The sequence below is a fragment of the Mobula hypostoma genome, chromosome 4 (assembly GCF_963921235.1).
Source record: "Mobula hypostoma chromosome 4, sMobHyp1.1, whole genome shotgun sequence".
NCBI lineage: Eukaryota > Metazoa > Chordata > Chondrichthyes > Myliobatiformes > Myliobatidae > Mobula > Mobula hypostoma.
In genome coordinates this window covers 9,817,969-9,890,057 of record NC_086100.1, presented here as the reverse complement: position 1 = coordinate 9,890,057, position 72,089 = coordinate 9,817,969, and the positions used below count along the sequence as shown (strand labels likewise).

The following is a 72,089-nucleotide window of genomic DNA, read 5'->3' as shown; positions in this document are numbered from 1 at the left end:
GTCAATCTAATACTTCCCTCCCTCAGAACCCTCCAGTTTTCTATCATCCATGCATCCATCTAAGAGTCTCTTAAATGTCTTTAATACATCTGCCTTAACAACCACCCCAGCAGTGTGCTCTACATACCCACCACTCTCTATATATAAAACTTGCCTCTGACATACCCCCCCCCACTTATATTTTCTTCCAGTCACCTTAAAATTATGCCCCCTTGCGTTGTCCATTTCAGCCCTGGGGATAATGTCTCTGCCTATCTATCAAATGCCTCATATCACCTTATACACCTGTAGTCACCTCTCATTCTACTTCGCTCCACAGAGATTGTAACAGATTTTATGTGTCATATTAAAGGCCAGTGAACCTGGTTCTTCTCCACTTGTTGGCAGACCTTCCTTCATCCAGTTCTACCTTATCTCCACCAACTAGTGTCCAACGTAAATTTTCATCTTCTGAATATCAACATCTCATTATGTTAATAGTTTTTCTTAAATACTCTGAAATTATCCTTACCATTTTAATCTCCTTTATTATAGGCCGAGGTCATATCACTGCTGATTTAGTAGTCATAATCATAGTCATAGTCATACTTTATTGATCCCGAGGGAAATTGGTTTTCGTTACAGTTGCACCATAAATAATAAATAGTAAAAAAACCATAAATAATTAAATAGTAATATGTAAATTATGCCAGGAAATAAGTCCAGGACCAGCCTATTGGCTCAGGGTGTCTGACCCTCCAAGGGAGGAGTTGTAAAATTTGATGGCCACAGGCACGAATGACTTCCTATGACGCTCTGTGTTGCATCTCAGTGGAATGAGTCTCTGGCTGAATGTACTCCTGTGCCCACCCAGTACATTATGTAGTGGATGGGAGACATTGTCCAAGATGGCATGCAACTTAGACAGCATCCTCCTTTCAGACACCACCGTCAGAGAGTCCAGTTCTATCCCCACAACATCACTGGCCTTACGAATGAGTTTGTTGATTCTGTTGGTGTCTGCTACCCTCAGCCTGCTGCCCCAGCACACAACAGCAAACATGATCACACTGGCCACCACAGACTCGTAGAACATCCTCAGCATCGTCCGGCAGATGTTAAAGGACTCAGTCTTGCATGCCTCTATTTAGAAAACCAAAGATATCTTTACTGGGACACCCAGCCAAACCAGTCAGAATGTTAGTACATCAATGCCCAAACGAAAACGCAGGCACTGGGAAAGTTGCCAGGGTCAATAATGGAAACATTTGACAAACCACCCGCGATGGCTCAACAGACAATCCGCCAGTGGATTGAAAAGAATGTACGAGAGGAAAGGAATTGTCTACCTTTTGTCAGGGTTGAATCTGATGTCACGTGACCCGCTGAGATCCCTCAGCATCAGATTCAGAACCAAAATCAGAATCAGATTTAATATCAATGGCATTTGTCATGAAATGTTGTTGTTTTGTGGCAACAGTACATTGTAATACACAATCATAAAAACTATAAATTTCAGTAAGAAATAAAGATATCATTAAATAAGTAGTGCAAAAAGAAAGCAAAAAAATAGAGGTAGTGTACATGGGTTCATTGTCCATTCAGAAATCTGACGGCAGAGGGGTAGAAGCTGTTCCTTAAATGTTAAGTATGTGATGTCAAGGTCCTGTACCTCCTCATTGATGGTAGTAGCAATGAGAAGTGGGCAAGTCCTGGGGATTAGGGTTCCTTAAAGGTGGATGCCGCCTTTCTGAGGAGAGGCTAGCATCCTGGCTGGCAGAGTTTACAATTACCTGCAGCTTTTTCCAGTCCTGGGCAGTGGCCCCGCCATACCAGACAGTGATGAAACCAGCAAGAATGCTCTCCATGGTACATCTGTAAAAATTTGCAAGAGTTTTATTGACATAACAAGTCTCCTCAAACTCCTAATGAAGTATAGTCGTCGTTATGCCCTCTTTGAAATTGCATCTATTGCATGGAGACGGAAACACAAGAGATTCTGCAGATGCTGGAATTCTGGGTCAACAAAGGCAAAGTGCTAGAGGACCTAAGTGGGTCAAGCAAAATTTGTGGAGGGCCAAGATCCTTCACCTGGACTGAACATCCCAAATCGTTGACTCTCCATTTCCCTTCATAGATGCTGCTTGTCCTACTGAGTTTCTCCAGCGCTCTGTGTGTTGCTCATGAGTTCCTCCAGTGGATTATTTTGTCACTCCAGAATACTCACCCGCTGTCTCTTGTCGCTTCAGACTGAAGGAGGCCCTGGCGACGCCAAATGGGCGTAGGTGACTGTAAACATTTTCCCATATTTAGTTCTACAGTTTCAGTCACACTGAGCACCTAACTCGGTGCAACTTCCACTCCTATTTATTCCAGTCCAAATGTGCTTTCCATCCAATAGAATTGAACCAAAGCTACAGATGCCCGGATTTCATTGCCGAGTTTCCGCAGTTGTGCCTATGAGTGCATTAGAAACTGGTCAAAGCTTGTTTCAGGGTCAGACAGCCATCTGGCCCAACATGCCTCTTGTCTCTCCTAATAAACATTAGCTTCTTTATTCCATCTCAAACAATGCAGGGGCTGAGGGCCATTCAGCCCATCATGTCTATTTTTGCTGTCAAGTATCTATCTACACTAATCCCATTTTCCAGCCCTGGCTTCACAGTACACTGGTCAGCAATACCATGATTTTACTCTGGGCTGTTTCAAAGTGCATTCTGACAAATGCCCTGCATTCTTTGAACAGACCGAGATCACTCAGTGATTAACCACCCTATTGCTGCAGAGATAAAAACAGTGAGGGCTAAAAACCGGTAAAGAGGGATGTGGATTGTGCTAATGTGGGAACAGGGAACAGCAGACAAAGCCTAGTAATAGAGACATGGAGTGTAGAGGTGACAACACACAAGTTTCACAAATTACATTGATTATGTTACAGCATGTACCTATTGTTATAGCATCATAGAACACTACAGCACAGAAACACACAATTTGGCCCACCTGGTCCATGCTGAACTATTCATCTGACTAGCACCATCGACTTGCACCCAGACCATAGCCCTCCTTACCCCTACCATCCATACACCTATCCATTCCACGGCAAGTTTGCGGTGCTTGGAGGTTCATGGCAGGGAGAGTTTCTCCCTTCTACCATCTGCATGAGATGATGGGGCTATCGAGACTTTGAGACTTTTTTTTACCGTGCCCATGGTCTGCTCTTTATCAAATTACGGTATTGTTTTGCACTGTTGTAACTATATGTTATAATTATGTGGTTTTGTCAGTTTTAGTCTTGGTTTGTCCTGCGTTTCTTGTGATATCATACTGGAGGAACGTTGCATCATTTTTTTAATGCATGCATTTCTAAATGACAATAAACGAGGACTGAGTGTCCTCATAATCTAATCTAACCTAACCTATCCAAATTTCTATTAAATGCTGAAATTGAGCCCACATCCACCACGTCCACTGGCAATCCATTCCACACTCGCATCACCCTCTGAGTGAAGAAGGTCCCCCTCATGTTCCCCCTTCAACATTTCACCTTTCACCCTCATCACATGACCTCTAGTTCTAGTCCCACCCACCCTCAGTGGAAAAAGCCTGCTTGCATTTACCCTTTCTATATCCCTCATACTTTTGTATACCTCTATCAAATCTCCCCTCGTTCTCCTACACTCGTGTTGTACAGAAAACTGGATTTACTGCTAGACCCGTGGATGATCACTTTATTCTGTAATCAGGACCTCGTCTGTAACTTAATGAAGTCTCTCTGTAGCAATTATTCTGTTACCAAAATACAGTTTTACTGGTAATCTTTGTCAACTGAAAATGTAAAAGCTATACCAAATTCAATTTCAGATAGATCATAGAACATAGAACATGGATTTACAAGGATGCTGCCTGGATTGGGGAGCATGCCTTATGAGAATAGATTGAATGAACTCAACCTTTTCTCCTCGGAGCGAAGGAGGATGAAAGGTGACCTGTTAGAGGTGTACAAGACAACGAGAGGCATTGATCGTGTGGATAGTCAGAGGCTTTTTCCCAAGGCTGGAATGGCTAGCATGAGAGGGAAAAGTTTTAAGGTGCTTAGAAGTAGGTACAGAGGAGAGGTCGGGGTAAGTTTTTTATGCAGAGAGTGGTGAGTGTGTGGAATGGGCTGCCGGCGACGGTGGTGGAGGCGGATACGATAGGGTCCTTTAAGAGACTCCTGGATATGTACATGGAGCTTAGAAAAATAGAGGGTAACCCTAGGTAATTTCGAAGGTAAGGACATGTTCGGAACAGCTTTGTGGGCCAAAGGGCCTGTATTGTGCTGTAGGTTTTCTATGTTTCTATAGATCAGTACACCACAGGAACAACCCCTTCAGCCCACAGTGTTGTACCAAACCAATTAAATTAGTAATCAAATGGCCAACTAAATAATCCCCTCTGCCTACATAGTGTCCCTATCCTTCCTTTTTCCTGACATTCATGTGCTGATCCAAACATCTCTTAAAAGTCTCTAATGTTTCTGCCTCTTCCACCACCCCAGGCAACACATCCCAGACACCCACCACTCTCTGTGTAAAAAAAAAACTGCCCTCCCATCTCCTTTGAAATTACCCCCCTTTCACCATAAATACATGCCCTCTGTTATGAGACATTTCAACCCTGGGAAAAAGATACTGTCTGTTTCCTCTGTCTATGCCTCTCATAATCTTATGAACCTCCATCAGATCAGCTTTGACTCCTAGCGAATACCAGTTTCTTTAATAGATCGCTCTTTATTTCAAACACCAACTCCCTGTCACTTTTCCATTTGCTCTTACACCTATCTTGTCATCACAGACAACCATAATCAGCCTCCTCAACCTTTCTTTCAGAACAGCTATTGAATTGTGAGGTTCTTTTATTCAAGCAATACACATAAAAAAATTGCTGTTGAACGCAGCAGGCCAGGCAGCATCTCTAGGAAGAGGTACAGTCCACGTTTCGGGTCGAGACCCTTCCTCAGGACTAAATGAAAGAAAAGCTAGTAAGAGATTTGAAAGTGGGATTGTTATTTTGTCTAGAGTTTCTTACAATTATTATTTCCACAAAAAATATAGGAATTCTACAAATACATTAGAATTTGAATCTGAATAGTAAAGGGGGTGATAATGGGAACGGTGACAATACTTCAGTTGTGTGGAATTGTCAAGCATATTGTATTCTATACTTTCTGTATATCAGTCTGCATTGTACTGAATCAAGCCTTTGTACTAGAACTGATATTGTAGAAAATAATACATAATTATCCAAAACCTTTTGTGATTAATTTTCCCTTCGACAGTAAAATAAACTACTTTGTAAAAGAAAATATCTGAGAATTAGTTTTAAGATTAAGGGCAGGTCACTACTCCAATTATTTTTAAGCACAAGAGTTTCTCTGGCACACAGAATGGTGGAGGAACTCAGCAGGTCAGCCAGCATCTATTGTGGGGAATAAACAATCAACATTTCAGGCCGAGACAGACCCTGACCTGTTGTGTTACTCCAGTGTTTTGTGTGTCTTACTATTTTTTTTCTATTATTTCTATATTTTTCCTTAAGCTTCCAGTATAGCTTGCCCTGAGCACAAAATCTGGACAGATACTGTCAATGGAGATCTGAAGGGAGTGCTGCACTGTTGGAGGTCACATCACAATGGCAGTGAAATGGCGGAAGGCTGCAGTAGTGAAGGGTCGCCAGTCGCCTGGCTTCCCAACAGTCAAGGACTGTGTTGTGGCTGCCTGTGTATCAGCCTCCCCACGTTAAACAAAGTCACGCACAAGTATTCTCCATTGAGGGAATAATCCCTTTGGAGAACATCATACTTGACTCAAGTGACTACATAACAGTTGGAGGTGCCATCTTTGGGAATGAATGAATGAAATTTATTTTGGTCAGTACAAACATAACAAAAAGCATCATCTTCAACAATGATTTCATAGGACAAGATTACAATAAACAAATATAGATATTCTTTAAAACAGACCGAAAGGGTGTAGGCTGAAGCTACAGCTTATTACGCCTACCCCTCTTACTTATACAACAATGTATCTGGTGTCAATTATCACATCAAAACAAGAAAATTCATAAACTTTTAACACAAAATCCAATTCCAAGTATCGTTTATTTACATTATTCCCATTTATTTTAAATCATGTATTTTATATTTGTTCATAAAATTATTTTTAAATGATTTTTTAAACTTGTTAAGTGTGGTGCATGTTTTTAAATTCTCACTACAACTGTTCCATAGATTCACCCCTCTGACTGAAAATCAATGATTTTTTTACATTTGTTCTAATCCTTTGTTTTTGAAATATAAATGTTCCTCTGAAATCATGTTGACTTTCTCTCATTTTAAACAACCTTTGGATACTTTGTGGTAGCTGTCCATTTTTTACTTTATACATAATTTGCATTATTTTAAAATCTACAAAATCTCTGAATTATAAAGTGTTTAGTTGAATAAATAGTGGATTGTTTGGCTCATAATAACTTATCTTATTTACAATTCATTTGACTTTGTTTTGGAGTAGAAAAATTGAGTTCGTAAGTTGAGAATGACTACTAAATAGGTCCTGTTTCCCATTTCAACAGATATAACATTCCATGCGCTATTTGGAGAAGGGGAGAATAATTTCTTTAATTTAGTTAGCAACTTTCTTTACAACAGACATCACTTAAACAGTACATAGAGCAACAACTTTGTGGCCATTACAAGCACTTGATTGCAGAGGAGATTTACAAGGATGTTGCCTGGATTGGGGAGCATGCCTTATGAGAATAGGTTGAGTGAACTCAGCCTTTTCTCCTTGGAGCGACGGAGGAGGAGAGATGACCTGATAGAGGTGGATAAGATAATGAGAGGCATTGATCATGTGGATGGCCAGAGGCCTTTTCCCAGTGGCTAACACAAGGCGGCATAGTTTTAAGGTGCTTGGAAGTAGGTACAGAGGTGATGTCTTAGCGTGTGATTACTGAGCAGACTTGCCTCTCGGTGATGATCATGTCACTGACAGCAACTGGGCGTGGGAAACCGAGAACGTTGTCGTAGACAAGACCCGATGCCACTCCGCAGGTCTGGAGACAGTATCCTGAAAGAAACAGAGCGCCGCCCAAAAGATTGAACTTTTAGAACTATTAAGTGAGTTGTGGACTGTTATTGTGAAAGCAAGTTTATTTGGAATATGGGTTTATGAAAGAGAAATTGAATGTTTTGTACATATACAGTTTTATGTTGCATTAATTTAAAGGCGAATGAAGTATAATGTATGGATCTACTTCCTTTAGAGCAATGACCCCCCCCCCCGTTGTCTGCATATGCATATTGTTCTTCGTCTTTCTCATTGCAATGTGAATACATCAGTTAAAGCCATATCCTGCATGCGTGCTTTTATTTAATTGATATGTAGTTGTGATCGGACACAACACTTTTTATTTTACATTGTGTTGTTTAGAGATATAGCACGGTCCTTTCGGTCCACTGAGCCGTGCTGCCCACCAACCCACCCATTCAAACCTAGTCTAATCACAGGACAACTTACAATGACCAATTAACCTACTAATGAGCACATCTTTAAACTGAGGGCGAAAACCGAGCACCCAGAGTAAATCCACGTGGGTCACAGGGAGAACATACAAAGTCCTTACAAACGGCATGATGTCAGAACTAAACTCTGAAGTCTGGCGCCCCGAGCTGCAATGGTGTCAGGCTAATTGCTACATGACCATGGTGCTCCAAATAGTTTCAACATTTTGTACAGCTACACCGGAGTTGATTGTAGATTTACACAGATTTAATTAAAAATAAATGCCTCAGTTTGGAATTTCAACAGCAGACTTTGCCATACTGTACACAATGGTATAATGGTACAAGTGTGAAGTCTTGGGATAATGAATAGGAACCACCTGCTCAAACCTCTCTAAGGAAACAGAGGACTATTAACTAATTTATTCAGTAAATAATAATAAAATTAATATTTGCAGTCATGACCATGAAACCACTGAATGGATAGAAATGTAGTCTATCCTATCTATTACACTAGAAGCACAAACTGACTCTGAAGTGACCCAGGGAGTTTCCCTGCTTTAAGCTGTCTAGATAAGTACATGGAAAGGAGAGGTTCGGAGAGCTCTGGGCCAAACTCGGTCAGATAGGACTAGCTCACTGAGCAACACAGTCAGCATGGACCAGTTGGCCCACGGGGCCTGGATCCATGCTGGTAGACTCTTCATGGATTAAACAGAGATAGAAGGAGGGGCAAGTACTGTGGAGGAAGCAGAGAGACTACAGATGGACTTGGACAGATTAGAAGAATGGTCAACAAAGTAGCAGAAGGAATGCAATGGAGGGAAGTATCTGGCCATGCAGTTTGGTAGAAAGAACAAAGGCATAGACTATCTTCTAAATGGGAAAGAAATTCAGAAATTGAAGGTGCAAGGGGACTTTGGAGTCCTCATCAGGATTCCCCGAAGGTTAATTTGCAGGTTGAGTCTGTGGTGAGGAAGGCAAATGCAATGTTAGCATTCGTCTCAAGAGGATTAGAATACAAAAGCAAGGATGTCATGTTAACATAGAAACATAGAAAATAGGTGCAGGAGTAGGCCATTCGGCCCTTCGAGCCTGCACCGCCATTTATTATGATCATGGTTGATCATCCAACTCAGAACCCCGCCCCAGCCTTCCCTCCATACCCCCTGACCCCTGTAGCCACAAGGGCCATATCTAACTCCCTCTTAAACATAGCCAATGAACTGGCCTCAACAGTTTGCTGTGGCAGAGAATTCCACAGATTCACCACTCTCTGTGTGAAGAAGTTTTTCCTAATCTCGGTCCTGAAAGGCTTCCCCTCTATCCTCAAACTGTGACCCCTCGTTCTGGACTTCCCCAACATCGGGAACAATCTTCCTGCATCTAGCCTGTCCAATCCCTTTAGGATCTTATACGTTTCAATCAGATCCCCCCTCAATCTTCTAAATTCCAACGAGTACAAGCCCAATTCATCCAGTCTTTCTTCATATGAAAGTCCTGCCATCCCAGGAATCAATCTGGTGAACCTTCTTTGTACTCCCTCTATGGCAAAGATGTCTTTCCTCAGATTAGGGGACCAAAACTGCACACAATACTCCAGGTGTGGTCCCACCAAGGCCTTGTACAACTGCAGTAGTACCTCCCTGCTCCTGTACTGGAATCCTCTCGCTATAAATGCCAGCATACCATTCGCCTTTTTCACCGCCTGCTGTACCTGCATGCCCACTTTCAATGACTGGTGTATAATGACACCCAGGTCTCGTTGCACCTCCCCTTTTCCTAATCGGCCACCATTCAGATAATAATCTGTTTTCCTATTAAGGTTATTAAGGTTTCATAAGACACTCGCCAGACTGCACGAAGTATTGTAAGCAGTTTTGGGCCCCTTATCTAAGAAATGATATGTTAGCATTGGAGGGGGCCAGAGGAGGTTTATGAAAATGATCCCAGGAATGAAAGGGTCAAATGCATGAGGAACGTTTGATGGCTCTGGCCCTGCACTCATTGAAGTTTAGAAGAATGCGGGGGAAATCTCACTGAAACCTCCCAAACCTTGAAGGACTGAGATAGAGTGAATGTGGAGAGAGTGCTTCTAACAGGCGGACAGTCTCGAGATAGAGTGAATGAGGAGAGAGTGTTTGCAACAGGCGGACAGTCTCAAGATAGAGTGAATGAGGAGAGAGTGTTTGCAACAGGCGGACAGTCTCAAGATAGAGTGAATGAGGAGAGAGTGTTTGCAACAGGCGGACAGTCTCAAGATAGAGTGAATGAGGAGAGAGTGTTTGCAACAGGCGAACAGTCTCGAGATAGAGTGAATGAGGAGAGAGTGTTTGCAACAGGCGGACAGTCTCGAGATAGAGTGAATGAGGAGAGAGTGTTTGCAACAGGCGGACAGTCTCGAGATAGAGTGAATGAGAAGAGAGTGTTTCCAACAGGCAGACAGTCTCGAGATAGAGTGAATGAGGAGAGAGTGTTTGCAACAGGCGGACAGTCTCGAGATAGAGTGAATGAGGAGAGAGTGTTTCCAACAGGCGGACAGTCTCGAGACAGACTGAATGAGGAGAGAGTGTTTCCAACAGGCAGACAGTCTCGAGACAGACTGAATGAGGAGAGAGTGTTTCCAACAGGCGGACAGTCTCAGCTATAAGACATGGAATAGGAACACGTCCCTTCAGAACAGAGATGAGGAGGAACTTCTTTTGCCAGAGGATAGTGAATCAGTGAAATTCATTGCCACAAACGGCCATGGATACCAAGCCATTGGATATACTTAAAGTGGAGGTTGATAGGTTCTTGATTAGTCAGTGTGTTAAAGGTTACGGGGAGAATAGGGTTGAGAGGGAAAATAAATCAGCTATGATCGAATGGCGGAGACAATTCAATCAAAGATTCTGTCTCTATGCCTTAAGGCCTTTGGGACTCTGTGGTGGTTGGCCAATGTGTTTGATGGCCAAAAACCTGTGCAGGAGAGTTTTTAAAATATAAAAGACATTGCACTGAGGCGGTTCCACTCTCTTGACCTCAGAAGTCCAGATCCAGTTTACGAACAGGTGTCACAAACTGAGGTCTTCCTTGGCTGCAGTGGATGACCATGACATCTTCTGTGCTTTGTCATGCCCTTCACTCTCCACGGAGCGTTACAGAACCACCTTCCTGGCTGTTGGATCTCACTGTAGATCTCATCCGTCTGGTCTGCCAGGGCCAGCTTCACACGCTAGGACAGGCATGTCCCTATCTCACCGGGATAAGAGGCCCTCACCTGGTTCAGCCCGCTGTCGAAGCAGTGTACCGGGGTGTGACCGCTGTCGCTTGCAAACAGCTACCTGGAGCCAGAGGTGAGAGCTGAGTGTCCGGTGGGGAGCAAAGGTGAGGGAGCTGCCCCAGACTGGACATGACAAGCCCCTTCACCAGAGGCGCTACCCCTACCTGCACACCCCATACACCTAGGGACTCTATAACAGGAAGTTAAAGAATTAACATCAAATACTCCCCAGCCTTTGGACAACTAGAAACAGAGTACGTTGAAATAGTGATCTAATGGCCCATCAGCTTCTCCAATGACAACATAGACCTTTACAAGAAAGACAACGAAGCCTGAAGTGGCTTTGACAGGTGGAAGATTTAATTGACCTCAGCACGTGTATGAATAAATGAATTAGGCAGCTGAGCGATCCATAGGGACAGATCAAACCTGCAGCTCTTTGTTGACGAGGTGGCAGAGGTCCAAATATTTTATTTGTTTCTACTCTCATGCATCAGCTCTATAGAGTATTCCATCAGAGCCTAGCACTTATAAAGTAATTGTTGGCACTGGAATATGTAACTACTAACTGCTTAATGCCCTAAGACAACAGGAGTCAATTTAATCATCTTGTGAAAGGGTGAACTGATAGCTGAAAAATGTGGTCAAAGTATCTATGTTCAAAGGAAATTCAATCTCAAAGTCATAGACCATAGACCTCCACAGCACAGAAACAGGCCCTTCAGCCCATCCAGCCTGTGTCGAACTATTAGTCTGCCTAGTCCCATTGACCTGCACCCAGACTATAGCCCTCCATACACCTCACTCATGTACTCATCCAAACTCCTCTTAAATTTTAAATCGACCCTGCATCCAGTTCCACTGGCAACACGTTTCAAACTCTCACCACCTTCTGAGTGAAGTCCCCCTTAATCACTTCACATTTCACCCTTAATCCTGACCTCTAGTTCTTATCTCACCCACCCTCAGTGGAAAAAGCCCGTATGCATTTCCCTATCTATAGCCTCATACTTTTGTATACCTCCATCTTCGGCTCAGGTCCGAGCCAATTTCGTCACTCTCCACAATGGTCACTCACCTCTCCAGGATACTGGATCCTTTTGCTGTTTCGTTGTTTTGTCAATTTAAATGCCGTCCCAGATAGAGTGAAAAGACAGGGTATTGTTTTCATGATTTGGTTTTTTTTGGAGCTTTCACTTTTTTTCTTTAATTGGGTTCTTTTGGGTTTCTTGCTTTGTGGCTACTTGCAGGCAAATCTCAAGGTTGTATAATTTATACATTCCTTGATAATAAATGCACTTTGAATGAGGTCCTAACCTATTCAAGCTTTCCCTATAACTCAGGTCCTCAAGTCCAGCCAACTTCCTCATAAATTTTCTCTGCAATTTTTTCAATTTCATTTGCATCTTTCTTTTTTGTAGGTGACTAAAACTGTACACAATACTCTCAGCCTCACCAATGCCTTACACAGTCTCAATGTAACATCGCGTAAATAAGTACATAAACTCAGCGGCCGCTTTATTAGGTACATCCGTGAGGGCCTCCGTCGGTCAGAGTTGACTATGGATATTGCGTTCTAGCTGTTTAGATAAGCAAGCCTGGACAGTACGATATGGACAGCAAGCTGTTGCACACATAGCAATCTCACCCTCTCCACACCACTGATGAACCCAGAGGAACAGCGGAGACCGATACAGATTGGTACCAGCAGCATCGCAGGAGTTGCCAGTCAGTATTGAACTCAGTGTAGGACTGCCTTGGTGATAGAGAAATTAATTTGCCAAGAAAATTAGATTAAAGTAGATTGCAAGAAAATTAGACACTGACTTCGAAGTAAAGAGACTTTATTCACGATATCATGGGGCGTAGAACCTCTAACAATGGGTTTTGAACTCCAAATGATAGAGAGAGCACATCTCCTTATATACATGTACAAATCAATTGCAAAAGCAAAGGCTGTTCGATTAATCAGAAAAGATAAACTTGGTTCACATGCAGTTCTCATGTGATGAACTATACCCATAGCAACAGCCAAAAATTGAAACTTCAGTCCAGTGTACAACTTTATATTAACAGTTTGTCTCATATCCATGAGTCTAATTGCAAGAATATATTGCAGGAGTTGTCTCTGCTGAAAGCCAAGGCCATATCTATAACAAACTAAGCTGCAAACTGGCTTCCATTCTCGGAAACCCAATATTAAACCTTTGTCTATAAAATCTTTAACTCACAATAATTTTGTCCACACTTACAGACTCCAGCTGTGGAATTTTCCCTCGGGGTTTACTCCCAGATCCTTCCCCATGAGTGGATACAGCCACAAGGCAGCAGAGGTTTGAGATCAGAGTTTTCGTTCTCCTAGATGAGCTGCCAACTTTGGCTGACAAACTCCATCTGTCCCATCTGTTTTAAGGCACCAGTAACCCACCTTTGCCCCTTCTCCTGCCAGTAGGAATGGTTCCGCCGGGCTTAGTAGCTAAGCCACACATGGAGGCCAGGAGCTGGACTTGGTTGTCAGAGGCTATTTGAGGTGAACACCAGTGGGAGCATTTAATAGGCAGTGGGAGCTTGTCCCCATTACCAACCCCAGCTATAACAACTTTAAGGAACCTGTACACCTGCAAATATCTACTCAGCCAATTTTGCTGCAGCAACTAATGAAGAAGTGTCTCTCATCTTCTTTCAAGAACGTGGCATCCCTCTCTGAGAATCCCCATCCTCTGGGACATGCCCATCTTCTCATTGCTACCACTGTGGAGGAGGTACAGATGTCTGAAGACACACATTCAGTGATTCCAGAACAGCTTCTTCCCCTCTGCCATCAAAATTCTGAATCGTCCATGAACTCATAAATACTACCTCTCTATTCCTTTTTGTTATATTAGTTATTAATTTTTGGAATTTAAAGTAATTTTGTGTCTTTGTACTGTTGCCACAAAACAATGAATTCGATGTCATTAAGAGGGAAGATAAATCAGCCATGATCGCTTGGCAGGGCAGACTCGCTGGGTCAAATGGCCTAATTCTGCTCCTATGTCTTATGGGCTTATGGTTATGAGCTTGCAACTTTTTATTTACCCGCACTGTACTTTCTCTGTAGCTGTTAGACTTATTCTGCATTGATATTATTTTACCTTGTTCTACCTCAATGAACTATGTAATGTTTTGGGCCTCTTATCTAAGAAAGGATGGGATGGAATTGGACAGGGTCCAGAGGAGGTTCACAACAATGATCCCGGGAATAAAAAGGCTAATGTATGAGGATCGTTTGACGGCGCTGGGCCTGTATTCACTGGACTTCAGAAGAATGACGGTGGATCTGATTGAAACCTATCGAATATTGAAAAGCCTAGATGGAGTGGGTGTGGAGAGGTTTCCTACAATGTGGGGGCCCAGCACTAGAGGACACAGCCTCAGAATACAAATACAAGCCTTTGTAACAGAGGTCAGGTGGAATTTCTTTAGCCAGAGGGTGGTGAATCCCTGGAATTCAGTGCCACAAGCACTGTGGAGGCCAAGTCATTGGGTATATTTAAAGTGGAGATTGATAGGTTCTTGATCAGCAAGGGCGTCAGAGGTTATGGTTTGAGAAGGACAACAAATCAGCCATGATGGAATGGTGGAGCAGACTCGGTGGGTTGAATAGCCTAATTCTGCTCCTAAGTCTTGTGATTTTATGTCTTAATCTGTGTGAACAGTATGCAAGACACACTTTTCACTGTACCTAAACACATTTGACAATAATAAACCAATTCCTCTTCCAATAATTGTGTCATTTCTTGTAAAATTTGTCAATAATTTATTTTACATTTTTTTTCTTGTGAACACTGCTTATCTGATGCTTTGTGTCTGTGATGTTGTCACAAGTAGGTTTTTCATTGCACCTGTACATACATGGACCGGTGCAGATGACAATAGGCATCCTCTCTGTCATTTAAAACTAGGCTGCCTATAATCTCAGGAGCGCTTGCATCGGCTCTAACCCTCCATGATGACGACTAAAGCAACAGCAAAATGATTTGCTTATTTGTCATTTCTTTGTTCCATGTTACATGAATTTCAGTTGTCTGATTTACTCGTGGTTCCCTGCCAACTTTAGACACCCTCTTCCTATTTATATACCTGTTACATATTCATTGTGCTAACAAGTCCCTTAATCTCCTACCATCCATCTGCTCAAGTATTAATTTCCAGTGGCCTTGCTGTAGCAAACGTGGGTGGTATGGAAGCATAGCGGCTGGCACAATCGTTTTACAGCAATCACTGACAGGGGTTCGATTTCCGCCACTGTCTGTAAGGAGGTTGTACCCTCTCCCTGTTCTCATTACTGCGTGGGTCAACCCCTGGGTACTCCAGACGGCTCTAGCAATGTATGGGATAGGGTAGTAGGTTGTGGGGAGGCGAGGGACCCCTGGCCGTCTGCCTCACCTCAAACACATATTCCGACTGTAATGGTCATTGACACATTTCACTGTACACTTCGACGTATGTGCGACACATAAGGGTAATCTTTAACTTTGTCTCTTTATTTGTCTGAGAGGCTGATTGGGCCACAGTCCATCGGCTAATCTGAACGGCGGCATCTTTTACAATGCAACACCAGACTAAATCTTGGTGTGCAGATGTCTGGACCCTGTACCGGTAATTTGCTAACTCGGAGTGTGTTACACCCTGACCTGGTGCTGAGAGTCAGGTAAGAATGTCTGCCTATCTCCGGTTAACTCTGCATGGCTTTTATCTATTACCTTCAGTTTAAGTTGGTGTTCAAAGATAAGAAATAGAAACAGAAGGCCACTCAGCCCCTTACATGTGCACATATATATGTATGTGTGGAACCACTATGGTATGCAGTTGTAACCGATCCAGAAAGCCGGTGAAAACACAGGCACGCCTGGGGCCCATGTAGGTGTTCACAGCTACACCTTGAGTTTGGAGAAAGTTGGAGGAGATGAAAGAAAAACTGCTGACTGTGATGACAGCTCCGTCAGATGGGGGGAGGGTGCTGGTGGCAGAAAGATCTGGTTGGATCTGCTGTCAAGAAAGAAGTGGACAGCATTAAGGCCTCTTTGACTGGTGATAGAAATGCACAGGAACTGAACATCCATGGTGAAAATGAGGTGGTCAGGGCCAGGTTGAAAGTTGTTGAGGAGATGTGGGCAAGAGAGGTCATAGTCATAGTCATAGTCATACTTTATTGATCCCGGGGGAAATTGGTTTTCGTTACAGTTGCACCATAAATAATTAAATAGTAATAAAACCAGAAATAGTTAAATATGATATGTAAATTATGCCAGGAAATAAGTCCAGGACCAGCCTATTGGCTCAGGGTGTCTGACCCTCCAAGAGAGGAGTTGTAAAGTTTGATGGCCACAGGCAGGAATGACTTCCTATGACGCTCTGTGTTGCATCTCGGTGGAATGAGTCTCGGCTGAATGTACTCCTGTGCTCAACCAGTACATTATGTAGTGGATGGGAAACATTGACCAAGATGGCATGCAACTTGGACAGCATCCTCTTTTCAGACACCACCGTCAGAGAGTCCAGTTCCATCCCCACAACATCACTGGCCTTACGAATGAGTTTGTTGATTCTGTTGGTGTCTGCTACACTCAGCCTACTGCCCCAGCACACAACAGCAAACATGATAGCACTGGCCACCACAGACTCGGAGAACATCCTCAGCATCATCCAGCAGATGTTAAAGGACCTCAGTCTCCTCAGGAAATAGAGACGGCTCTAACTCTTCTTGTAGACAGCCTCAGTGTTCTTTGACCAGTCCAGTTTATTGTCAATTCGTATCCCCAGGTATTTGTAATCCTCCACACGTCCACACGTCCACACTGACCCACTGGATGGAAACAGGGGTCGCCGGTACCTTAGCCCTCCTCAGGTCTACCACCGGCTCCTTAGTCTTTTTCACATTAAGCTGCAGATAATTCTGCTCACACCATGTGACAAAGTTTCCTACTGTAGCCCTGTACTCAGCTTCTTCTCCCTTGCTGATGCATCCAACTATGGCAGAGTCGTCAGAAAACTTCTGAAGATGACAAGACTCTGTGCAGTAGTTGAAGTCCGAAGTATAAAGTGTCACACACGTAGGTGGGAAGGGACTGAACCAAGGGGATAGAATAGAGGCAAGGTATGCAGACATGAGTACAGTGGGGCAAGAGCAGACAGAAACAATGGCTCTACCTGGACAGACTGGTCTGTGGTTCTTGGGTGGGAGGTAGAAGCAAGCAGTGTGGGGTAAGGGAACTATGAGGTTAGTGGCAGTGCATGGGAGGTCTCCAATGTTGCTGAGGATGAGCTTGGTCCTTTTCAAGGGGTAAGTAAGAGGAGGTGTCTGAGAATTGTCACCTGGCCTCAGCAAGGTAGAGATCAGTCCGGCACACTACAATAGCACCCCTTTTGTCTGCGGCTTTGATGATAAGGTTGCAATTGGTACATAGAGAAAGCAGTGCATTCAGAGGGGTTAAGTTTCGATGAGGAGAGAGGAGTTCTGAAGCCGAATCAGGTGATGTCTCATCGGCAATTAGAGACAAAAAGGTCCAGAGCAGGCAGAGAACCGAATCGGGGTGTCTAGGAAGTGGAGGAGCGTTGGAGACGAGAGAAGGGGTTATCGGTGTAGTTGAGGGGAATTCTTGCCAAACGTGGGCTCGGAGACGGAGGCGATGGGACTCACTGAGGTGCAGGCAAAAGGCGAGAGAGGTAAGGTCCGTGCTGAGGGCAGAATGTTCTGCCTCACAGAGAGAGGAAGATCAGAGGGAATGGTGAAGACAAGACAGGCAACGGGGTGGGGGGTGTGGAGGAAGAGTTAGTGGCATCAGCGGAGTGGGGAGAGTAAGGGAAGGTAGGCTGGAAGGCAGGTGAAGGTTCTGAGGATCTAAGATGTGATAGAAAGCCTAAGAGACTCAGTTTTGGGGAGTATTGGTGGGGGAAGGAGAGCCCAGGGGCACGGAGGCAGTGAGAAAGATCTCAGCCTGGAGTTGGAGGTGGCCAAGGTCAGAGCTGGAGCCAGCATTCAATCATGGTTAACTTATCCCTCTCAACTCCATTCTCCTACTTCTTCCTCTGATGCCCTTACTGATCAAGAACCTATAAACTTCCACATTAAATGACTTGGCAATGAATTCCACAGATTCATCACCCTCCAACTAATGCTACATTCTGGGCAGTCCCATATTTTACAGCAGTCCTGAGCTAAATGGACTGCTTATTTATTTATTTAGATACAGCATGGTAACAGGCCCTTCTGTTGTGTATTTAATATTTTGGTAATATTGTAAATCTATTACTTAATTAAGCATTCTTTGTTGTTTGCATAATGCATTGTGGTTTATAAGCAAATGTACGTGAATGGCATACATCCTCATGCTACCTTGTCATTTCTACATGCCTCACTAAAGTAAAACAATGAAGTGCAGACATTCTCCAGGGCTTTCCTCTGATTTTCTTTTAATTAGTTTATATTTTGGAGTTACAAATCAAAAATTATAATCATCAAATAATAATCATAAATTTGCAAAAAGGGCAGAAGCCACACTCAGGTTGGAGGAACAACACCTTATATTCCGTCTGGGTAGCCTCCAACCTGATGGCATGAACATTGACTTCTCAAACTTCCACTAATGCCCCACCTCCCCCTCAGACCCCATCCGTTATTTATTTATTTATACACATACATTATTTTTCTCTCTCTCCTTTTTCTCCCTCTGTCCCTCTGACTATACCCCTTGCCCATCCTCTGGGCTTCCCCCCTCCCCCTTGGCTTTCTCCCTAGGCCTCCTGTCCCATGATCCTCTCATATCCCTTTTGCCAATCACCTGTCCAGCTCTTGGCTTTATCCCTCCCCCTCCTGTCTTCTCCTATCATTTCGATCTCCCCCTCCACCTCCCACTTTCACATCTCTTACTAGCTCATCTTTCAGTTAGTCCTGACGAAGGGTCTCATCCCAAAACGTCGACTGTACCTCTTCCTAGAGATGCTGCCTGGCCTGCTGCGTTCACCAGCAACTTTTATGTGTGTTGCTTGAAATTCCAGCATCTGCAGAGTTCCTCGTGTCTAGGTTTCATAAGTGGAAGAAAGTCAGCATAGAGGAGATTGTCTGAGCATTGTCATTTCAGTGATGGTCTTAATGATGCACTGAGAGTTTGTTTGGTTTGTGGAATCTTACAAGAAAACATTCAAAAACAGCTCCTAAATGAAGCACAATTTACATTTAAAAGGGCAGTTGAAATTTCTGTCTCAATGTAAACAGCAGACAAACACAATTGATTTACAATCAGGACTGAAAGCAAGCATGAACAAAGTTGAACACCTCAACAAGATGGCCAAATTATATTACCTTTGACTGCATAGAGTAAGGGATGATGTATTAGCATGGATAGGGGATTGGTTAGCTAATAGACAGCAAAGAGTTGGATACATGAGTGTTACTCTGGTTGGCAATCAGTGGTGAGGGGTGTGTTGCAGGGGTCGGTGCTGGGCCCTCAACTGTTCACGATATACATTAACAATCTGGAAGAGGGGACTGAGTGTAGTGTATCTAAGTTTGCTGATCATACTAAATTGAGTGGAAAAGCAAATTGTGCAGAAGATACAGAGAGTCTGCACAGAGATATAAATAGGTTAAGTGAGTGGGCAAGGGACTGGCAGATGGAATACAATATTGGTAAATACGAGGTCATCCATTTCAGAAGGGAAAATAAAAGAGCAGATTATTATTTAATTCGTAAAAAATTGCGGCATGCTGCTGTGCAGAGGGACTTGGAAATGCTTGTGCATGAATCACAAAAGGTTAGTTTGCAGGTGCAGCAGGCTATCAAGAAGACAAATGGAATGTTGTCCTTCAGTGCTAGAGGGATTGACTTTAAGAGCAAGGAGATTATGCTGAAATTGTACAGGGTACTGGTGAAACCACTTCTGGAGTATTGCGTGTAGTCCTGGTCTCCTTACTTGAGGAAAGAGATACTGGCTTTGGAGGTAGTGCAGAGGAGGTTCACTAGGTTAATTCCAGAGGTGAGGGGGTTAGACTATGAGAGATTGAGTCGCCTGGGACTGTACTTGCTGGAAATCAGGAGAATGAGAGGAGATCTTATAGAAACATATAAAATTACGAGAGGGATAGATAGGATTGAGGCAGGAAAGTTGTTTCCACTGGTAGCTGACACTAGAACTAGGGGACATAGCCTCAAGATTCAGAGAAGTAGATTCAGGACGGAGACGAGGAGGAACTGTTTTTCCCAGAGAGTGGTGAATCTGTGGAATTCTCTGCCCAATGAAGCAGTGGAGGCTACCTCAGTAAATATATTTAAGACAAGGTTGGATAGATTTTTGCATAGTAGGCGGAAAAGGCAGGTAGGTGGAGATGAGTCCATGGCCAGATCAGCCATGATCTGATTGAATGGTGGAGCAGACTCAACGGGCCAGATGGACTATTCCTGCTCCTATTTCTTATGTCCTTACGCCTTTATGTGGCAGGGGCTCACATACACCAGACCAATGCAGTTTTAATGGCACAACTTGCAGAAAATGTAACAAAGTAGAGCACATACAACGAGCAAGTCAGACAGACAAAAATAAATGGACTGCACAGGGAAGAGAAAACAATACAAAGTCAAGATTCAGTTTCACTAACGGGCATGCTGGTGATGACCAAGCTGCTAAGGATGAGAGTGACACAGAACTGAGCAGCCCTGAGATTTGCATTATGAAAACTAACAAGACAAGCTTATATCAAGAAGTAAACTGCAAATTAATTTAAATGAAATTGGACACTGTCCGGGCTGTTTCAGTTATTCAAACAAGTCAGTTTGAAAGGTCTTTAAAAGATACAGATCTGAAGCCTGCAGATATCCAACTAAGAAGTTATACTGGAGAAAAGATAATTCCAGTGGGGATGATATTTGTAACAGTGAAATACGGTACAACAACCAACAAGGCAAATTGGGTATGTCTGTAATGAAAGCAGGAGGACTAGCATTGTGGGGTCGTGATTGGCTGAGACAACTACCAATTAATCAGAGATCCATCCACCATTTGCATGAAATAGAGTCAACTGAAAGCGACTGAATGACGCCACAGCAGTGTTCAGGATGGCATTGGAAAACTCAAACACATTAAGGCTAAAATAAAATTAAATGACAATGCTGCACCCATGTTTTGCAAAGCCCATCCGGTTCCTTGTACCATCTGTCATAGAGTACCAGTGAGCTAGATTGCATGGGGGCTGAAGGAATTCTTTTCACAGTTGAGTGGAGCCCATGAACAACACCAATGTTGCCAGTAGTCAAGAGAAATGGCCGTCAGGATCTGAGGTTATTTTAAGGTTACCATCAACCCAGAACTGAGAGTAGATCAATGCCCTCTGCCTAGGTTAGAGGATATCTTTGCACACCTCTTTGGAGGGAAACACCTCAGCAATGTGGACTTAGCTGAGGCCTATCTACAGATGGAGATGGAAGAAGTGTCTAAATTGCTTCTCAACAAAGACACGTGCAAAGGGCTTTATTGCTACAATAGTCTTATTTTTGGAGTCGCGTCCTCACCCGCACTTTGGCAGGAAGCTATGGACCAGGTACTGCAGGGCTGTCCGGACACCCAGCATTTCCTGGATGGCATCACTGTTACCGGTTAGGATGACAAGGAACATCTCCAAAATCTCAGGACAGTAATACAAGGATTAGGAGATTATGGGCTCAGTGCACGACACAGTAAGTGTGAATTCTTTAAACCAATCATCACTTACCGCGGAGGTTGCCTCATGTGGGGATTGAGAGTTGTTGCACCATCCAAGCTGACAGCTGAAGTGCTGGAAGAGTTTAAGTACATGCCGGTTATCCAGGCGTGGCCAAAGCTTTGTCTGGTGGCCTGGGACAGATCAGCAGATCAAGCAGCTTGCCATGTACTGTTGGGGATGCCAACACATGCAGAAAAAATGTGTCCAGAACTGACAGAACCACTTTCCGCAGTCCCAGAATCAACTCCTACAGCCAGCGCAGAGGAGGCTGCAGAACCTGAGAGCATTTCACAGCCACAAGTCTCACCTGCCAAGCAGAGTGGCCCCACACCCCACACCCCGTCAGGAAAGACATCATCCCACAACAGTAAGAAATCCTCCATAGTGATTAACTCTTTAGGCCTGAATGGGGCAATTTAAAATTTACTATGCTGCTGTGGATGTGGAGTTGGAGTTTATAGCTAAGCAGGGAGGAGTGTTGTGTATTTAATATTTCAGTAATGTTGTAAATATATAGTTTGATTAAGCATTCTTTGTCATTTACATAATGGGTTAGGGTTCTCTAAGGAGAACTTGGAGGAGAAGATGGCGGCGCGACGGCAGCGCGTGCGGCCACTTCGGTGGTGATGTCTGTTATCTGTCAAGAAGGGGACCGTGCAAAATTCTGATTTGATGGAGACGGACGTGAGAGTACGGAGGAACATCTGGAAAACTTCTGAAATGCTCGCTTCGCTGCCGCTGCTACTGTGTGGTAACCGGCATCTCTGGAGCAGAAGGCCCCGAATCCTCGGTTTTACTTGCTTCAGCGGCCAGGGCGAGGTCGAAGGCGCTCGGCAGAGGATGGCGCTCGGGAGGCTGTATCGGAGAGGCTGGTCGGAAGCTCGAAGTTTTCGGACAGATGGACTCAGTGTCGGCTGTGGTCGGCTGCTTCCAAGGCATCGGCAAGTTGACGGTGCCTGGAGGTTTATGGCAGGGAGTTTCTCCCTTTGCTGCCTGCTATCGGGGACTCCGGAGTAGATCGACTCGGGGACTTTTGAGACTTTATTTACCGTGCCCATGGTTTGTTCTTCATCAAATTATGGTATTGCTTTGCACTGCTGTAACTATATGTTATAATTATGTGGTTCTGTCAGTGTTAGTCTTTGGTTTGTCCTGTTTTCTGTGATATCACTCTGGAGAAACATTGTATCATTTCTTAATGCATGTATGCATTTCTAAATGACAATAAAAGAGGACTGAGTGTCCTCATAATCTCAATGCATTGTGGGTGTTATGTAAAAGTACATGAATGGCACATTATCACACCACCACATTGCATGCCTTGCCTGAAGTAAAAATAAAGCAAGACACATTATTCCCGGCTCCTTTTTTTATTTTGATTCATTTTATGTTTTGAAGTTACAAAACATAACACCTCTGGCCCAATGAGCTTACACCACCAGTCACACCCACGTGACCAATCAACCTACTTACCTTTGAAATGTGGGAGGAAACGGGCGTACCTGCAGGAAATACATGGGCCATGGGGAGGACATACAAACTCCTACAGACGGTGCTGGATTTGAACCCAAGTTGTGGGTACTGTAATAGTGTTATGCTAATCACTACACTACCACACCAGTTGATGGAAGTGTGGAAGTCTTCTCCTTTGGTGAGATGATCATCGCTGACTGAAAGGATACTTTTGGAAGTCATCAATTTTACCATTCAAATAAGTTAGTAAGTTTATTTATTTTATTTATTTTTTATTTAGCGATACAGCACAGAACAAGCCTTTCCAACCCAATAAGCTGCACTGCCCAACAACCCACCTATTTAGCCCTAGCCTAAGCACAGAGCAATTAACAATGACCAATTAACCTACTAACCAGTATATCTTTGGACTGTGGGAGGAAATCGGAATGCCCGGAGGAAACCTACACGTTCACAGGAAGAACATTACAAATCATTACAGATCGCATCGGAAATTATTTCCGAACTCTGACGCCCTGAGTTGTACTAGTGTTGCACTAACTCCTGTACTACCATGGCACCCTCATGTTGACCTCATGATGATCAGGTTGGGAACTCAATCTGTTGCCAAGAAAAAAATGTCCACAATTGGTTAAAACTAAAGACATTATCTTCCAGGGTTACATTATCATCTTTACAATGGGTTGGGTTGGTTTGGGAACCCATATCCTCAATGCAAGTTGGTATTTTGTGACTTGGCAATATCCTTGTTTTCCTTGACCCTGATCCACCAGGAATTGGCTTGAAACGTAGTGTTCTTGCGCTGAATTTGACAGGTGTACAGGCCCTCGTTATACTCATTTGCTACAATACTGAGGTTCTGTCCTTTCAGAATGATGTATCCAGGGACGGAATGGGCCAGTAGTTCGCCATCCTTGTACCAACTGAAAAGAACCAAACCAAATGTGAATCTTTGTAAAGGAAGACAAAGAGCTTACATTCTTACAGTAACTTACTGATCGACTGGCGGTGAAAAGAAGTATCAAACACGCAGATCAATCTGTACACAGCAAGATTCCACTGTCAATGATCAGTTTTGACAAACGTTTTTTGAGAAAAATGCTGAAGAGCAAACTTGGTGTACACGTCAGAAGGGAGAACATAAAATTCCTCTCTTGTTTTAGAACATGGAACATAGACCACAGAAGAGTACAGCACAGGAATAAACCTTTCAGTCCATGGTGTTGTGCAGAAATGTTTAAGCCAAGGCTCCCTAACTGTAGAAACACCTTCTGTCTGCACATGGTCCATATCCCTCCAGTCACTACATATTCATGTACATGTCTAAGGGCCTCTTAAACGTTGCTGTCATATCTGTGCTTACCACCACCCTTGGCAGTGCATTCCAGGCACCCACCAAACTAGGCTTGAAACATTCAACCTGAAGCTGAGGCTCCTGAGGGTTCCTGTGCTGTGGAAGACGTCCTGCCTCGTCCCTGTGCCGAAGACGCCGTGCCCCAGCGGCCTCAATGACTACAGACCAGTGGTATTGACCTCCCACATCATGAAGACCCTGGGGAGACTTGTTCCGGAGCTGCTCCAGCCTATGGTCAGGCCACACTTAGATCCCCTCCAGTTCGCCTACCAGCCCCGACTAGGAGTTGAGGATGCCATCATCTACCTGCTGAACCGTGTCTACGCCCACATGGACAAGCCAGCGAGCACTGTGAGGGTCATGTTTTTTGACTTCTCCAGTGCGTTCAACACCATCCGCCCTGCTCTGCTGGGGGAGAAGCTGACAGTGATGCAGGTGGATGCTTCCCTGGTATCATGGATTCTTGATTACCTGACTGGCAGACCACAGTACGTGTGCTTGCAACACTGTGTGTCCGACAGAGTGATCAGCAGCACTGGGGCTCCACAGGGGACTGTCTTGTCTCCCTTTCTCTTCACCATTTACACCTCGGACTTCAACTACTGCACAGAGTTTTGTCATCTTCAGAAGTTTTCTGATGACTCTGCCATAGTTGGATGCATCAGCAAGGGAGAAGAAGCTGAGTACAGGGCTACTGTAGGAAACTTTGTCATATGGTGTGAGCAGAATTATCTGCAGCTTAATGTAAAAAAGACTAAGGAGCTGGTGGTAGACCTGAGGAGAGCTAAGGTACTGGTGACCCCTGTTTCCATCCAGGGGGTCAGTGTGGACATGGTGGAGGATTACAAATACCTGGGGATACGAGTTGACAATAAACTGGACTGGTCAAAGAACACTGAGGCTGTCTACAAGAGTCAGAGCCGTCTCTATTTCCTGAGGAGACTGAAGTCCTTTATCATCTCCTGGACGATGCTGAGGATGTTCTCCGAGTCTGTGGTGGCCAGTGCTATCATGTTTGCTATTGTGTGCTGGGGCAGCAGGCTGAGGGTAGCAGACACCAACAGAATCAACAAACTCATTCGTAAGGCCAGTGATGTTGTGGGGATGGAACTGGACTCTCTGACGGTGGTGTCTGAAAAGAGGATGCTGTCTAAGTTGCATGCCATCTTGGTCAATGTCTCCCATCCACTACATAATGTACTGGGTGGGCACAGGAGTACATTCATCCAGAGACTCATTCCATCGAGATGCAACACAGAGCGTCATAGGAAGTCATTCCTGCCTGTGGCCATCAAACTTTACAACTTCTCCCTTGGAGGGTCAGACACCCTGAGCCAATAGGCTGGTCCTGGACTTATTTCCTGGCATAATTTACATATTACTATTTAACTATTTATGGTTTTATTACTATTTATTATTTAAGGTGCAACTGTAACGAAAACCAATTTCCCCTGGGATCAATAAAGTATGACTATGACTATGACTATGACTTGACCAACGAACTTCCTTCAAACTTCATCCTCACCCCCAACGCACACTTTAAATAGATGCCCTCTATTAGACTTTTAACCCTGAGAAAAAGATAATGGCAGTCTATCCTATGCCTCCTGTAATCTTATAAACCACTATTCTCAGTCTCTGCCACTCCAGAAACAGTTATCCGAGTTCTTCTTGTTCAACTACTCCTTGCCCTCCAATCTAGGCAGCATCCCAGTGAATCTCTTGTGCACCCTCCCTAAAGACTCCACATCCTTCTTTTAATGGGTGCGACCAGAATTGAATGCAATACTCCAGATGCAGCTTAGCCAGAGCTTTATAAAGCTGCAACATTATTTTCTGACTTGTGGACTTAATACCTAACTGATAAAGGCTATCATGCCATAAGCCTTAGAGCACTATAGCACGGTACAAGCCCTTCAGCACACAATGTTGTACCAATATTTTAACCTACTTGAAAATCGATCTCACCCTTCCCTCCTACATACCCTCCATTTTTCTATCATCTATGTCCCTATCTAAGAGTCTCTTAAAATACCCCTAATGTATCTGCCTCTACCACCACTCCTGGCAGCATGTTCAGCAAAACTACCACTCTCTGTGCAAAAAACTTAACTTTGACATCACTCCTATGCTATCCTCCAATCACCTTAAAATTATGCCCTCTGGTATTAGCAATTCCACCCCGGGAAAAAGTCTCTGGTTATCCATTCTATCCATACCTCATCATCTTGTACACCTCCATCAAGTCACCTCTCATCCTCCTTCACTCCAAAGAGAAAAGATTTAGCTCACTCAGCCTATCCTCATAAGACATGCCCTCTAATCCAGACAGCATCTTGGTAAATATCCTCTGCACCCTCTCTAAAGCCTCCACATCCTTCCTATAATGAGGCGACCAGAACTGAATACAATATTCCAAATGTGGTATATGCAGGGTTTTATAGAGGTACAACATTACCTCACGGATTCTGGCTCTTGAAATCAATCCCCAGACTCATGACGGCCAACACTCTGTACACCTTTGTAAACACACTATCAACTTGCCCGGCAACCTTGAGGGATCCATATGTGTGGACCCCAAAAGCACATAACGGCAGTTCCAACAGAATAGGAGGCCCCGACAGCTGCTTTGGGTTATTAGTCGAATTGATGGATTCAGTTCCTGCAGAGGGAATTGAACATACACAATCCTGTGTCTGAAGCACGTTACACAAAATACACACCTTGAGCCGGAAGGTGTACAAGATGATGAGAGGCATTGATCGTGTGGATAGTCAGAGGCTTTTTCCCAGGGCTGAAATGGCTAACACGAAAGGGCACAGTTTTAAGGTGCTTGGAAGTAGGTACAGAGGAGATGTCAGGGGTAAGTTGTTGTTGTTTGTTTGTTTTTTACACAGAGAGTGGTGAGTGCGTGGAATGGACTGCCGGCGACGGCAGTGGAGGTGGACATGATAGGGTCTTTTAAGAGACTTTTGGGTAGGTACATGGAGCTTAGAAAAATAGAGGGCTATGGGTAACCCTAGTAATTTCTAAGGTAGGGACATGCTCGGCACAACTTTATGGACCAAAAAGCCTGTATTGTGCTGTAGGTTTTCTATGTTTTCTATGTAAATGAATCTGAATCTTAATGTACTGCCTGACTCTGATAGATACCTCAGTACTCAATACTTGAAATAGAAAGAGACAGTACACTACTAAGGAACACAATTAACAGTTGATGAGCAGAAGGATCTTGGGGTCCAAGTTCATAGGTTCCTGGAAGTGGCTGAACTGACTGATAGGGTGGTTAAGAAAGCATATGGTATGCTTGTTATTATTAGTCAAGGCATTGAGTTCAAAGGTTATTAATTTATAATACAGCTTTATAAAACTCTAGTTTGGCTGTATTTGGTTTCTTAAGGTCGTTATAGCTCGAAGTGGTAATGGTGATAAGCTCCCAATGGTGCATGACCCAAATAGCCTCTGACAACCAAGTCCAGCACCTGGCCTTCAAGTGTGGCTTAGGGGCTAAGCCTTGGAGAACTGTTTCTACTCACAGTTGAAGGGGCAAAGACGGGTTACTGGTGCCTTAAAACTAATTGCTTTGAGCAGATTGGACTCATCAGCCCTGGTTGGCAGCTCATCTAGAAGAAGGAAATTTCTGATCTCAAACCTCCACTGCCTTGCGGCTATACCCACTTATGGGGAAAGCTTCTGAACTAAGTCGCAAGGGAAAATCTGGAGCTGGGGTCCTTAAGGCAGTCCTACGTTGAGTTCAACGCTGACTGGCAATACCTGCAAAGCTGCTGCTGCCAAACTGTATCAGTCTCTGCCATATCTTTGGATTCATCAGATGCAAGAAGAATGGGAGCTTTCTACATGGGCAACAGCTTGCTCTCCATATTGTATTGACCAGGCACGTGTATCTAGACAGCAAAGACGCAATATCCATGGCCGACCTTGACCAACGGAGGCCTCTGTTATTTAGGGCACACCTGGAATATTGCCTACAGTGCTGGTTGCCCAATTATAGGAAGGGTGTTGATGTTTTGGAGAGGGTGCAGAAGAGGGTTACCAGGATGCTGCCTGGATTAGAGGGCATGAGTACAAGCAGGAGTTGGACAAACTTGGGTTATTTCTGTAGAGCAGCAAAGGCTAAGGGAAGATCTGATAAAGGTTTATAAGGTTATGAAAGATATAGATAGAGTAGACAGACAGTATCATATTTCCCAGGGTTGAAATATCTAATACCAAATGGCATTTAAAGTGAGAAGTGGCAACTTCAAAGGAGGGGGCAGGTTTTTTTTACATAGAGAGTGGTATGCCTGGGTTGTGCTGCCTGGTAGAGGCAGATACAGTAAAAACTTTTAAGCGGCGTTTAGATGGGTGCATGAATGTGAGGAAAATGGAAGGATATGGACATTGTATACGCAGTAGAGATTAGTTTAGTTGACCATTTAATTATTCATTTAATTATTTCAGCACAACACTGTGGGCCAAAGGGCCTGTCCCTGTCCTATACTGTTCTACATTCTCTAGGTCTTTTCCTACTGATTATTAAAAGCATTTGAAAAGACACATGAAGAGTTACAAGGACTGGAGGGATGTGGACCATGTGGAGGCCGGATTATTGGATTAGCAACATGGACAGCACAGACATTGTGGGCTAAATGGTCTGCTCCTGTGTTGTACTGTTCTGTACAAAGAACTGGAGAAACTCAGCAGGTCAGGCAGTATCTACGGAGGGACAACGTACAGTTAACATTTTGGTCAAGATTCTGCCAATTCAGGTGAAGAGTTTAGACCCGAAACGTTGATTGTCCATTTCCCACCACAGATGCTGCCTGACTCGTTGTGTTCTTCCAGCATTTCGTACAGTGCTCCAATTCCAGCAACCTGTGTTCTATTTCTACATAAATATCTACAGATATTCCTTTAGCTCAGTGAAACAAGATCATTGACCCCCCCCCAAACCCCCGCATTTAAAAAACTGAGGAAACACCTTCACCAAAAGGATTGGAGTGGTTAAAGAAGGCAGTTTTATGACCATCTCTAGGACCATTAGCAATGGGCAATAAATTCTGGCCTGTTACCTTGCAAGAGAATTAGTAATCTCCACACTATTGTTCGTGTGGGCACGTGGCCAAGTGGTTAAGGCATTGGACTAGCAACCTGAAGGTCGTGAGTTCGAGCCCCAGCCGAGGCAACCTGTTGTGTCCTTGAGCAAGGCACCTAACCACACATTGCTCTGCGACAACACTGGTGCCAAGCTGTATGGGTCCAAATGCCCTTCCCTTGGACAACATTGGTGTTGTGGAGAGGGGATGCTTTCCAGGCACAGATCCATGGTCTCGCAAGACTAACGGAGGCCTTTGCTTTCAGGAAGAATTTCTTCCTGGTGGCCAAACATTTTAATTCTGATTCCTATTCCCATTCTGACATGTCAGTCCATTGTCTCCTCTTGTGCCAACATGAGGCCACCCTCAGGCTGGAGGAGCAACATCTTATATTCTGTCAGGGTGGCCTCCAATATAGATCCCTCCTTCCAGTAAACTAAATTCTCCCCCCACCCTGCCCACCCCTTCCTCTATTCCCCACTCTCACCCTTTTACCTCTCCTCACTTGCCTATCAATTCCTCGGGTATCCTCCTCCTTCCCTTTCTCCTATCGTTCACTCTCCTCGCCTATCAGATTCCTTCTTCTCCAGCCTTTGACCTTTCCCACCCAACTGGCTTCACCTATCACTTTCTAGCTACTCTCCTTCTCCTCCCCCCACCTTTTTATTCTGGCATCTTCCCCCTTCCGATCAGTCTTGAAGAAGGGCATTGGCCCGAAATGTCGACTTCATATTTATTTCTATAGATGCTGCCTGACCTACTGAGTTCCTCCTGCATTTTGTGTGCGTTGGTCAAGATTCCCAGCAACTGCAGACTTTCTGGTGTTTCTGAGAATTTCCCATTACTGCTTACATAACCCTTTGATTACTCAGCCCATAATTAACAGATGATTAAATGGTATGATTCAGTGCAACTCACCTGACTCTCAAAGAATTTGTCCTTGGGGGTACCTGCCCGCAGCGGAAAGTCACTATACGACCCTTGGACACATATTTTATCTTTACATTCTGAGGTAGAGCTGTGGTTGTAATTACTGCATCTGGTGGTTCTAAAAGGAAAGATTAGAGGTTTATTATTGAACTTGGCTGGTGGCTGTTCATAAACCCGTACCCCAGCTGCTTGCACATAAGGACTGTACACTGTCAATGGCAAGACCCTTAATGTAATGTACAAAGGACCTCGGGATCCAAGTCCATCACTCCCAGAACGTGGTTGCACAGGTTGACAGGGTGATATTGTAATTAGCACGCCGAGCCTGTGCAGGGCGCCGGAGAGCACGGGGTGCCAAGGTTTTTAGAGCACCTGCATTGATTAATTGTTATTTAATGACGGTGGTTAACTGTTTAGAGTTTATTGTTTTTTTCTCGATAGACTCACTCTTAATAATGCAGTCTCCTGGTACTTTCTATTTAACCTTATTAACTTTATTTTGATAGGCTCAGAGATTCAGTGTTACTTGGAGAATTTTAGCGGATATCCGAATAGCGGTAATTGTGGGGTCCTAGTTTTTAGTAAGCTACTTCTCACAGTGTCACTTGGCCACTGATGTCCTTTTGGAATTATTATGAATAACCTCTAAACACCATCTCTGCATTGGAGTCTGTCTTTCCTCCATACCTGGGTTCCAATATTGCCAATGCACACGGTGACAGGTATAGAAAGTGGAGAGGGTGGTATAGAAGAAATGTCATCAGTTCTGAAGAAGGGTCTCAGCCTGAAACTTCAACTGTTTATTCTTCTCCATAAATGCTGCCTGACCGGCTGACTTCCTCCAGCATTTTGTGCGTGTTGCTCTGTTACAGAAGTTAGAGCATACGAGAATGAGGGCAGATTTGATAGAGGTATACAAAATTGAGAGGGGTATAGATAGGGTAAATACAAGCAGGCTTTTTCCACTGAGGTTGGGCGAGACTAAAATTAGAAGTCATGGGTTAAGGGTGAAAGGTGAAATGTTTAAGGGGAACTTCTTCACTCAGAGAGTGGTGAAGGTGTGGAACGAGCTGTCAACAGAAGTGGTGGATGCAAGTTGGATTTCAATGGTTAAGAGAAATTTGGATAGTTAAATGGATGAGAGGGGTATGGAGGGCTATGGTCCGGGCACAGTTTGATGGAACTAGACAGATTAATAGTTTGTCATGGACTAGATGTAGCGAAGGACCTGTTTCTGTGGTGTAGTGTTCTATAACTCTATGATTTCATGGTTTGCCTCCTTTAGTCAAGGAAGTTCAAATGTCAGGAAGTTATGTTGCAGCTATATAAAACTCTGGTTAGGCGACATTTAGAGTATTACACTTAATTCCCATTGCTGGAAGGAAGTGGAGAGAGTGAAGAAAGAGGCTTATCAGGAGGAGCAAGGCACTCCTTCTGTCCGCTAGCCTGCAGGACACCCTTGGGCAAGGTGTAGCACCTGCTTAGCCCCTGATCAGGGTCAAGTGAAGCCATGGGCACAGGTAGTGGATGGTCGTAGGAGCAGCTGGTGCTTATCACAAGTCCTGGTTATGCGACCACTGACGAGTATTGATAATGGCTGGGGTCACCCATCTTGTAAAGACACCGCCCAGTAATAGGCAATGGCAAACCACTTCTGTAGAAAAATTTGCCACCCACATCATACAACATGGCACATAATGAAGATGACGATGAGGTAGACAGATCTTTTCTCCCAGGGCTGAAATGCCTAATACCAGAGGGAATGAATTTAAGGTGAGAGGGGGTAAGTTCAAAGGAGATGTGAGGGGTAAGTTTGTTTACACAGAGAGTGGTGGGTGTCTGGGATGTAGTACCTGGGGTGGTGGCCGAGGCAAATATGATTTAGGAGACTACTGAATGGAGACGTGAATGGAAAGGTACGGACGTTGTGTAGGTAGAAGTGATTAGTTTAGTAAGTCACTTAATTATTTACTAATTTAATAAAGAAATAGAAGATTATAAAAGATTAGTTGTATGTGTCACATGTACATCGAAACATACAGTGACATGGGCCACTTGTGTCAATGACCAACACGGTCCGAGGCTGTGCTGGGGCAGCCCGCAAGTGTCACCATGTTGCTGGTGCCAACATAACATGACCAAAACTTACTGAACCCTGACCCATACATCTTTGGGATGTGGGAGGAAACTGGAGCACGTGGCATAAACTCACAGAGTCCCAGAAAAAATGTACAAACTGCTTACAGACGGCAATGGGCGTTGTTCACTGGCACTGTGAAGTGTTACGCTAACCGTTACACTGGCATTAACAATACCAGTCTCCACCTCGTCACTGCTCACCGGTGGGTCGTACAGAACAATGAACAACTCCACCCTGGGAGCTGGATGGGCACCCCACAACCATTGCAACAAGCAGGTCCGACTACAGCTCACCGAAGCACAAGTCGCACACTTTGGGACAATGCTTTTTCATGAAGGAACGTCGCTTCTCGCAGAATCCAACACGAGCCCATGGACTGCACAGCCTCTTCTTGTCGATGCAGCCTGGAAGAAGACCCATAATACAGTCAGCACACCAGGGCAGAGAGTGGGAAATTATTCGGGGCCATCTCCGAACCCTATGAGCTCACCTTCAAGGACTCTACAACTCAAGTTCCCAATATTATTTATTATTTATTTATTTATTATCACGTTGTTTTTCTTTTTGTATTTGCACTATTTGTTATATTCTGCACATTGGTTGTTTGTCCATACTTGTGTAGTTTTTCATTGATTCTCATGTTTCTTTGACTCTACCATGAAGGGCTGCGAGTAAATGAATCTCAGGGTAGTGCATGGAGACACACTGCACATGTACTTTGGTATTAAATTTATTTTCAGTTTTGAACTTGGACCCCACCTGAGGTTTATACAATGGTGAGAGGCATAGGTATCTTCTTCAAAGGGTTGAAATGCCTGATATCAGAGGGCGTGCATGTGAGGTGAGAGTGGGGTAATTTCGAAGGAGGAGTGCAGGACAAGTTTAGATGCAGAGAATGGTGGGTATTTGGAGAGTGCTGCCTTGCGAGGTGGTGGAGGCCAATATCATAGAACATAGGAAATAGGAGCAGGAGTCGGCCATCCAGCCTGTCAAGCCTGCTCTGCCATTCAATAAGATCATCGCTGATCTGGCCTTGGACTCATCTCCCCATAACTCTTAATTCCCCTACTGTGCAAAAATCTATCCAACCTTGTCTTAAATATATTTACTGAGGTAGCCTCCACTGCTTCACTGGGCAGAGAATTCCACTGATAGGGGCCTTCAAGAGGCTCGATAGAGGTGTATAAGATTATAAGTGGACAGCCTGCGCCTTTTTCATGGGACATCAGCAGCTAGTACCAGAGGACATACAGGCAGAAGGAATTAGTTTGTTGACCATATGAATACTAATTTAATTGGTTCAGCACTACATTGTGGGATGAAGGGCCTGTTCCTGTGCTGTACTGATCTACGTTGTATACTTTGAAAAGTGATTGGAGGAAAATATAGGGGAGGATGCCAGGCACAGGGTTCTAACACAGACAGTGATGGGTGCTTGGAAGGCGCTGCCAGGGGTGATGCTAGAGGTACTAACATGAGGGATATTGGAGTAGACACGTGGAGGATAGAAAAATGGAGGGCTGTGTGGGAGGGAGGGAAGGGTGAGACTGACCTCGGAGTAGGTTAAAAGGTCGGCACAACCGCGTGGGCTGAAAGGCCGGTACTGCGGTTGCATAGCAGTCAGCAAAACGCTTTACCGTGCCAGTGATTCAGGTTCATTTCCTATAAGGAGTTTTGTCCCTCCTCCCCGTGAACACGTGGGTTTCCTCCAGTTGCTCCAGTTTCCTTTCACATTCCAAAGATGCATAGATTAGGGTTAGTAAATTGTGGGCTTGCTCTGTTGCCACTGGCAGCACAGGACACTTGCGGGCTGCCCTCAGTGCATCCTTACACTGTGCTGGTAGTTGACGCAAACAACACATTTCACTTTATGTTTTGATGTACACCAGCACTGGAAGAGAGTAGGGCACAGGGCCAGTTCCCATGTGGGTGAACAGCACATCTGGACGGATGTGGAAAATGGGTAACCTGGTCAGTGTCACAGGGTGTGGTGACACTGAAAAAAAATCTGGAACATAGGAGATTGAGGGGTTACCTGATATATTAAATCATGAGGACTATAGACAAGTTAAAGTATATAGTCATTTTCCCATGGACAGGTCTGAGATTAGAACATAGAACAATACAGACCCATGATGTTGTGCCAATCTTTTAGCCAACTCTATGATCAATTTAACCTTTCCCTCCCACATAGCCCTCCATTTTTCTATCATCTATGTGCTGGTCTAAGAGCTTCTTAAATCGCCCTAATGTATCTGCCTCTACCACCTTAAAGGCGAGTAATTTAAAAGGGACATCAGGGGCAGCTTCCTCATGCTGACAATAGTGCATTTTTGGAATAAACCAGGAAATTGCACGCCACTCAGTCTGAAGTTAGTGTTTGGTAAATTATTTAAAGCAACTCTAAGGGACAGGATACATAAGTATTTGGATAGACGGGGCCTGATTAGAGATAGCATAGCTTTGTGTCTGGTAGAACATATCTAACCTGAGATGGCATGGTAGCATAGTGGTTAACCTAACACTTTACAGATTCAATTCCTGCTGCTGCTTGTAAGGAGTTTGTATGTTCCCCCCCACCCCCGAGACTGTGTGGGTTTCCTCCTGGTGCTCCGGTTTCCTCCTACAGTCCAAAGACATACCGGTTGGTAGGTTAGTTGGGCATTGTAAATTGTCCTGTGATTAGGCTAGGATTAAACCAGTAGGCTGTTGGGTGGCGCAGCTCGAAGACTAGAAGGACTTGTTCCATGCTGTAGTTCAATAAATAATTTAAATAAATAAGCTGTTTTACAGACATTTTGAGGAGGTTATGAGGAAAGCTGATGAAGAAAAGGTAGTGGACGTTGTCTACATGAACTTTAGCAAGTCCTTTGACAAGTTCTCACTTGGGAGGCAGGTCAAGAAGGTTTAGTTGCTTAGCGTTTAGGATTAGATTCAGAATCAACTCATTGGGGAAGACAGTCAGAGGATTTAGATGATTGTCTCTCTAATGAGAGGCCTGTGAGTCTTGTCATCTTCAGAAGTTTTCTGATGACTCGGCCATAGTTGGATGCATCAGCAAGGGAGATGATCCTGAGTACAGGGCTATGGTAGGAAACTTTGTCACATGGTGTGAGCAGAATTATCTGCAGCTTAATGTGAAAAAGACTAAGGAGCTGGTGGTAGACCTGCGGAGAGCTAAGGTACCAGTGACCCCTGTCTCCATCCAGGGGGTCAGTGTGGACATGGTGGAGGATTACAAATACCTGGGGATACGAATTGACAATAAACTGAACTGGTCAAAGAACACTGAGGCTGTCTACAAGAAGGGTCAGAGCCATCTCTATTTCCTGAGGAGACTGAGGTCCTTTAACATCTGCCGGACGATGCTGAGGATGTTCTACGAGTCTGTGGTGGCCAGTGCTATAATGTTTGGTGTTGTGTGCTGGGGCAGCAGGCTGAGGGTAGCAGACACCAACAGAATCAACAAACTCATTCGTAAGGCCAGTGATGTTGTGGGGATGGAACTGGACTCTCTGACGGTGGTGTCTGAAAAGAGGATGCTGTCCAAGTTGCATGCCATCTTGGACAATGTCTCCCATCCAGTACATAATGTACTGGGTGGGCACAGGAGTACATTCAGCCAAAGTCTCATTCCACCGAGATGCAACACAGAGCATCAAAGGAAGTCATTCCTGCCTGTGGCCATCAAACTTTACAACTCCTCCCTTGGAGGGTCAGACACCCTGAGCCAATAGGCTGGTCCTGGACTTATTTCCTGGAATAATTTACGTATTATTATTTAATTATTTATGGTTTTATATTGCTATATCTATACTCTATTCTTGGTTGCTGAACTGTAACAAAACTCAATTTCCCTCGGGATCAATAAAGTATGACTATGACTATGTGACTAGTGATGTGTCGTTGGGATCAGTGCTAGGTCTATTGTTGTTCATCATCTCTATATTAATATATTTAAGCTGTAGACAGATAAATATTTGAAGGATTGGGTAGTTGAGGGTTATGGCAATCTGGAATTGAAGAGGGATTGAAGCCAGTAGAGACCAGCCATGAGCAGATTGAAAGGCAGGGCAGATTTGAGGGGCTGAATAGCCTGCCCCTGCTCCTATTTTCGTCTTGCTGACCAGAACGTCAGCTAATCATATACACTTCTGTGTTGGTACACAGTTCACTCACCGTAGAGTCTCTGGATTCCCCAGATGTCATCCTGTGTGATTCGTCGCTGGCCGGTGAAAGTTGCATTGGGGTGCATGAGTGCGCTCATGTTGCGGGAATGCATCAGCCCCAGCGCATGTCCGATCTCATGTGCTGCGACCTGCACCAGGTCATTCAGCCAGACACCTGTCAACAGAGCAGAAGAAACTGAGTGACGGTTATCCATTAGGCCTCGACCACGACTCCTTTAGAGTGTCAGCTTTCCTTAGGCAGTCTGAACGCTATATAAATGCATGGACCTGTCAAACGTTGCAGTTGTACCCACCTCTGCCACAACCACTCACTTCTATATTTCCTATTGTAACGTACAGTAATTTTGTATGTATTGCACTGTCGGGCTACCGCAAATTTCACAGGGTATGGCTTGTTACATACACCTGTTAGGGTGCATTCTCCAGTTACCTTATAGGGTGATAATGACAAACCTGACCCCTACTGTAGATGGGTGGCAGGAGATTGGGATGGGGGGTGTGGAAAATAATCGGACTGTTGGGAATGCTTGATAATCCCTTCCATGGGTGGTGTAGCAGTTAGCGCGACGCTGTTCCATCTCGGGGCATTACGGAGCTCAGAGTTCCTTTCTGGCACCATCTGTAAGGACTCCCTGTACAACCTGCCATGGAATGTGTGGGTCTTCTCCCGATGCCCTGGTTTATTTATTTATTTACTGAGCTATAGAGCGGAATAGGCCTTTTGAGCCACGGCACCCAGCAGGCCACCGATTTAATCTGAGCCTAATCACAGGACAATTTTCATCTAGGATGTTAATCAGTGTGGAATATTGAGACCATAATATCATAAGATTTAGCAGCAGAATTAGGCCATTCGGCCCATTGAGACTGCTCCACCATTCCATCACGGTTGGTTTATACCTCGCTCATCCTCACTTTTCGGAAACAGGAGCACCTGGAGGAGACTCACGCAGTCATGGGGAGAACATATCTGTGTGGCTGTACCTTACTGATATCCTTGTGCTTGCTGTCTTGTATGTCCTATGTGTACTTGGTACTGTGTGTGACTGCTGATACTGTGTTTTGCACTCTAGTTCCAGAGTAATACTGTTTCATTTGGCTGTATACATGAGTATTGGCAATTAAACAAATTGAATTGAGTTGAAAAAGTAACAAAATCCATTGTAGTACAAAGCAGACAGAGTGCTCACAGTGTTGCTATACTGAGTTAGTGACTAGGGTTGTGCTAATTGGTTCAAGAACCGAATGGTTGAAGGTAAGTAACTGTTATTTCTGTGTGTGGTGTTCTAAATTCTAATTAGATTCAGGGTGAAAAAAAAACTTCTTCCTTGGACCCGTCTAAACTTATTGACTCTTACCATAAACCCACACCTTTATGTTTCGGATACTTCTGCTACAGGAAAATCTTCTCACTAAATTAATAATGCCACTTATGGGTTGCAAGGAGCCTTAGTTCATTCTCTCTTCTCCCTCTCTTTTTGGGCAGAAGAAAGATCTACAAAAGATTTTTAGCCAGAGGGTGGTGAGTAGATGGAACAGAGGAAGTGGTTGAGGCAGGTACAATAGTATCATTGAAGAAGCACTTGGACAGGTACATGGGGCTTGGCAGGATATGGGCCATATACAGGAAAGCATCATGGTCAGCATGGAGTTATTGGGCCGAATGGCATGTGTCTTCTGATGACACCCTGGGTCTATAAATGATTTGGATGAACATCCAGCTTCTGGGACAACAATCAAAATAAGCAAGGACCCCTCCCACCCTGGATGCTTTCTGTTCTCTCCTCTCCTGTGGGGCAAACCTTGAGAGGACCTACCAGCAGGCTCAAAGGCAACTCCTATCCTGCTGTTATAAGACTCTTTGAACAAACTTAATTCTTTATGTAGCCCTTGTATCAGATCAGAGGGTCTGTCCTGAGATCAGCACGTAGGTTCCTTCACAAAGAAGCTGCCACTGTTTGCGCAAATTCGGCATGTCACTGAAAGTCTGACAAACTTCTATAGGTGTACAGTGGAGAGTGGATGCATCACTGCCAGGTACGGATTCGCCAATGCCCATGAACAGAAAAGCATTCAAAAATTGGTGGACACAGCCCAGCTCGTCACAGGCAAAGTCCTCCCCACTAATGAGCACACCTACATGGAGCGCTGTCACAGGAAATAGCATCCAGCATCAAGGAGCCCCACCAACCAGGACATACTTTCTTCTTGCTGCTGCCCTCGGGAAGGAGATACAGGAGCCCTAGATCCCTCGCACCAGGTTTAGGAACAGTTGCTACCCTACTGAACCAGCATGGATAAATGATTCCACAACCCATGAACTAACTTTCAAGGTCTCAACAACTCATAGCTCAGTTTTATTTATTTATTTATCTATCTATTTTATTATTTGTTTGTTTATCTATTTATTTACAACTTGCATAGTTTGTCTTGTTTTCAGACTGGTTATTTGTCAGTCTTTGTGTGAAGTTTTTCATTGATTCTCTTGTATTTCTTTGTGCCACTGTAAATGCCCGCAAGGAAATAAATCTTGGCATAGTTTATAGAGTCATAGAGTCACAGAAAAGTACAACACTGAAACAGGCCCTTCGGCCTATCTATTCCGTGCAGAGCCATTTAAACTGCCTACTCTCGTCGATCAATCACCGGCAATCAGCTAGAGCTCAAGAAAAGCAGCTATGATCTGCGCAAAGCTATCAAAGCTGCAAAACAACAATACAGGGACAAGATTGTGTCAAGATTCACAACGAATACAACACATGACTTGTGGTGAGGGTTGCATACCATTGCAGACTTCAAAGACAAAGGTAGTGGTGCCACCAACATCGTGGCCCCTCCCAGATGAGCGCAATCGCTGTAACGCTCGGTTTGACGTTGCTAACTCTGAGCCTCCGAGGAAAGCCACCGCTACAACCTGCAACCTGGTCATCCCTGAGGCTGAGGTACGCAGATGTTTCCAACGAGCGGACAGTTGAAAGGCTGCGGGACCGGACGGCATCCCAGGGCGAGTACTCATGATGGGCACAGCACACTGGCAGGTAAGTTTACTGCCATGTTTAATCTCTCCCTCTCCTAGTGTAGAGTGTCCTCCTGCTTCAAATTATCCACCATTGTCCCTGTACCAAACAAACCATGGTAACATGTCTGAATGACTGGCACCCTGTCACACTCACCTCAATAATAAGCAGATGCTTTGAGAGGCTGGTCAAGGATTACATCTGCAGCTTGCTACCACCCACACTGGACACACTACAATTTGCCTAGCAACACAATTGATCGACGGATGACACAATAGCCACTACTCCATATACCATCCTCCACATCTGGAGAAGAGGGATGCTTATGTGAGAATGCTGTTCTTGGACTATAGTTCAGAATTCAACACAATAACTCCATTCAGGCTTGACAAGAAGCTCAGAGAACTCGGCCTTGACCCTGCCTGGTGCATCTGGAACCTGGACATGCTGTCAGATCGCCAGCAGGTGATAAGAGTGGGCTCCCTCACCTCCACCCCTCTGCCTCTCAATACAGGAGCCCCTCAGGGCTGTGTACTAAGCCCCCTCCTTTACTCCCTATATACCCACGACTGTGTCGCCACCGACAGCTCTAATCTGCTAATTAAATTTGTTGATGACACTACATTCATTGGCCCAATCTTAAACAATAACGAGGTGGCCTACGGACAAGTCATCTCTCTGACATAGTGGTGTTAAGAAAACAACCTCTCCCTCAATGTCGCAAAAACAAAGGAGCTGGTTGCGGATTACAAGAGGAATGGAGACAGGCTGACCCCTGTTAACATCAATGGATCTTGGGTTGAGAGGGTAAACAGCTTCAAGTTCCTCGGCATCCACATCACCGAGGACCTCACGTGGTCTGTACACACCAGCTGTGTGGTGAAAAAAGCACAACAGTGCTTCTTTCACCTCAGACGGTTGAGGAAGTTTGGTATGGGCCCCCAAATCCTAAGAACTTTCTACAGGGGGCACAACTGAGAGCATCCTGACTGGCTGCATCACTGCCTGTTTTGGGAACTGAACCTCCCTTAATCACAGGACTCTGCAGAGAGTGGTGCGGACAGCCCAGCACATCTGTAGTTGAGAACTTCCCAAGGTTCAGGACAGGTGTGAGAAAGGGACCCAAAGGATCATTGGGGACCCAAGTCACCCCAACCACAATCTATTCCAGCTTCTACCATCCGGGAAACGGTACCACAGCATTAAAGCCAGGACCAACAGGCTCCGGGACAGCTTCTTCCACCAGGCCATCAGACTGATTAACTCAGGCTGATTTGAGTGTATTTCTATGTTACATTGACTGTTCTATTTATTATAAGTTACTATGATCGTACATTGCACATTCAGACGGAGATGTAACGATAAGATTTTTACTCACGTATGTGAAGGACGTAAGAAATAATGTCAATTCAATGGATAACATATATGTATTCTGATAATAAATTTATTTTGAACATTGAACTTGAAAGGATTCTTCATACACTAAATGATGAACCCTTGATCCCCCTTGTGACCCTTGCATGTTATTTGTCTAACTACATTCTCTGAGACAGAAACACAATATTCTGTATTCCTTTACAACTCTACCATTGTAACCACCTCAGCATTTTAGGAACAGAGGAAGTGGTTGAGGCAGTTACAATGGTAGTATTTAAGAAGTACTTGGATAGGTACAGGGAGGGGCAGGGCTTGGAGGGATATGGGCTGAACGGAGGAAACTGGGACTGGCTGGGTGGTCACAGTTGTCAGCACGGACCGGCTGGGCAGAAGGGCCTCTATTTGTGCCGTATGCTCTGTGACTCAATAATTAACCCATACCAATCAGCCACCACTCACTGAACCACTACAAACCTCGCCTGCCCTCTTATAAGACCATATGACCATAAGATATAAGCTGAAATAGGCCATTCCATTATGGCTGATTTATTATCCCTGTCAACCCATTTTCCTGCCTTCTCCACATAACCTTTACTAATCAAGAACCTATCAACCTCTACCTTAAATATACCCAAAGACTTGGCCTCTAAATCTGTCTGTGGCAATGAATTCCACAGAGCCACCACCCTGTGAATACATGGTGCCCCCTGCTCCAAGACTCTCCCACTATAGGAATCTTCCTTGCCTCATCTATTCTATCTCGGCCTTTCAATATTTGATAGTATTCAATATAAGGGGAGGAGGAGAAGATGGTGACACGATGCAGCGAGCGCGGTCACTCCAGTGGTGATATCTGTTACTTGTCAAGTAGGTACCATGCACAATTCTGATTTGATGGAGACAGACGTGAGAGTACGGAGGAACATCTGGAGAAACTTCTGAAATGCCCGCTTCACTGCCGCTGTTACTGTGTGATCCAGAATCTTTGGAGCAGAAGGCCCCGAATCCTCGGCTTTGCGTGTTTCAGCGGCCGGGGCGAGGTCGAAGGCGCTCGGCAGAGGATGGCGCTCGGGAGGCTGTATCAGAGGGGCTGGTCGGAGGCTCGAAGTTTTCGGACGGGCGGACTCAGTGTCGGCTGTGGTCAGGTGCTTCCAATGCATCGGCAGTTGTCAGTGCATGGAGGTTTATGGCAGGGAGTTTCTCCCTTTGCCGCCTGCTATTGGGGACTTGGGAGTCGATCGGGACTTTGAGACTTTTTTTTTTACCATGCCCATGGTCTGTTCTTTATCAAATTATGGTATTGCTTTGCACTGCTGTAACTATATGTTATAATTATGTGGTTCTGTTAGTGTTAGTCTTTGGTTTGTCCTGTTTTTCTGTGATATCACTCTGGAGGAACATTGTATCATTTCTTAATGCATGCATGCATTTCTAAATGACAATAAACGAGGACTGAGTGTTCTCATAATCTAAGATCCCCCTTATTCCTCTCAACTCCAGTGAGTACAGGCCCAGAGACACAAATGCCCCTCATACATCAACCCTTTCATTCCTTCTGACAGTACCTTGTTTCCAGCTGAATCTGGACTTGCCCAGAATCCAGAACTCGTGATTATCGAAGTGAATCTCGCCGAGTGGAGGCAGGAAGGCGTGAGCCAGCTCTCCATTGAGTCCGTCAAAGCAGGGGTGGAGTGGGGCAAACCAGCAGTCAGTGTGGTTAAACGTGTAAAACCCTGTAATACATTTCAAGTTAGATTTAAGAACAAATAGATCCACCTTTCCATGATCGAAGAAGAAAAATTTCTGGCAGAATGTGACAGGTCATTCTGTGTACAGGTCAGTGACCAGTGGTGTTCTGTAGGAATCTGTTCTCTGTCCCCTGCTTGTTGCTATTTTACCAATAGCTTGAATGAGGAAATAGAAGTTTGAGTTAGTAAAGTGGGTTCGTAAGTTTCACGTGTCACAAAGGTTGGTGGGATTGTGGATATGTCAAAGGTTGCATAGGTTACAATGGGACACTGATAGGATGCAGAGCTGGGCTAAGAAGTGGCAGATGGAGTTCAATCCAGTAACTTGTGAACTTTGAAAGGTCAAACATGAGGGTGGATTACATGGATAATGGTAGGATTCCTAGCAGCGTGGAGAAACAGAGAGATCTTGATGTTGATGTCCGTAGACCCCTCAAAGATGCCTTGGACGTTAATGGATAAGAAGGTGTATGGTGTGTTGGCCTTCAATAGTTGGGGGATTGAGCTCAAAAGTTATGAAGCAATGTTGCAGTTCTATAAAGCCCTGGTTAGACCAGACTTGACATATTGTGTTCATTTCTGGGTGTCTCATTATAGGAAGGATGTGGAAGCTTTAGAGAGGGTGCACAGATTTACCAGTGTACTGCCTGGATTCGATGAGGAAAAGCTGAGCACACTGGGGCTTTTCTCTTTGGAACAAAGGAGGATGAGAGGTGACTTGATAGAGGTGTTGAAGATGATAAGAGGCATAGACAGAGTGGACAGTCAGAGACTTTTTCCCCTGGTGGAAATGGCTAATATGAGAGTGCATCATCTTAAGGTGAGAAAAATATAGGGGAGATGTCAGAGGTTGTTTTTACACAGAGAGTTGTTGGTGTGTGGAGCATACTGCCAGGGGTGGTGGTAGAGGCAGATACATTAGGGACGTTTGAGAGATTCACTGTTAGGCACATGGATGAAAGAAAATGTGAGGCTCTGTGGAAGGGAAGCATTGGACTGATCATGGAAAAGACTAAAAAGTCAGAAATAAATCAGCATCTTTTGTGCTGACCGCTCTCTCTGTGTAAGGAGGGACACAAAATGCTGGGATCTAGAGCCACTCACTAAACTCTGAAAGAACTCAGTGGGTCAGCGGCATCTGTGGAGGGAAATACACAGTCAATATCTCAGGTTGCGACTTTTCATCTGGACTGGAAGAGTAGAGGACAAAAAGACAGTAAAAGGTGTTGGGGGGTGGAGCCAGCGCTGGCAGGTGATGGGTCGCTTCACGTGAGGAAGGTCAGTAGGCAGAAGAGGGAGGGGGAAACGCGAGGATGTGTGGGAAGACTAATCAATCTCTTGTACAATGGTGTACACAATCATGAGTAGTATAGATGGGATAAACGTACTCTTTGAAAGGGAACCAGAACTCAGAGGGCATAGCAGTAAGGTGAGAGGGGAGTGATTTGTCAGAATCGGATAATATCACTGACATACAATGTGAAATTGCTGTTTTGAGGCAACAGTACAGTGCAACACATTAAAAAGTCTATAAATTACAATGAGGATATATAAAAAGTAAATAAACAGTATACAAAGAGAACAAAATAGTGTGGTAGTTTTCATAGGCTGATAGGCTGTTCAGAAATCTGATGGCCAAAGAAGCTGTACCTAAAATGCTGAGTGTAACTTCTGAGGTGTAGAGAGGGGTGGGTATGTGGAATGAGCTGACAGCAAAAGTAATTGAAGCAGGTTCAATTATGGCATTTATAAGTCAGTTAGATAAGACCATAAGACAAAGGACTAGAATTAGGCCATTTGGCCCATCGAGTGTACCACCTTTCCACTGTGGCTGATTTATTATACCTCTCAACCTCACTCTCCAGCCTTCTCGCCATAGCATTTAGCACCCTGATTAATCAAGAACTTATCACCTCCATTTTAAATATACTCAATGACTTGGCCTCCACAGCCATCCTTGGCAATGAATTAGGCAGATTCACCACGCCATCATCCCTGTTCTAAATTGACAGCCCCCTGTTCTGAGACCGTACCCTCTGGTCCTAAACTCCCTTGCTATAGAAAAACATCCTCTCCACACCTACTCCAACTTGGCCTTTCAATATTCCATAGTTTTCAGTGAGATTTCCCTCATTCTTCTAAACTGCAGCGAGTACAGGCCCTGAGCCATCAAACAGTCCTCATATGTTAACCTTTTCATTCCCAGATTCATTCTTGTGAACGTCCTGTGGACCATCTCCAATGCCAGCACATTTTTTCTCAGTTAAGGGGCCTAAATCTTCTCACAATATTTCGTGCAGTCTGACCAATACCTTTTAAAGCCTCAGCATTACATCCTTGTTTTTATATTCTACTCCTCTCAAAATAAATGCTAACATTGCATTTGCCTTCCTCACCCCCGATTCATCCTGCCAGTATGCCTTTAGGGGGTCCTGAACAAGGACTCCCAAGCCCCTTTTGCACCTCTGATTTTTAAATTTTCTCTCAATTTAGAAAATAGTCTCTGCCTCTATTCCTTCTACCAAAGTGCATGACCATACACTTCCCTACACTATGTTCTATCTGCCACTTCTTTACCCATTCTCCCAATCTGTCTAAGTCCTTCTGCAGACTCCCTGCTTCCTCAACAATAGCTGCCCTTTACCCATCTTTGAATTTTCTACAAACTTGGCTAAAAAGCCATCAATTCTGTCATCTAAATTGTTGACATATAATGTAAAAAGTATTGGTCCCAATACCGACCCCAGCAGAACAGCACTAGTCACTGGCAGCCAACCAGAACAGGCCCCCTTTATTCCCACTCTTTGCTTCCTGCCAGCATGCATTCTCCTATTCATGCTAGTGTCTTTCCCGTAACACCACGAGATCTTATCTTGTTAAGCAGCCTCATCTGCGGCACCTTGTGAAAGGCTTTCTGAAAATCCAAGTACGTAACGTCCACTGACTCTCCTTTGTCCATCCTGCCTGTGATTTCCTCAAATAGTTCCAACAGATTTGTCAGGAAACCTTAACACAAGGAAATCTGCAGATGCTGTTCCTTCAAGCAACACACACAAAATGCTGGTGAACGCAGCAGGCCAGGCAGCATCTATAGGAAGAAGCACAGTCGACATTTCAGGCTGAGAGCATTCGTCAGGACTAACTGAAAGAAGAGATAGTAAGAGTTTTGAAAGTGGGAGGGGGAGGGGGAGATCTGAAATGATAGAAGAAGACAGGAGGGGGAGGGATAGAGCCAAGAGCTGGACAGGTGATTGGCAAAAGGGATACAAGGCTGGAGAAAGGAGAGGATCATGGGACGGGAGGCCTACGGAGAAAGAAAGGGGGAGGGGAGTGCCAGAGGAAGATGGAGAGCAGGCAAGGAGTAATTGTGAGAGGGACAGAGAGAAGGAGAAAAAAAGAAAAATAATAATAAATAAGGGATGGGGTAAGAACGGGAGGAGGGGCATTCACGGAAGTTAAAGGCAACACTTCACCTGTGAGTCGGCTGGGGTGATATACTGCGTCCAGTGCTCCCAATACGGCCTTCTATATATTGGTGAGACCTGACGCAGACTGGGAGACCGCTTTGCTGAACACCTACGCTCTGTCCACCAGAGAAAGCAGGATTTCCAGTGGCCGCACATTTTAATTCCACGTCCCATTCCCATTCTGACATGTCTATCCACGGCCTCCTCTACTGTAAAGATGAAGCCACACTCAGGTTGGAGGAACAACACCTTATATTCCGTCTGGGTAGCCTCCAACCTGATGGCATGAACATCGACTTCTCTAACTTCCGTTAATGCCCCTCCTCCCGTTCTTACCCCAGCCCTTATTTATTTATTTATTTATTCCTTCTCCCTCTCTCTCTCTCTCTCTCTCTCTCTCTCTCTTTTCTCTCTCTCTGTCCTTCTCACAATTACTCTTTGCCTGCTCTCCATCTTCCTCTGGTGCTCCCCTCCCCCTTTCTTTCTCCCTAGGCCTCCCGTCCCATGATCCTCTCCCTTCTCCAGCCTTGTATCCCTTTTGCCAATCAACTTTCCAGCTCTTAGCTTCATCCCATCCCTCCTGTCTTCTCCTATCATTTCGGATCTCCCCCTCCCCCTCCCGCTTTCAAATCTCTTCTTTCAGTTAGTCCTGACGAAGCGTCTCAGCCCGAAACGTCAACTGTGTTTCTTCCTATGGATGCTGTCTGGCCTTCTGCGTTCCACAAGCATTTTGTGTGTGTTGTCAGGAAACCCTGCTGACTTTATCACATACCCCTAAGTACTCTGCAACCACATTATTAAGAATAGGCTCCAATACCTTCCCAACACTGAAAGTCAGACAACTAGCCTATAATTTCCTTTCTTCTGCCTCTCTCTGTTCTTAAGGAGTGGAATGATATTTGCATTTTTCCAGTCCTCGGGGCCCATTGCAGAATCCAGTGATACTTGAAAAATCATTATTAATGCCTTCACAATCTCTTCAGCTTCCTCTTTCAAAATCCTGGGGTGTAGTCCATCTGGTTTAGGTCACTTGTCTACCTTCAGACCTTTCAACTCCCCAAGCACCGTCTCCTGAGTAAGAGCAACTACACTCACTTCTGCCCCATCGCTCTTGAATTTCTAGCATACTACGAGTGTCTTTCACAGTGAAAACAGATGCAAAATATTTTTCTCCAAACTAAAGGTGTAGCTATGGGCACCCGTATGGGTCCTAGCTATGCCTGCCTTTTTGTTGGCTTTGTGGAACAATCTATGTTCTGTGCCTATTCTGGTATCTGTTCCCCACTTTTCCTTTGCTACATTGACAACTGCATTGGCGCTGCTTCCTGCACGCATGCAGAGCTCGTTGACTTTATTAACTTTGCCTCCAACTTTCACCCTGCCCTCAAGTTTACCTGGTCCATTTCCGACACCTCCCTCCCCTTTCTGTCTCTGTCTCTGGAGACAGCTTATCCACTGATGTCTACTATAAGCCTACTGACTCTCACAGCTATCTGGACTATTCCTCTTCCCACCCTGTCTCTTGCAAAAATGCCATCCCCTTCTCGCAATTCCTCCATCTCCACCACATCTGCTCTCAGGATGAGGCTTTTCATTGCAGGACGAGGGAGATGTCTTCCTTTTTTAAAGAAAGGGGCTTCCCTTCCTCCACTATCAACTCTGCTCTCAAACGCATCTCCCCCATTTCACGTACATCTGCTCTCACTCCATCCTCCCGCCACCCCACTAGGAATAGGGTTCCCCTGGTCCTCACCTACCACCCCACCAGCCTCCGGGTTCAACATATTATTCTCCGTAACTTCCGCCACCTCCAACGGGATCCCACCACTAAGCACATCTTTCCCTCCCCGCCCCTCTGCTTTCCGCAGGGATCGCTCCCAACGCAACTCCCTTGTCCATTTGTCCCCCCCATCCCTCCCCACTGATCTCCCTCCTGGCACTTATCCTTGTAAGCGGAACAAGTGCTACACATGCCCTTACACTTCCTCCCTTACCACCATTCAGGGCCCCAAACAGTCCTTCCAGGTGAGGCGACACTTCACCTGTGAGTCGACTGGGGTGATATACTGCGTCCGGTGCTCCCGATTTGGCCTTCTATATATTGGCGAGACCCGACGCAGACTGGGAGACCGCTTTGCTGAACACCTACGCTCTGTCCGCCAGAGAAAGCAGGATCTCCCAGTGGCCACACATTTTAATTCCACATCCCATTCCCATTCTGACATGTCTATCAACGGCCTCCTCTACTGTAAAGATGAAGCCACACTCAGGTTGGAGGAACAACACCTTATATTCCATCTGGGTAGCCTCCAACCTGATGGCATGAACATTGACTTCTCTAACTTCCGCTAATGCCCCACCTCCTCCTCGTACCCCATCTGTTATTTATTTTTATACACACATTCTTTCTCTCTCTCTCCTTTTTCTCCCTCTGTCCCTCTGACTATACCCCTTGCCCATCCTCTGGGCTCCCCCCCCCACCTTGTCTTTCTCCCTCGGCCTCCTGTCCCATGATCCTCTCATATCCCCTTTGCCAATCAACTGTCCAGCTCTTGGCTCCATCCCTCTCCCTCCTGTCTTCTCCTATCATTTTGTATCTCCCCCTCCCCCTCTCACCTTCAAATCTCTTACTAACTCTTCCTTCAGTTAGTCCTGACGAAGGGTCTCGGCCTGAAACGTCGACTGTACCTCTTCCTAGAGATGCTGCCTGGACTGCTGCGTTCACCAGCAACTTTGATGTGTGTTGCTTGAATTTCCAGCATCTGCAGAATTCCTGTTGTTTGCAAAATATTTACAGTATTAAGTCCCTCTGCCATTTCTTTGTCCCCCATTATTAACTCTTCAGCGTCATTTCCAGGGGTATGACTTCTCTTTTTCTCTTAATATATACCTTCTTTTGGTACCTTCTTTTATATTATTGGATATCCTACCTTCATATTTCATCATTTCTCTCCTTGCGGCTTTTTTAGCTGCCTTCTGTTGTGTTTTAAAAGCTTCTCAATCCTCTAACTTCCCACTAATTTTTGCTATATTATATGCCCTCTCTTTTTCTTTTATGCTGTCTTCAACTTCCCTTGTCAGCCACAATTGTGTCATCTTGCCCCTGGAATACTACTTCATCTTTGGGTTGTATCTATCCTGCACCTTTCTAATTGCCCCCAGAAACTCCAACCGTTGCTATTCTGTCATCATCCTTGCTAGTGTTCCCTTCCAGTCAATTTTGGAAATCAACTCTCCCATGCCTCTGTAATTCCTGTTACTCTACTTATACATCTGACTTTATCTTCTCCCTCTGAAACTGCAGGGGGAGTTCTATCATATTACAATTACTGCTTCCAGAAGGTTCCTTTACCTTAAGTTCCCTAATAAAATGTAGCTCATTGCACAACACCCAATCCAAAATTGCTGATCCCCTAATGGGTTTAATCACAAGCTGCTCTAAAAATCCATCTCGTAGGCATTCTACAAATTCCCTCTCCTGGGATCCAGAACCAACCTGATTTTCCCAATCTACCTGCATGTTGAAATCCCTGTGACTATTGTAACATGTCTTTTCTACTTCCCATTGTCATTTATACCCCACATCCTTTCTATTATTCAGAGGCCAGTACATAACTCCCATCAGGGTCTTTTTACACTTGTAGTTTCTTAACTCTACCCACAAGGATTCTGCATCTTCCAATGCTATGTCGCCTCTTTCTAAGAATTCGATTTCATTATTCACCAATACAGCCACCCATCCCCTCTGCCTACCTGACCGTCCTGTCAATACAATGCGTGTCTTTGTGTGTTAAGCTCCCAACTATGATCTTCTTTCAGCCACGACTCAGTGATGCCCACAACACCTCACTTGCCAATCTCTAACTGCAATACAGGATCATCTAACCTATTCCATATACTGCATGCATTCAACTATAACATCTTCAGTCCTGTATTCTTCACCCTTTTCAATTTTGTCCCCAAGTTACACTTCAATTCATCAAACTGACTGCAATTTTGCCCTATCATTGTCACGATGTGCGCTGATAATGTCAGAACCCAAAGCAGAGGAAAGCCAGACTCCATGAAAAGACAGTGACCAGAGTTTATTCATAAGAATTCCAACAGAGCATTGGTGGGTCGGCTGAGCGACACTACAAGACATAACATTCTCAGAACTAGGACCCTGCGATTAGTGCTAATCAGGTGACCACTTAAATAATCCTAGTGACATGGAATCCCGAGCCTATCAAATTAAACTTAAACAGAAAGCACCAGGAGACCGCATTACAAAGAGAGAGTCACTCAAGAAACCACAAGGAACTCTAAACAATCATCGATTCTGATTAAACAACAATTAACCAAATCAGGTGCTCTAAAAACTGGAAGCCCAACACCCTCCAGTGCCCTGCACAAAACCCAAAAAATTTATTACAATCATCTTCCTGATCTACCTCACAGTCTCACTATATAATGCATCATCCACTTGTATACCAATGTACACCAATATGGTCATGGATAGGAAAGATTGTGAGGGGTGCAGCCCAAATTTGGTAAATGGTACTAGCTCAGCTAGGAACCCGGTCAACATGGATGAGTTGGGCTGAAATGCCCATTTCTCTCACATATTGCTCAATCACTCTGTAAAGTACTACCCTGTGGAGGTGAGAAGATTCAAAGGATGGGTGATGACCGTGTGAGATAATAGTGCGGCGTGAAGTCAGTTGCCACGGTAGCGTCACGGTTAACATGACATTACAGCTCAAGGCACACCAGAGCTTGGAGCTCAGTCCCACTGCTGTCTGTAAAGAGTTTGTACGGACTCGCCGTGAACCACGTGGGCTTTCTCTAGGTGCTCCGGATTCTTCCCAGTTAGTAGGTTAATTGGTCATTGTAAGTTGTCCTGTTAGGCTAAGGTTAAATAGGTGGGTTACTGGGCCATTGGGCCAGATGGACCTGTCACACACTGTATCTCTACAGTACCTATAAAAAGTATTCACCCCCCCATCCACCTCCTTAGAAGTTTTCATGTTTTATTGTTTTACAACATTGAATCACAGTGGATTTAATTTGATTTTTTTTTTGACACTGATCAACAGAAAAATACTCCTTCATGTCAGAGTGAAAATAAAGTGAAAAGATCTCTTCAAAGTGATCTTAATTACAAATATAAAACTCAAAATAATTGATTGCATAAGTAATCACCCCCTTTAATATGACACACCAAATCATCACTGGTGCAGCCAATTGGTTTAGAAGTCAGATAATTAGTTAAATGGAGATCCATTTTTGGAGACCTGTCTGCAGTCAAGGTGTTTCAATTCATTATAGTAAAAATACACAGGTATCCGGAAAGTCCAACCGCTGGTGAGTCAGTATCTTGGTAAAAATTAGACCCTGAAGGCAAAGGAACACCTCAAACAACTCCATGAAAAGATGATTGAAAACCACAAGTCAGGATATGGATAGAAGAACATTTCCAAGTTACTGAAAATCCCTTGGAAATTCCCTAAGTCAATCATCAAGAAATGGAAAGAATATGGCACAGCTGTAAATCTGCCTAGAGCAGGCTGTCCTCAAAAACTGAGTGACCGTGCATGAAGGGGACAAGTGAGGGAGGCCACCAAGAGATCTATGACAACTCTGGAGGAGTTACAAGCTTCAGTGGCGAGATGGAAGAGACTACGCATACAACAACTGTTGTCTGGGTGTTTCACCAGTCACAGCTTTATGGGAGAGAGGCAAAGAGACAGCCACTGTTGAAAAAAAAACATGAAATCTCGGCTAGAGTTTGCCAGACGGCATGTGGGAGACTCTGAAGTCATTAGACTAAATGCTATGTTTGGCATAAGCCAAACACAGCACATCATCAAAGCACACCATCTCTACCATGAAGCACGGTGGTGGCTGCATCATGCTGTGGGGATGCTTCACTGCAGCAGGCCCTGCAAGGCTTGTGAAGATAGAGGGTAAAATGAATGCAGCAAAATACAGGGAAATCCTGGAGGAAAACCTAATGCAGTCTGCAAGAGAACTGTGACTTGGGAGAAGATCTGTTTTTTAGCAAGACAATGACCCCAAGAATAAAGCCAAAGGTATACAGGAATGGCTTAAAAACCGCAAAGTTAATGTCCTGGAGTGGTCAAGTCAGAGTCCAGACCTCAATCCAATTGAGAGCTTGTGGCTGGACTTGAAAAGGGCTGTTCACTCACAATCCCCATGCAATCTGACAGAGCTTGAGCAGTTTTGTAAAGAAGAATGGGGATAAATTGCAGTGTCCAGATGTGCAAAGCTGATAGAGACCTATCCACACAGACCCAAGGCTGTAATTGCTGCCAAAGGTCCGTCTACTAAATACTGACTTGAAGGGGGATGGGTAATGATACAAACAATTATTTTGTGTTTAATATTTGAAATAAATTTAGACCAATTTGTAGAAATTTGTTTTCACATGGAAGGTCTTTTTCTGTTATCAGTGTCAAAAAGCCAAATTAAACCACAGTGATTCACTATTGTAAAACAACAAAACATGAAAACTTTTGGGGGGTGAATACTTTCTTTAGGCACTGTATATAAATCTGTTAGGCCATCGAAGAGTTAATTGCTTGCTGTGATTTGGGCAAGGTCAGTCTGGCTAAGAACAACAATTATTATTCTTGAGATTTCCCAGACACTTCTGAAACAGCTGCATTTTTACAGCAATCCATGGCTTTAGATTTTGTTTCCAGTTTGGAATCAATCTTCAAGGGTGGAATGTTATTTTGTTCTACTGGACTATTACGCCCGGCTCCTGGAGTCACTGGTCAAATAGAAAAAAACAGCACAAGACAGTTCAAGAAGGCAGCTCAGTCCAATGCCCCAATCAGGGATGGACGATAATCCGACAATCCCCACAGTCCAAAAAAAAATTAATTAATATAACAAATGGAGGTAGTGTTTTTATACTGATTATCTGCCAGTGGCTAATATGAGGAGGTATCATTTTAAGGTGACTTGGAGGAAAGTATAGAGTGGGATGTCAGAGAGAGGGTTTTTTTTTATAAACACACGCTGCCAGGAGTGGTGGTAGAGGCAAATACATTTCAGAAACCCTTAGACTGGTTGCCACGGTAGCGTCGCGCTTAGGACAATGCTACTGCAGCTCGGGGCATCGGAGTTCAGAGATCAATTCCAGCACTGTCTGCAAGGATTTTGACAGCCCTTCCCATCAATGTGTAGGCTTTCTCCAGGTGCTCCGTTTTCCACCCACAATCCAAAGATGTACAGGTTACTAGGTAAATTGGTCCTTGTAAATTATCCTGTGATTAGGCTCGTGTCAAATAGATGGATTGCTGGCTGCTGCACCTCATTGCGGTGGAAAAGCCTGTTCGGCCCCGTCTGTCTAAATCAATAAAAGATAGGCAGATGGGTGGTAGAAAACTTGGAGGGCTACATGGGAGGGGTTAGATTGATCAAAGTGCAGGTTAAAAGTCAACGTCATGAGCTGAGGGGCCTGTGCTGTGCTGTAATGTAATGTTCTATGTTCTACATTCGATGTTCTATCTCTCCTCGTTCCTTTAAAGCCCAATGAAGGGTCTCAATCTGAAATATCGAATGCCAATTTCCTTCCACAGACACCGAGTTCCTCCAGCATTTGTATGTTGTAGCAAATGGTGGGGTGGGGGAGAGGAATCCTTGCAATTGGATCCTCAGCTTCCTAACCAGAAGACCACAACCTGTGCTGAGTAGGAATAACATCTCCATCTCTCTGATGATCAACATTGCTGCACCTCAGGGATATGTCCTTAGCCCACTGCTCCACTCTCTCTGCACCCATGACTGTGTGGCTAGGCACAGCACAAATGTCATCTATGAATTTGCTGATGATACAACCATTGTTGGCAGAATCTTAGATGGAGATGAGAAGGTGCACAGGAGCGAGATATTCCAGGTGGTTGAATGGTGTCACAGCAACAACCTTGCAAACAATGTCAGTAAGACAAAAGAGCTGATTGTGGACTCAGAAGGCGTAAAATGAAGGAATACAGACCAGTACTCAAGGAGGGACTAGAAGTACAAGGAGTGAGAAATTTCAAGTTGCGGGTGTCAATATCTCAAAGGGCCTTACCCGGACAACATAACTGTGAGCTTTACTTTAGTGGTTGGTAAGTTGACGAAGAAGATCCTGAGAGGCAGGATTTATGAACATTTGGAGATGCATAATATGATTAGGAATAGTCAGCATGGCTTTGTCAAGGCCAGGTCATGCCTTATGAGCTTGATTGAATTTTTGAGGATGTGACTAAACACATTGATGAAGGTAGAGCAGTAGATGTAGTGTATATGGAATTCAACAAGGCATTTGACAAGGTACCCCATGCAAGGCTTATTGAGAAAGTAAGGAGGCATGGGATTCAAGGGGGACATTGCTTTGTGGATCTAGAACTAGCTTGCCCATAGAAGGCAAAGAGTGGTTGTAGATGGGTCATATTCTGCATGGAGGTCAGTGACCAGTGGTGTGCCTCAGGGATCTGTTCTGGGACCCTTACTCTTCATGAGTTTTATAAATGACCTGGATAAGGAAGTGGAGGGATGGGTTAGTAAGTTTGCTGATGACACAAAGGTTGGAGGTGTTGTGGATAGAGTGGAGGGCTGTCAGAGGTTACAGCAGGACATTGATAGGATGCAAAACTGGGCTGAGAAGTGGCAGATGGAGTTCAACCCAGATAAGTGTGAGGTGGTTCATTGTGGTAGATCAAATATGATGACCAAATATAGTTTTAATGGTTAGACTCTTGGCAGTGTGGAAAATCAGAGGGATCTTGAGGTTTGAGTCCATAGACACTCAAAGCTGCTGCGCAGGTTGACCCTGTGGCTCAGAAAACCTTCATCAATCATCGGATTGAGTTTAGGAGCCGAGATGTAATGTTGCAGCTATATAGGACCCTGGTCAGACCCCACTTGGAGTACTGTGCTCAGTTCTGGTCGCCTCACTGCAGAAGGGAGGTGGAAGCCATAGAAAGTGTCCAGAGGAGATTTACAAGGACGTTTCCTGGATTGGGGAGCATGCCTTATGAGAATAGGTTGAGTGAACTTGGCCTTTTTTCCTTGGAGTGACGAAGGATGAGAGGTGACCTGATAGAGGTGTATAAGATAATGAGAGGCATTCATCAAGTCGATAGTCAAAGGCTTTTTCCCAGGGCTGAAATGGCTAGCATGACAGGGCACAGTTTTAAGGTGCTTGGAAGTAGGCACAGGGAAGATGTCAGGAGTAAGTTATGTTTTGTTTTTTTTAAATGCAGAGAGTGGTGAGTGCCGCAGAATGGGCTGCCGGCGACGGCGGTGGAGGCAGATACGATAGGGTCTTTTAAGAGACTCCTGGACAGGTACATGGAGCCCAGAAAAATAGAGGGCTATGGGTAACCCCAGGAAATTTCTACGGTAAGGACGTGTTCGGCACAGCTTTGTGGGCTGAAGGGCCTGTATTGTGCTGTAGGTTTTCTATGTTTCTATATCAATGCAGCTACAAAGAAGGCAAGATAACAGCTATATTTCATTAGGAGTTTGAGGAGATTTGTATGTCATGAAAAACAAATGCATTCTGACTGGCTGAATCGCAATCTGGTATCCGGAGGGCTACTGTACAGGATCGAAGTAAACTGCAGAGTGTTATAAAAGTAGTCATCTCCATCATAGGCACTAGCCTCCGTAGTATCCAGGACATCTTCAAGCAATGATGTCAACATCCATCATTAAGGACTCCCACCACCCAGGACATGCCCTCTTCCCATTGTTACCATCAGGTAGGAGGTACAGAAGCCTGAAAGCACATACTCAGTGATTCAGGAACAGCTTCTTCCTCTCTGTCATCCAACTTCTGAATGGACATTCAACCCAGGAATACTACCTCACTATTTTTCTATCTTTTTGCGTTGCATATTTAATTTAACTATTTAATATATATATATATTCATACTATAATCCACAGGTTTTTTCTCTACTATTGTGAATTACATTGTACTGCTGCCACAAAGTTTACAAATTTCACAACATACACTGGTCACTGGTGATACTAAACCCGATTCTGATATTGGTTTGCAACCTGAAAGAATGCTGAATCACATTTCAAACATGGGGGAGTTGATGGGAATATGGGAAGATTGGGAGAGGAATGGGACTCAATGGGCTGGATGGGCTCCTGTATCAAAAGTCTCTGCATAAAGGTTCTGAGTAATCCTATCAAATATTGAAAAGACTAGACAGAGTGACGTGGGGAGGATGTTTCCTATGGTGTGGAAGTCTAGAATCAGAGGACACTGACTCAGAATACAAGGGCATCCATTTACAACAGAGATGAAGAAGAATTACAGTACTTTAGCCAGAGGGTGGTGAATCTGTGGAATTCATTGCCACAGGTGACTGTGGAGGCAAAGTCATTGGGTATATTTAAAGCTGAGGTTGATAGGTTCTTGATTAGTCAAGGTCTCAAAGGGTACAGAGAGAGGGTAGGAGAATAGGGTTGAGAGGGATAAGAAATCAGCCATGTTGGAATGGCAGAGCAGACTCAATGGGCTGAATGGCCTAATTCTGCTCCAACGTCTTTCAGCCTAAAAGGAAGGGAAAAGAGAGCAGTGCCCACCAATTTTGATGTCTGCGTCCTTTTGTGTTGGGACCTCAGTAAAGGTGAGAGGTGAGACGTCACTCCACATTATAAAGGCGATTGCAATGGCTTTCCGGGTGTCATCCTTGTTCAGGGTGCTTGGAAATTTCACAATCCTGTGGAGAAAGGGAAGGGATTCTGTGATTATCTGTAGAAAACATTCTCCCACTAATGGACTGCTCACTCTGGTCTCCCTGTTTGTTTTATAGAATGGAGCAGCACAGAAAGACTCTTCGTCTCACCTTGTTCAAGATCAAGAGAGTTCAAGAATCAGGATTGTTTAATGTCATTTCCAGTACACAAGTGTAAAGGAAAATGGACTAATTCCACCCTTACCACTTATGGTCTTACGGAAATTAAAATAATTTTTACTCCGGATTGAATGCAGCAAAAACAAAACATAATAAGATAAAGAATACAATAATAATAAAAACACAATAAATATAAATACATAAGATAGTTTATAAGATTATAAGACCATAAGATATAGGAGCAGAAGAAGTAGACCATTCGGCCCATCAAGTCTGCTCCACCATTCAATCATGGGCTGATCCAATTCTTCCAGTCATCCCCTCTCCCCTGCTTTCACCCCATAGCCTTTGATACCCTGGCTAATCAAGAACCTATCAATCTCTGCCTTAAATGAACCCAATGACTTGGCCTCCACAGCCTCACGTGGCAACAAATTCCACAGATTTACCACCCTCTGACTAAAGTAATTTCTCCACATATCAGTTCTAAATGGACATCCTTCAATCCTGAAGTCATGCCCTCTTATCCTAGAATCCCCTACCATGGGAGATAACTTTGCCATACCTAATCTGTTCAGGCCTTTTAACATTCAGAATATTTGTATGAGATTCCCCCCTCGCCACTCTCCTGAACTCCAGGGAATACAGCCCAAGAGCTGCCAGACATTCCTCATACGGTAACCCTTTCGTTCCTGTATTTGTATGTCCATAAAGTGAAGCTAAGCACAGGAGTGTCGCTGACAGGAAACGATAAAGTAATTGTGCTTGGGAGGTGGAGGTGTTGATCAGACTTACTTCTTGGGGAAAATAACTGTATTGAGTCTACTGATTAATCTACTAGATTGAGTCTACTAGATTAATACCATTTTTCTGTGTTAAAGTCACATTCCTTTTTGCCTTTCCTGTCCAACACTGTATCTGTCTCCACCACATCCTCCGGCAGGTCCTTCCACACATCCCACAGAACCACCACCCTCTGCGTGAAAAAGATACCCCTCAGATCAAACATCTCCCCCTTTCACCATGAACCTGTTCACTCTGGGGAATAGTGACTATTCATATATCTTCAAACACAAGCCAATTTGAAGATGCTGGAAATCTTGAGTAACACACACGAAATGCTGGAGGAACTTGATTGGTCAGGCAGCATCTATGGAGGGAAGTTAACAGTCATTGTTTCAGGCCAAGACCCTTCATCAGGACTATACATCTATGGAGAGAAGTTAACAGTCATTGTTTCGGGCCAAGACCCTTCATCAGGACTATACACCGGAATCAGATTTATTATCATTGACATACGTCATGAAATATGTCCAGTACAGTACATTAAAAATTGCTATCAATTACAATAAGAAATATATACACACTTACCACATCATTAGCTACCTCCTGTACCTAATAAAGTGGCCCATGGGTGCATGCTCATGGTCTTCTGCTGCTGTAGTCCATCCGCTTCAAGATTTGACATGTTGTGCAACCAGAGATGCTCCTCAGCACACCCCTGTTCTAATACATGGTTATTTGAGTTCCTGTCCACTTTCCTGTCAGCTTGAACCAGTCTGGCCATTCTCTCATTATCAAGGTGCCTTCATTCACTGGATGTTTTCCATTTTTAGCACCATTCCTTGTAAATTCCAGAGACTGTTCTGCGTGAAAATCTCAGGAGGTCAGCAGCTTTTGAGATACTCAAACCACCCCATCTGGCACAAACAATCAAATGTGACTTGGTCAAACTCAGTTAGATTACATTTCTTCCCCCTTCTGATAATTTGTCAGAACAACAACTGAACTTTTTGACCATGTCTGCATGCTTTTATGCATTTAGTTGGTGCCACATGATTAGTTGAATAGATATTTGCATTAACAAGCAGGCGTATAGTTGTACCTAATAAAGTGGCCACTGAGTGTGCATCTCTATAATGCTATAATAATTCCTTCGTCCTTTCATCTCCATTTGGATTTGTAAAATAGTAAGATCCTTCATGTAGTGTCTATCTGTGCTGTCGTTGGGAATTATATAAATGCTTAAATATTCAAATTTAGTGTAGTTATCAAAAGGCTATTTCTGAAAGGTCCCTCCCTCCAGAAGTCACCAAAAATTAAAGTAAAGGAACACAAAGTGAAAGAAATCTATACTTGGTAATTTACTGCTTTATCTGAGTTAATAGTTCACAACAGCCAATATGCATCACCATGAACTAGAGTGCAAGCTATGGGCTTACGGTTGGAGGAGAGGATTTGTATGATTGGGTAGTTGATTGTCTGCATAAACCTGATGAACCAAACAGCCTGTTACTCTGTGGTTTGGCTCGGTGACTGACTCAGTTGTGATAAGAAGGTTCAAGGCCAAATCACTATAATACATAGGAGAAGTATTAGACCCTTCGTCCCATTGGGTCTCTTCTGCCATTCTATCATAAGAACACAAGAAATAGGAGCAGGAGTCGGCCATCTGGCCCATCGAGCCTGCTCTGCCATTCAATGAGATCGTGGCTGACCCCATTGATAGGAGGCAAACCTGTGCTGAAATCTACGGCAATGTGGGACCACGGGGGTTGGGGGACCAGCTGGGGCTACAGCAGGAGCACTGGATACAGTCAATCACCCCAATAGATTCACAGGTGAAGTGTTACCTCTCTTGGAAGGACTGTTTGGGGCCCTGAATGGTAGTGAGGGAGGAGGTGTAGGGGCAGGTGTAGCATCTGTTCTGCTTGCAAGGGTAAGTGCCAGGAGGGAGATCAGTGGGGAGGGATGAATGGACAAGGGAGTTGCGTAGGGAGCAATCCCTGCGGAGAGCATAAAGTGGGTGAGGGGAAGGAAATATGTGCTTGGTGGTGGGATCCCACTGGAGATAGGAAATTCCGGAGAATTATGTGCTGGATGCGGAGGCTGGTGGGGTGGTAGGTGAGGACAAGAGGAACCCTATCCCTGGTTGGGTGATAGAAGGATGGGGTGAGGGCAGATGTGCACGAAATGGAAGAGATGTGGGTGAGGGCAATATTAATGGTGGAGGGAAGGATAGCCTCTTTCTTTGAAGAAAGAGGATATCTCATTAGTTGTGGAATGAAAATATTCATCCTGAGAGCAGATGCATCTGAGACAGAGGAACTGAGAGAAGGGGATGGCATTTTCACAAGTGACGGGGTGGGAAAAGGTATAGTCCAGGTAGCTGTGAGAATCAATAGATTTATAAAAGATATCAGTAGATAAATTGTCTCTAGTGATAGATACAGATCGAGAAAGGGGAGGGAGGTGTCAGAAATGGGCCAGGTAAATTTGAGGGCAGGGTGGAAGTTGGAGGTAAAGTTGACGAAGTCAACGAGCTTGGTATGGGTGCAGGAAGCAGTGCCAATGCAGTCATCGATGTAGTGTAGGAATAGTTGGGGAGTGACACCGGTGTTAGCTTGGAACATAGACTGTTACACATAGCCAACAAAAGGGCAGCCATAGCTGGGACCCATGTGCTTTTGGTTTGAAGGAAATGGGAGGAGCTGGAAGAGAAAATGAGAGTGAGAACCAGTTCTGCCAGATGTGGTAGTGGAGGGGAACAGGTTGGGACTGTTATCCAGAAGGAAGCAGAGAGCTTTAAGGCCCTCCTGATGGGCGATGGAGGTATATAGGGACTGGACTTCCAGATAATGCTTTTGAGGTCAGTGGAGATCTCCTGGGTAGACAGCCCATTGTTCAAATGCTCCAAGAGGCCAACAGTGCTTCTGTATTCCAGCCGCACTCCGGCGTGATGGTCCTGAGTTCCATGGTGTAATCTAGCACCGAGCTTGACACAGGCAAAGCATCCAATCATTTGCCCCCTTCCACTTCTCAGAAGGCTAAAAACCCAGAGCATCTCAGTGGTGAAATCCTCATATTGGTTGTAAATAGGTTTTGCGCCAGTTAGCAATAGCCCAAGTCAGAGCTCACCCAATCACGAGAGAAATGATGAAGGCAATCTTGGTTCGGTCTGTAACATACAAAGATCTCTGAAGTTTGAAATGTAAGATGAACTGGGAGAGGAAGTTGTGGCATCAGGTTGGGGCTCAGTCAGCGTTCGGACACTGGAATTCAGGGTTCCGAGGGAGGAGATTGACTGGCGTGAGGTTACTGTATCGAGATGGAGAGTTGGTTGAGAGTGGAGAGCAGACAGTCAGTGGTTTCCTGCTGCTTCCGGACTTTGTGCTCATGTTGATGGACGACGACATTCAGGCAAGCAAACCCTGCCGGGCCAATCGCTGGTTCACCCACCCTGTCTGGAAACGTAGAGGAGGCTTGACACAAATGCTGAGCAGTGGAGACAATTTAGAGGTGAGCAATAACTTTAATAATAAACTGCAAAATGACAAGGCATGAGGTGCCACAAAACAAGAGAGAACAGAAACTAAACATGACAAGGCAATGTAATAACTGAAGACAGGGAGCAACTAGTTGCGGGTGGGTGGTTTGCATGAGTGAACAAGGACTGTGGATGAGAACATGGTTTAAATAGGCTGCAGGTGATGAGTTGGAAACAAGAGGCAGATGACTCCCATTAGCTGGGTGGAGACTGCATGTACAGACTTCACATCTTAACCCTTAACCTAAACCCGTGCCTTCAAGTTTTATACACATCTGCTACAGGAAAAGCTTCCTACTAACTGATTTATTTATGTCTCTCATGAACAGGAAACTGTTCATTCTCTCTTCTCCCCTTCTTGTCAAACAGAAGAAAGATCGACAAAGGATTTTTATACAGAGTGGTGAGTATTTGGAATGAGCTGCCTGAGGAACTGGTTGTGGCAGGTACAATAGTATCACTTAAGAAGCAATGGGATAGGTACATGAAGAGCAGAGCTTGGAGAGATATGAGGCAAATGCAGGAAATTGGGACTAGCTGGGTGGGCACTGTGGTCAGCACGGACTGGTTAAGCTAAAGGTCCGATACCTGTGCTGTATCGCTCTTGTTTTGTGACTCTAACTCGGGCCGTGGAAAGACAGTTTTGAGCTGTAGTAAAGATGCTGCCTGTCCCTGTGCAACACTGGGCACTGGTGTGGAAAAGGTGAACAGCTTCAAGTTCTTGGGCATCAACATCTCAAAGGATCTGCCCTAGACCCAATGTATTGTTGTAATCATGAAGCAGGCACACCAGTGACTATACTTCATTAGGAGTTTGAGGAGATTTGGTATGGCATCAAAGAAAACCATAAGACCATAAAACAGTAGAGCAGAATTAGGACATTCAACCCATCAAGTTTGCTCTGCCATTCCATCATGGCTGATTTAATCCCTCTTAATCCCACTCTCCTTCCTTCTCCCTATAACTTTTGGTGGCCTGATTAATCAAGAACCTATCAACTTTCACCTTAAATCTACCCACTGACTTGGACTTCACAGCTGTCTGTGGCAATGAATTTCACAGATTTACCACCCTCTGGCCAAAAGAAATTTTTCCTCATCTCTGTTCTAAATGGACACTCTCAGTTCTGAGGCAGTACCTTCTAGTCCTAGACTCCCCCACTAGAGGAAACATCCTCTCCACATCATTCTATCTAGGCCTTTCAATAGTCAATAGGCTTCAGTGTGACCCCCTCATTCTTCTAAACTCCAGCAAGCACAGAACCAGATCCATCAAATGCTCCTTGCACGTTAACACTTTCTTTCCTGGGATAATTCTCGTGAACCTCCTCTGGAACCCCTCCAATGCTAGCACAGGTGTTCTGAGATAAGGGGCCAAAACTACTCACAATACTCCAAGGGGGGTCTGATCGATGCCTGATAAAGCCTCAGCATTACATCCTTGCTTTTGTATTCTAGTCCTCTCGAAATGAATGCTAACATTGCACAGTTATACAGTGGAGAGTATTCCGAGCCTGTTATGGAGGCTCCAATGCACAGGATCACAAGACTGCCGAGCGACAACTCAGCCAGCTCTATCACTGGCACACCTCTCCCCACCATGGAGGACATCTTCAAGAGAAGGAGGTACCAGAGCCTGAAGACCCACACTCAATGTTTTAGGAACAGCTTCTTCCCCTCCACTGTCAGATTTCTGAACAATCCATTATCCCACTATTCTTCAATAGCACTATTTATTTGTTTGTCTAGTTATTACTGTAACTTACAGTAATTTCTAATGTATTGCACTCACAGCTGCTGCAAAACAATAAGTTAACATGGCATAATTCAGTAATAATAAATCTGATTCTGATTATGAAAGGGTATCACCCTGAAATGCAAACTCAGCTTCTCTCTCCACAGGCGCTGCCTGTCCTGCTGAGAATGATCAGCATACAGTTACTGTGACATCTGTGAGTGATGATAAACCTGATTCTGATATGGGTCTCTATTATGGACTGAGTGGGAAGGGAGAGGGGAATCGTGGTTGGGAAAAGGGGAAGAGGGGAGGGAGTGGGAAGCATCGGAGACCCATTCTGTAATGATCAATAAAGCGATTGTTTGGAATCAAATGGCCTTGCCTGGTGTCTCAGGGCTGGGTGTGTCTGCACTGGCACCACCCACCGCTGGCACTCCTCCTCTGCCACCTCTCCCACACCCCTCCCATGTGCTCCACCCTCGCCATTCCCAAACATCCTCTGCTCCCGCCAGATTTCCAAACTCGCTCTCCGCTCCGTTGACAAATACTGTACTGTGCAAAAGTCTTAGGCACCTGAGCTATATATATGTACCCAAGGCTTTTGCTCTGTACCGTATTCTATTTTCACCTCTGAATTTCAGCTCCTGCCGTATTTTACTTTTCTATTAAAGATGGTGTTTGTTTGAATTTGCCCACTGCTTTTGACAGCCAGTTTGGTCTGCTGGCCCAGGAAGTGTACCTGAAGCATGGTCTGCCCATTGCAACGATCCACTCACTTGTAGGTGATGTTGAAGTGATCCCACTTGTGGAGTGAAGGGTTAATGGCGTACCGCTTCCTGCGCCGCAGAAGCATGTCGTGCATCTTTTCAGCTGAGGCTGGGATCTGGTACGATTTGCGTAGCGCAGCTCTCCCTTCTTCCTGCAAGTGTAATGGAAATGATGCAGTTAGAAATGGTTCAAGTCAGGGCTCCCGATGTTCTGGCTGGTGGGATCTCCTCCACCTTGCCTAGTTCCTACAGAAATAACTCCAGATGTCCTGCACTGGGGAAGGTGGAGATGGGGAGGACTCAGAAGCAAGCTGACATGCAGTACCATCCTCCCACATTCCAAAGACGTACGGGTAAGGGTCAGTAAGTTGTAGGCATGCTATGCTAGTGCCACAAGCATGCTGGCACTTGCAAACTACAAAACTGCGTGTTCGTTAATGCAAATGATGCATTTCACTGCATGCTTCAATGTTTTCATGTGCATGTGACAAATAAAGCTAATCCTTATCTCAATATTTATCAAAGTATTAACACCCATCAATCTCTGCTCTGCAAAATGATCTGATAGTGGAGTTGAGGAGGTACGGAGGTCTGAGGTCCTGCACTACCTGCTCCAGGAACTGTTATTATCCTACAGCCATCAGGCTCCTGAACCGTGGATAACTTCTCTCACCACTACTCTGAACTGACTCGATGACCTACAGGCCTACTTTCAAGACTCTCGCAACTCACGTTCTCGGTATTATTTATTTATTTCCATGTTTTATCTTCTTCAGCACGTTGGATGTTTGTCAGTCTTTGCCTGTTTAGAAATATTTTTTCATAAACTCTACTGTATTTCTTTTCTCGCGGTAATTGCCTACATGAAGATGAATCTGAAGAGACTATACCTTGAGATACGGCAACACGGCAGCAGAGCAGTGAATGCATTTCAATTCCTGCTGCTGTCTGCAAGGAGTTTGTACGTTCTCCCCATGACTGTGTGAGTTTCCTCCTGCTGCTCCAGCTTCCTCCCACATTCCAAAGATATACGGGTTAGGGTTAGTACATCGTAGACATGTTTGTTGGCACCGGAAGCGTGGCAACACTTGCAAGTTGCCCCCCGTGAACCATACACTTCACTGTACATTTCGATATTTCAAAGCATATGTAAAAAAATACAGCTAATCTTTAGACTACAGGGAGTTAGAAAGGAAGTTGAGAAGCAGGGCCTCAAAGGTAGTAATCTCGGGATTACCGCCTGTGCCACGCGACAGTGAGTATAGGAATAGGATGAGCTGGGGGATAACTGCGTGGCTGAGGGATTGGAGCAGAGGGCAGGGATTCAGATTTCTGGATCACTGGGACCTCTTTTGGGGCAGGTGTGACCTGTACAAAAGGACAGGTTGCACTTGAATCCCAGGGGGAACCAATATCCTGCTGGGGAGGTTTGCTAAGACTATCAGGGAGACTTTAAACTAGAATTGCTGGGGGGTGAGAACCGAACTGAAGAGATGGAGGAAGAGGCGGTTGGTTCACAAATAGAGAAAGCTTGGAGACAGTGCGAGAGGGAGGATAGTCAGGTGATAGAGAAGGGACATGCTCAGACCAACAGTTTGAGATGTGTCTATTTTAATGCAAGGAGTATTATGAACAAAGCGGATGAGCTTAGAGCATGGATCAGTACTTGGAGGTATGATGTTGTGGCCATTACAGAGACATGGGTGACTCAGGGGTGGGAATGGTTACTTCAAATGCCGGGTTTTAGATGTTTCAGAAAGGACAGGGAGGGAGGCAAAAGAGGTGGGGGCGTGGCACTGCTGATCAGAGATAGTGTCACAGCTGCAGAAAAGGAGGAAGACATGGAGGAATTACCTATGGAGTCCTTGTGGGTAGAAGATAGGAACAGGAAGGGGTCAATAACTCTATTGGGTGTTTTTTATAGACCACCCAATTGTAACAGGGACATCGCGGAGCGGATAGGGAGACAGATTCTGGAAAGGTATAATAATAACAGGGTTGTTAAGGTGGGTAATTTCCCAAATATCGATTGGCATCTCCCTAGGGTGAGGGGTTTAGATGGGGTGGAGTTTGTTAGATGTGTTCAGGAAGGTTTCTTGACATGGTATGTAGATAAGCCTACAAGAGGAGAGGCTGTACTTAATCTGATACTGGGAATTGAACCTGGTCAGGTGTCAGGTCTCTCAGTGGGAGAGCATTTTGGACATAGTAATCATAATTCTATCTCCTTTACCGTAGCATTGGAGAGAGATAGAAACAGACAAGTTAGGAAAGCATTTAATAGGATTAAGGGGAAATATAAGGCTATCAGGCAGGAACTTGGAGGCATAAATTGGAAACAGATATTCTCAGGGAAACCCACGGAAGAAATGTGGCAAATGTTCAGGGGATTTTTGCATGGTGTTCTGCACAGGTACGTTCCAATGAGACAGGGAAAGGATAGTCGAGTACAGGAACCATGGTGTACAAAGGCTGTTGAAAATCTAGTCAAGAAGAAAAGAAGAGCTTACAAAAGGTTCAAAAAACTAGGTAATTATAGAGATCTAGAAGATTATAAGGCTAGCAGGAAGGAGCCAGAAGGAGAAATTAGGAGAGAAGCAGAAATTCGGAGAGCCAGAAGGGGCTATGAGAAGGCCTTGGCGGACAGGATTAATACTTGGCATTCCACAAGTATGTGAAGAGCAAGAGGATAAGACGTGAGAGGATAGGACCAAGCAAGTGTGACAGTGGAACAGTGTGTATGGAACCGAAGGAGACTGCAGAGGTACAGTACTTAAGGAATAGTTTGCTTCAGTATTCACCACGGAAAAGGATCTTGGTGATTGTAGGGATGACTTACTGTAGACTGATAAGCTTGAGCATGTAGATATTAAAGAAGAGGATGTGCTGGAGCATTTGGAAAGCATCAAGTTGGATAAGTCACTGGGACCGGACGGGATGCACCCCAGGCTACTGTGGGAGGTGAGGGAGGAGATTGCTGAACCTCTGGCAATGATCTTTGCATCATCAATGGGGAAAGGAGAGGTTCCGGAGAATTGGAGGATTGCAAATGTTGTTCCCTTATTCAAGAAGGGGAGTAGAGATAGCCCAGGAAATTATAGACCAAGTGAGTCTTACTTCAGTGGTTGGTAAGCTGATAGAGAAGATCCTGAGAGGCAAGATTTATGAACATTTGGAAAGGCATAATATGATTAGGAATAGTCAGCATGGCTTTGCCAAAGGCAGGTTGTGTCTTATGAGCCTGATTGGATAGTGTGGAGGGTTGTCAGAGGTTACAGCGGGACATTGATAGGATGCAAAACTGGGCTGAGAAGTGGCAGATGGAGTTCAACCCAGATAAGTGTGAGGTGGTTCATTTTGGTAGGTCAAATATGATGGCAGAATATAGTATGAATGGTAAGACTCTCGGCAGCGTGGAGGATCAGAGAGATCTTGGGGTCTAAGTCCATAGGACACTCAAAGCTGCTGCACAGGTTGACTCTGTGGTTAAGAAGGCATATGGTGCATTGGCCTTCATCAATCCTGGGACTGAGTTTAAGAGCCAAGAGGTAATGTTACCAAGAGGTCAGACCCCACTTGGAGTACTGTGCTCAGTTCCGGTCGCCTCACTACAGGAAGGATGTGGAAACTATTGAAAGAGTGCAGAAGAGATTTACAAGTATGTTGCCTGGACTGGGGAGCATGCCTTATGAGAATAGGTTGAGTGAACTTGGTCTTTTCTCCTTGGAGCGACAGAGGATGAGGGGTGACCTGATAGAGCTGTTCAAGATGATGAGAGGCATTGATCGTGTGGATAGCCAGAGACTTTTTCCAAGGGCTGAGATGGCTAGCACAAGAGGGCACAGTTTTAAGGTGCTTGGAAGTAGGTACAGAGGAGATGTCAGGGGTAAGTTTTTTTATGCAGAGAGTGGTGAGTGCGTGGAATGGGCTGCCAGCGGCAGTGGTGGAGGCAAATACGATAGGGTTTTTTGAGAGACTCCAGGATAGGTACATGGGGCTTATAAAAATAGAGGGCTATAGGTAACTCTGGGTAATTTCTAAGGTAAGGACATGTTCAGCACAGCATTGTGGGCCGAAGGGCCTGTATTGTGCTGTAGATTTTCTCTGTTTCTCTGTTTCTATGTTTTTATATGGTAACATATACATACTTTGATAATAAATTTACTTTGACCTTTCGAACTTTGAGAAATGCTGCCCATCAATTTGAGTTATTCTTGTGCACCCAAAACCTGTGATTAACCAAAGTCACTTTGTGACGCTGGCTCCGGTAATGTTAACTATACGTGGCATGACACCAACAGTTAGTCTCTTGTCTCCAAACTCCTCCTAATGGTGTCCCTGCACACTGTGCCCAGCAAACTGAGAAAGGGAATTAGTGGTAACTGGTTTATTATTGTCCTAGGTGCAGAGATACCTTGTACCTGAGTTAAAGAGGTGTAGGGCTAGGGGGATATGGGCCAAGTGCTGGAAATTGAGACGAGCTGGCTGGGCGACCTGGTCAGCATGCACTGATTGGGCTGAAGGGTCTGTATCTGTGCAATATTGCTCTCTGATTCGATGAATTTCAGTGAAAAGCTTTTGTTTGTTTGCCATCCGTACATTAGTACACTGGGATAGTACAAAAGGAAAGATCATAACAAAATGCAGAGTAAGGTATTACAGTTACAGAAAAAGTGTAGTGTAGGAAGAAAATAGGCTGGTAGGTTGTGAGATCAAGAGTCCATCTTCTCGTACAAGAGGTCTGTTCAGTAGTCTTATAGCAGTGGGGTAGAAGCTGCCTTTGATCCTGGTGGTACATTCTTTCGGGCTTTTGTGTCTTCTATCCAATGGAAGATGGGAGAAGAGAGAATCTCTAGAGTGGGTGAAATCTTTGGTTTATGTTGACCAATTTAGCAAGCAAGATGTGTAGACTGAGTCCACGGAGGGAAGGCTGAAACTTGTGATGTTCTGAGCTGTGTTTTCCACAGCTCTTATGGTCGTCACCCCTCACCCATTAGGCTGAAGATGCAAGAGCCTGAAAGCACAGAGCACCAGGCTAAAGGACAGTACAAGACAGTTCTCTAGTACAATCAGCTAGACTCTTGACCTCACAATCAGCCTCATCATGGCTTTGTGCCGTACTGTCTACCTTGCTTGGTAACTGTAACAAAATACTCTGCAAGTCATTGTCCTTTCCCCCTGTGCTACCTCAATGACCTTTTGCAAAGCAGGTAAACAAATAAGGTACTAAGACCATGAGGAGTTAGATCAATCATACAAGATTCCATTCAAGACTTTTGTAACAGTGGCAGAGAAGTTGTCGTTGAGCCTGGTGATGTGTGCTTCCAAGACTTTGTATCTTCTGTGCAATGGGAGGGGGCAGAAGAGAGAAAGGCTGAGGTGGGACGTGTCTTTGATTATTCTGGCTGCTTTGCACAGGCAGCAGGATATGTAACAAGGATAGATATAGGGGAGACTGGTGACTATACCGTGATAAACATTCTGATACCCACTTGCATAATAGTTGATTCTCAATCCAACTGTTTGTAATTAAGAAGGGTGATCAAGGAAAATTCAGTAAAACAAAAACGTCCAACCAACGTCCAACCTTTAAAATCACTGTAATTTTTTTTCTCCTAGGATTTACTCACTATTTCATTGTTTCCTGGAGTCTAGGCTTCGTCGTTGAAAAAAAATTGTGGAAGACACAGAGAATATTGGAACATTATTATGAGCAGTTTTAGGCCCCTTATCTAATAAAGAATGTGCTGGCAATGAAGAGGATCTGAGGAGATTCATGAGTGATCCTTGGAATGAAAGGGTTAATGTGTGAGGAGCGTTTGATGGTTCTGGGCTGAGGTTTAGAGAATAAGGTAGGATTGAAACCCATCGAATATTGAGAGGTCTGGATAGAGTGGGCATGGAGAGAATGCTTCCAGTACTAGGGGAGTATAGGACCAGAGGGAAGAGCCTCAGAATAGAAGGGCGGCACTTTAGAACAGAGATGAGAAGGAATTTCTTTAGCCAGGGGTGGTGAATCTGTGGAATTCATTATCACAGACAGCTGTGGAGGTCAAATTACTGGATATATTTAAAGTGGAGATTGATAGGTGTGTGATTAGTTAAGGCATCAAAGGTTATAGGGAGAAGGCAGGAAAGTGGGGTTGAGAGGGAATCAGCCATGATGGAATGGTGTAGCAGTCTTAATGGGCCGAATGGCCTAATTCTGCTCTTATGTCTTATGGTGCAAAATAACATAAATTCCAGCAGAGAGGGATTTACCCTGGTCATTAAAATATTCATATCGTCATAGAACACTACTGCACAGAACCAACCCTACGCAAGTTCAAAGTACATTTATCATCAGAGTATGCATATTATATACAACCTTGAGATTGGTCTCCTTACAGGTAACCACAAAACACAGAAACCCAAAAGAACCCATTTAAAAAAAGACTTCAAACACCCAATGTGTAGAGAGAGAGAAAAAAAAAACAAGTCATGCGAACGATAAATGAAGCCATCCACAGACATGAAGCTGTGGCCTCCGTTCAGCGCAGAGCCGAGTAAACGTCGCAGAGCGGTGAGCTGTACTACCTCGTCCCCCACCTCCGGCCCCAGCACCCTGACCTTTCCAATCTGGCCAGGGGCTTAAATTATCCGAACATTGGGTCGTTTCTCACTGCGACTTGCTGCTTCAATGTGCTCTCAGGGCCGCACCCACCTTTCCAATTCAGCCCATCCATCATTCTGCCAAGTCCGATCAACATGCACCCGGAACATAGCTCTGCCTACCTTCCCATCCTCGTGCCTATCCAAATGAGCTGCATCACCCAGCAACCCACCAACTTAACACTGGCCTAATCACAGGACAATGTACATTCACTAATTAACCTACTAGAACACCTTTGGCCTGCGGGAGGAAACCCACGCGGTCATGGGGAGAACGTACAAACTCCTTACAGTCAGAGCCAGAATTGAACTCCAAACACCAAGTGCCCTGAATTGTAATAGTGTCACACTACTGTAACACCCTAAATATATCAAAGCAGTTCTACAAACTTTAAATCAAATTGTATAATTCCTCAATATTGATATTATAATTTTCCCTAAAGAGAACATTAGCACTTCCTTTCTGTAAATAGGTTAGTAGTTTACTTTTCTGGTCAAATTTTTGTAAAATTCACTCTTACCAGCTCGATCTTCCACGCAGGGAAAGCTTCAGGATGACTGGGGAAGAGCAAGGCTATCCAGAGCAACAGAAACAAAGAGAAACTCCAGGAAAATAATCCACAATCAGCCTTTTTGGACTGGTAACACATTTCGAAAGGCTTCACCCACATTTCACTCCACAGACGCTGAAAATACCTTCTTAAGGAAATACAAAGGTAGAAGTTTCTATAGAGGAGTCCCCCGTTAACAGTGAGTTAGCAACAATCCCTGGCATATTTCTGTTCTCAGTATCGTTATTACATACGTAGACATGCCACGAGTAGCTTACAGCCCTCTCTCAGTCTTACCTCTCAAGATTGAAAGCAGCTGTACGATACTGGAGAAGACAGCAGGGGCAGCCTCGTGGCTGCACAGGAATCCTGTCTCTGATTAATCTACAGCCTGGAACAGTACTGTGCTCGGACAGGCCCTTCGGCCCAGAATTTTGTGTCGAACTAGTTAAACTAGGAATGAGATGAGACTTTCAGACATAGGATCAGAACTAGGCCATTCGGGCCATCGAGTCTGCTCCGCCATTCAGAACATAGCTGGTTTATGATATCGAACAGTACAGCAGAGGAGCGGGCCACTTGACCCACAGTGTTGTACCAAAACAGTTAAAAAGCAAATCAAAAACACCCAGGCACTAACCCCTCCTATCTACACAATGGCCATATCCCTCCGTCTTCCTAAATCTATGTGCCTATCTAAACATCTCCTGACGATGACGATGACGATGATGTATATGCCACCACCGCCATACCAGGCAGCGCATTCCAGGCATCCACCACTCTCTGAGAAAAAAACTTACTCCTCACACTCCCTTTGAACCTACCCCCCTCACCTTCAATGCATGCCCTCTGGTATTAGACATTTCAAC

General features: G+C 44.6%; 1 protein-coding gene across 1 annotated transcript; it reads right to left on the bottom strand.

The window, feature by feature from the left end:
- Positions 1-23,440: 23,440 nt before the first annotated feature.
- On the bottom strand, positions 23,441-71,340 carry mmp23bb (matrix metallopeptidase 23bb). Its single transcript, XM_063044782.1, has 8 exons — positions 71,191-71,340; positions 64,028-64,170; positions 56,915-57,051; positions 42,668-42,835; positions 36,698-36,862; positions 32,812-32,922; positions 30,367-30,496; positions 23,441-23,921 (listed from the first exon to the last, which is right to left on the bottom strand). Exons 1-8 carry the CDS (start codon positions 71,338-71,340, stop codon positions 23,708-23,710), a joined length of 1,218 nt encoding a protein of 405 aa, XP_062900852.1. The 3' UTR covers positions 23,441-23,707.
- Between the last annotated feature and the right edge of the window lie 749 nt (positions 71,341-72,089).

Bases quoted from the DNA above. Each gene is read 5' to 3' on its own strand.
- mmp23bb (XM_063044782.1), bottom strand. From the start codon at position 71,340: ATGTGGGTGAAGCCTTTCGAAATGTGTTACCAGTCCAAAAAGGCTGAT. The intron at 30,497-32,811 runs GTGAGCTGTAGT...CTTTCCTTTTAG, and splicing joins AGTGTGCGACTTGTGCTTCG to AACCACCAGATGCAGTAATT. The intron at 23,922-30,366 runs GTGAGTTGCACT...GGTTCTTTTCAG, and splicing joins ACAAATTCTTTGAGAGTCAG to TTGGTACAAGGATGGCGAAC.